The following is a 72,089-nucleotide window of genomic DNA, read 5'->3' as shown; positions in this document are numbered from 1 at the left end:
GTTAGCATATATAACCTAATCACACTTCCAACATTTTATTTCCTTTTTTTATAGATCAAAGCAATTTTGTGTGGAGTTAAAAACTTCTATGTACATATTTCCAAGTAAATATTTTCCAAAAAAAAAGTGACAAAGTAGTGTAATCTACATATTTTAATGATAACTTCTTGTTCATTTCTGAGAAAAATTCATTATTAATCTTTGTTGAGTATTCTCAAAAAGATGGGTCAAAAGGGACCATTTCTGATCTTAACATTTTATGTATTATTGATAAATAAGACTTATTTTTTGGTTCTTCAATATTAATCTTAAAGAAAAATTCCAGGATTTTTGGTATGTGTTTTTATTCATATTTAATGTTAGTTACATTTCATTGTTGATAAATTGTCTAAATATTTGAATATCTAATCAATTATTTTTCTCCATGTTATAATTAACCAATAAATAATCAGCTGAATGTATTTTATTTTCATCTAGGAGTTGATACCAAAACTTTAAGCTGTCTTTTTCAAGATCAAGCATTGCATTAAAGTTAAATGATTCCACGCAGCCATTTATATATGCTATAGGAAACATTAAAATCAATAATGCTTTAACAAGGTAGTTACTATCTGTTACTTTCCTAAACATATTTAAAATATAACTGACATATGGAATAGAGACAGAAATAGTTCTATTATTCAGATAAAAATATTTTATAGCCCAATACACTTTCTTAATATTTGAGTTAGAAATTGTATTTATTTCTATATTATTAGAAAATAAAAGTCCTCCATGCATTAATTTCCAGTATGAAGTATAAGAAGAGTTTACCCAATGACTTACTCTATTTAAGATTGCAGAGTTAGCATATATATCTATATTAGGAAATCCAATTTCACCTTCTACCCAAGATTTAACATGCCAAACAATATCTATTCTTGGTTTTGGAGGATACCACAAAAACTTAACTGATATATAGTTTAATTGTTTAACAGTTTTGTTGGATGGCATTAAAATTAATGAGTGTATATAGTATATTTTTGGAGGAATAATCATTTTATTAATATAAGTTTATCTTCCATAGTAACATCCATTTTATTTCAATTTTCTATCAATTTTAATATTGTATTTACTAATGTTTTATAATTAGTATTTGTCATGTCTGCCCAGCTATTTTTATACTGATTCTTAGATATTTAAGTTGTTTACCTTCCCAATTTAAATCCTTGTGATTTCTTAAAGCGGTATTTCAGTTTTTGTTTATTACAAATGTGTCAGTTTTGTTATGATTAAAGCTTAAACATGAAACCCTTTCAAAATGTTTTATTGAATTAACAATGTGCTCTAATGAAGCTGCAATATGACCAGCAGTTAACAGAATATTGGCTGCAAATAATTGGATTTTAGAATTATAATTATTGTTTATAGAAAATCCCTTTATCTGCTTATTTGATCTAATAGATTTTGCCAAGGCTTCTACTGACAAAGCAAATAAGGGCAACACAGGGCATCCTTCTTTTGTTCCTTTAAATATTTTGAAAGAACTAGATTAAAAAATAACCAATTTTAACATAAGATAATGAATTATTATATAATTTCATTATTAATTCCACAAAATCTAATGAAAACATGTTATTTTAGCACTTTAAATAGATAATCCCAATTAATTAAATCAAACGATTTATCTAAATCTAAGCTTATAATTGATAGCTCTTTTTTTGCTTTTAATAGCAACATCTATCAAAGATAAAACTCCAATAATGTTATCTTGAACTTTCCTATGTATAATAAATCCAGTTTGATCATGTTCAACTAGTTTTGGCATCATGCCATTTAATCTCTTTGCCAAAACAGACAAACATTTTATAATCAACATTAAGAGGACAGATTGATTGGTATGATAAATATAGTTTTGGATCTTTTCCTTCTTTCAGAATAGGAGATATTAATGAAATTTTCCAAGAAGGAGGCAGGTTTAATGTATTTTTGATCTCTTCAAATACTTTTAAAAGAGATTTTAGAATGTTGTGTCTTTTGGCTTTTCCCGGTTAGGGGTCGCCACAGCAGAACTCTGGTCCACTAATGATTGGCAGTAGATTTTTACATGCCGAGTTGCCAACCCTGATGCACAACCTTCAACGAAGGTACTCTCATTCACGCATGTCTCCACACAGAAGACTCTTTAGCCGAGAATCGAACAGGACAACATCTTACTGTGAGGCAACAACGCTACCGGAGCACCACCACTATCAGAAATTAATTTATATATCTCAGGTAATACACCATCCAATCCTGGGCCTTGTTGTTTTTTTAATTTGTTCTTTCAATTGTCTTAAGGAAATAGATATATATTATTTTGTTCAGATGTTAATTTCTGCTTTATATTATAGCTTAACAAGATATTGGTTCATTTATCATTATCAAATGTTAATTTACTGTTATTAATTCGTAATGTTTCTTAAAACCTTCTAGAATATATTGTAAGTCTGTTGCTTTTCTAGTTTTATCATTAACTTAGTATGTAATATCATTTATCTGAATTATACTACCTATACTTTTAGATTTTACAGCTAATCTACATAAATGTTTAGGACTAATAGAGTAAGATGGAGTCTTCATTTTTTCCATATTTATTGATTCTTTGTGGTTCAGTATTTGTATGTATTTCTGATTTAAATCTTTTAGTTCAAGGTTTACTTTTTATCATCAGATTTGAGATTTAGTTTTAGCTTATCAGTTTTTAGCTGTATGTCCATTAATTCCTTGTCTCACTCTTTCTTTTACAGAGATACCAATTCTTAATTCTACCATTAAGTATTCTTTTAATGTATCCCATAATATAGTATCAGTAATGTCTCTATTATTATTAAATTCTATGAATAAATTTAATTATTTTAATAACACTTCTTTGAATCCTTAATGTTTTTATAATATAAGCAGGAATTCTTAGTTATTATACCATGATCCCCCCAAAACGTGCACGCTGATTGGCCAGCGTGCACGTTGTAAATCGAGTTATACTAATGGAAAAAGGTCCGGACGCCCGGACTTTTTTCCATTAGTATAACTCGTTTTTTTTAAACACTGTCTCGCTATGTTAAATGGGTTTAACATAGCGAGACAGCTTTAAAATAAGCAACGGAGATCTCCGTTGCTTATTTTAAAGCTGTCTCGCTATGTTAAACCCATTTAACATAGCGAGGCAGTGTTTTAAAAAAAAGCAACGGAGAAAGCAAGATCTCCGTTGCTTTTTAGTGTCTCGCTATGTTAAATGAGTTTAACATAGCGAGACAGTTTTAAAATAAGCAACGGAGATGTCCGTTGCTTATTTTAAAACTGTCTCGCTATGTTAAACTCATTTAACATAGCGAGACAGTGTTTTAAAAAAAAGCAACGGAGATCTTGCTTTCTCCATTGCTTTTGCCCACAGCTCTGATGTACTGCGCAGGCGCAGTACATCAGAACTGCCGCGGATGCCAGACATCTGCGGAAGGGCAGTAAACAGGCATTATACTATGCCATTATTTAAGAAAAGTAATAGTTTCTTTTCTTAAATAATGTCATGATAATAGCAATAACCACTTCTGGGTGTGGGTAATGCTAAATTTACCCACGGTTGGCTTTGTTTGGTCCCTCAGGCTTCGCCCTCGGGACCAAACCACGCCAACCGTGGATACATTTAGCATTACCCACACCCAGGCGTGGGTTATTGCTATAATATATCATTAGATTTTATATTAAAATTAAAAGAAATAATTGTGATCAGACAGTGGGCATGAAAATATTCATACTTCATCAATTTTAGAATATAATCTATTAGATGCAAAGACTTTATCAACATTTGTTTGTGTACCAGATCTGAATGATGAGTGTAGTTAAGGGAATTAGCCAATTTTAAATCAAATATATCTTGTATATTCATTATGTGTATAAAATGTTTTAATTGTTTAGTGGAAGCAGGTGTTTGGGGTTTTTAATCTTTAGTAGTGTCTCTTTCTGATATGATGCAATTAAAATCACCAGCTAATAAAATTTCTCCTTTCACATATATATTTATGATACTTAATTTGTTTTGCTATTTTAGGTTCAATTCCAGGTATCCAATACACATTTGCAAATGTATAATACATTCTGTTTCTCTCAATAACTACCATAAAGGACACGTTTTGCAGTACTTTACATTTAATTAAATATGCAATATCATAAGTTCATTATTCATTTTAATACTTTTAAGGCACAGCTCACAAGCTATATTTCAGCAATTTACTTAAAGAAAAAAATCACATATAGTCTAACCTTTTCTGTAGCCTTTTGAACACAGCAAAACATAAGCATGCATAATGCAAAATATGTTCTTCTGTGCAATAAAGTCCCCATAGTCAAACTTACTGAGGAGCTGTTATTTTCAGTATTTTCCCCTTTGCTTCTTTAATTCTCCATCTCCATGTTCTAAAATGTATTTCCTGTAAGACAAAAGGTCAAGTCATGTTCCTGGATGCTATAATGCATCAGCGACATTGCCCTGGTCTTCTATCTTGCTTCCTGAACCTCATAACTTCACTAAGGACAATAAAACTGTTTCTGTGCTAAACTTTGAGCAGGAAGGTAATTTAAAATGTTGCTTATAACTGAAACAAGCTCATGGCCATTCCAGCGAGCAACTCACAGAAGAAAAAAAAAACATTTGAAGGAATACTGACAAAACCTGCTGAATACTCAACCATTCCACATACCCATATATAATACAACTATTATCTATCTCTGACGGCAAAGTTTGGGACTGGAGTAAAGAATAAACAGGACACAGACTAATGGAATTTTATGAAGACATTTCAGTCAGTCTGTTTCAACAGCTTAAGAGAGGGATTTGCATATGGATATCATGAGATCATCAATGGTAGTCAGAATGCAACTGGAATAATAAGCAGGTTTGGCACTAAAGTACAGAATAAAACAGGACATAGATTAATGGAATTCCACTAAGACAATTCAGTCAAACAGTCTATTTCATAGCTTAAGAGATGGCTCTGCACATGGATATCATGAGATGATCAATACTGAAATCAATCTGATTATATACTTTACTATCATTGATAGAAGAGCTCGCAGAAAAATATAGTATCTGGAGTTGAACCTAGCTCAGACTATTGGGTTCTTTCCACAATATTTAGAATTGGATTATAGAAAACCAGAAAAGCATTCAGGTCATATAGATACAAGCTTAACAATATTCCAAATGGATATGCAGCAGAGATGAAAACCGATGAGATTAGAGACCCAGTGGATAGAGTGCCTGAAGAGATATATAGAACATTTGTGATGATGTCCTGGATACTGAATAAAACAATAGAAAGAAGATTAAGAAGGCAAATGTCTGCTGTGAAGGATTTAGAAGTAGCACATAAAGAAGAGCAGACAGGAACACAGATAGGGGAATATGTCAAATTGAATCCAGCATTTCACAGAATAGTAAGAAAACACATGGAAGCATAAGTGAGCATTGGAAAAGGCACTAGAATCAGAAATAAAATAGTTCACTTGAAGATGATTGGTAACATTAAAGGAAACTTCAGATAAAACTTGTCATATTAAAAGACAAAGATAGGAGAGACATTGTAGAAGCAGAAGATATTACAAAACAGTAACTATACAGGGTACCTATATAAAACAATCCTAATATTATTAATACATATAAGAGATTCCACCACCACTTCTTTGATTTTATCCTAGGATGGTATGCTGCTAGAAGCCTATCAAGCAGGTCAACACCACCAGTGCCTGAAGTATAGTTAGCTGTCATTCATGGCTGTAGAATCTTTGACTTTTCACCACTTGCAGTACCTTTAACATGGTGTTCATTCATCACAATGGGACTGACAGCATCAAAGTTGGGCATCCAAGTCACCACATTGTTGTTGCTCCATTTGAAAATGTTGATTTTGTTGTCACACTTGTGTACATACTTTCCTCTCTGTGATGTCTGAGCTCTCGCTTGTTTGGTAAAGTAGCTGTGCTGAGTCTGCCTTCATGAGCTGTTCTAGTGGCATGCATTTACAAATCTGTGAGTTGAGACATGAGTGAATATGATGAGAAGAAGATGTCAAAGAAGACGATATGCTGCCTTTCTGAAGTAATTTTATCGGCAAATCTGAGAATAACATGCTATTGCAAGCCAACATTTTCGGACTGATCTGCTTTACCACAGTAAATTGAAGCCTGGAATGTAAATCCATCTGAAGAACAGAGCACCCAAATTGTATAGCCAAATCTTATTGGCTTACCCCTTATAAACATTTTGGCCCCATGGTAGCCAAAATATGGAACCATCAATTTGTCCATACTCAGCTTCTCTTCAACATGCCAAATTACATCGATGCACTGTTGAGACTACAATAAACAGGTTTGACTTTTACAACTTTAGACTGCTGCAGGTTCTTGTTGTTGACTGCATGGAAAAAATTCTTCAGCTCCTTGAATCTGTTTTTGGTGATTGTTTTCTTCACTGCATCACAACAACAAGTCATCAGCCACGATCCAGTAATCTCTTTCTCTGGGCAATGTGTGGTACCCTGACATCAGAACAATGCTGACAAACTGTTTAATTTCTTCTGTGGATATTGAAAACTATGGTGCATTTTTGTCACAATGTGTGTACAGCTCCATCTGGGTTTTCAAGTGATCAAACAGATAGTCACCAAAATATGCATCAAATAACTCCAATGGCATCTTCATCAGCAGTTCTGGATGTCTATCAAGTAGTCTGGTTACTTACTCAGATTTCAAGGGCTCTGTGAACCTGTTTGTCAGTTTCCAACTGATCTTATGGCTCGATGGTGGTACCTGCACTGTCTCTGAAGACCTGTATTTTTAAGTTGCACTTTGCGCCCATATTGCATGTTCTTGTATGACTTTGTGAATGGTGTTTTTCAGTGTCACAAAATAACTGCTGCAGAAGTCACAGTTTCATCAGAGACACACTCAGCAGCAGTGAATATGCCCAGTTCTTCACAAATGTCTGATGGTTCATCTGGACCCAAATGATCTTCATCAATATGTTCAACCTGAGAATCATCCCCATCTACTGGTGGAAGAATACAAATTTCTGGAATGTCATATCTTCTTTGTCACTGTCAGAATTCTCCAATACTGCTTTGACAGTCTGGGCAAGAAAGAATTACTTTTGAACACCTGGCATCTCAAGTCTGTAAAAAAAACAGAACATCTATTGGTTTCATACGAGAAAAAAATATTCATTCTGTTGTGTAAAATGCCATTCATACGATAAGCACTTGAAAGTATTCATTCTGTTGTGTAAAATGCCATTCATGCGATAAGCACTTGACCCTATCAGGAGAAAAAAAAATTGTTGTTACTTCATTTTTATGTTTGACTAAGCACTAAACTTTCTGTAATTAAATGGCAATTTCATACACCCACATAAGGTATAGTAATTCCAGGGCGGGCATGACCAGGAACTAACACAATGTAGTCAGGGTGACCCAATGTTTCCAAATGGAAACAGTGATGTTTACCAATGTAGTACTGGTCAAAGAATAGCCTAAATTACCCCCAGAATACAAATATAACATAGGAGAGTATTGCAATTGAAAACTAACCAAGCCAGTAAAGTTTATATTTACATCTAGCATTTTGCAAATAATAAAATTAGTTTACCTGGAATTCTTTGTAAATTGCATAAATTCAACAGAAATATGAATAGCAAAAAGTGAGTGACTCAAATAATCCTTCAAAACAAATAACAAATATGTCCAATGACCAAAGAATGTATCTCTATAGGGCTCCTGTTGGAACATCAAATTTTCAATTGTTCGAATCAGTAAAGGTCGATCTTTAATGATCGATCAATTGAAAATTCGAAATGTTCAAAATAAACTTTAAAAAAACTAAATAAATAAAGGGTGAAGGCAGGGGGACAAGCCCTCCTGCACCCCGCACACCCCTGCTACATAAATATACCAACTCCGAGATCACGTTACAGTGTAGGAAAGGGAAATCTTCCCTTTCCGCACTGTAGTGCATTAAAGTGCAATCTCGGGGTTGGTATATTTAAGTAGCTGGGGGTGTGGGGGGGTACAGGGTGGCTTGCCCCCCTGCTTTAACCTATAAGTGTATGTTGTCTTTGTTTTTTTTTTTAATTTCGAAGTTACAGAACTTCCATCATATGGTGTCGACCATATGGTATTCAAAGTTCTGTAACTTCAATTTTCTAATAGGTAACCCTAAACACACACACACACACACACACACACACACACACACACACACACATATATATATATATATATATATATATATATATATATATATACATACATATATATATAGTTGTAATATGTAGTCTGTTTCACTGCCTATGCAAGGTTTTCTTTAGTGTTCCTTTTTGGGAATATTGGTCAAATGTAAATAAAGTGTAAAGCAAGTAAATACTAAATAAAACAATACTCATTATCTCATTATTTTTGGAGGGAAATAAGCATCTCTGTGCCTCCAAAACAACTGATACTTAAATTACTTAGCAATAATTGATGAGTAGGTGTGAGTAATGGAGGATTTTCCCACATTTGGCATGGCTTCATCACAAGGCCTTAAACAACCTTGGGCAAATCTTGCATTCCCACATAACTACATATGTAGGAGAGGGTTATTGCTGTTACAAAATGCAATTAAAAAAACACTGTTTACCTTTTCTGAATGATGTCATTATATATCTGAACTTTTTGTATCTATAGTGCTTTTTCTACCATTTTATGTGACTGAGGATGACTTCCTAGTATATTATGTACGTATTTGACTTGTACATGCAAACACTTGCATGATATATTAGGTTGAATGTCATTTGCAAAAGTTTTTCTTATTTAGGACTCAGGAGTGCAAACCTTTCCTACCGTTTCTGAGAATGTTAGACTGAGAATGTTATCCAACTCCTGATGTGATGGTGGTGAGATGAGAATATTTTATTTTTATATTTTAGCAATCTGACTTTTACAATATGTATGTTTAAGGAAAAAGAAAGTTTGTCTTTCTCCTTGTTAATAATTCCATTTGTTATTTTTTCCTTCTGCTTAGCAGCGCAGAAAACATTATGGTTATATCTCTACTGTTGCTGAGACATTATTCCCTTAGGTATTGCTGGATTTAGAGTGGGCACAGTGATTGCTTTATCCAAACAGAGTACAATTTTTTGTACACAAATTACTTAATATTGCATAATTTTTAATTAGTCACACTTCAAGGTTATAGATCCTCATGGAAAATGGAATGCTTAGTTTTCCAAAAGAAACCAAGTATTCCCTTTTCCCCAAGCTTATGCAACCATAGAACTGAAATGTTTATGTAATGGAACACTTAAACCTTGACCTGTGGATGCAGCTGGTGTTATCTAAGTATGTTATTAAACTCCACTTACATCAAACCGATGGAATATTGTCAAGGTTTTATCTACTATGCAGTTCAAAATACTTAGCTGTTTGAAAAACTTGCTGCTGTTATTAATGTAGTTGACTGTGCCTGTGATATGTAACAGTGTTTTTTTTTAAATAATATGCTTGTTTATACAGTATTAACCAGGGAGGTGCATTAGTCACAAGTGCCTGTTTTCAGGAATGGCTCAGCTTTACTTTGATTTGTGTCAAAGACATGCAGCTTGAGGGTTGCAAACTAAACTGAGGTCTTTAAGATACAACCAAGTTAATCAAAATGTCATTACCCTATCCTTCCAACAGTACTGCAAACCATTACTAAACAGAGGCCTGAAAGAACTCTCATGGTGCTAGCTTCTGAAAACAAAATACAGAATTCTTTTGTCTCCTGTATCATGAGAATTATTACCCCAAATGATGGGTAACAAGAAGACAGTATTCGTGTGAGTAAACCTAAGAGGCATATATACCATTTTATATTTGAAACTTTGGGAATAGCTAAGAAAATCAATCTAGTCTGTGATTCTGATGACAACATATTTACACTATAATGTTATAAAGTCTGGTGCCAACATAGGGAAATTGGGAATTCAAAATAAATCCAAATATAAAAAAAAAAGAATTTGAAGAGAAAAATGATTCAAAAATAACATATCACCTAGTATGGCTTTCATCAGAATTAACTCTGAAAAAACAAAGCGTGTGCCCTAGCTAGTTTGCATTGCTTCAACTGCCTTGAAATGCTTGTTCCATAGTTATTTTCTGGTAAAGGAATATAAGCCAAATCACTACATTTGAACATTTTTCTTTCCTTTTTCCAACACATTATTTTCACTTTTTTGTGCTATCATATTGCACTCCTATGATGTCATTGTGTATATATTGGAAACAGAAGAAAAATCATAACAAGCAAAAATGAAAAGGGAGGAGTGACTTGGCATTAAGAGTAGCTAAGAAATGTGTTGTTGGTACAATGCCCAGGATAAGGAAGGAAAGTTAAGGCTAATAAAGAAACAAGAAGTACAGGGAGCAGGTTGAGAAATTTTTAGCAAGGTGTTATCTGTCAGATCTCATTACATTGTTAATAAAATAATTTTCTGGGTAACTTTTTATTTTTTCTTGCAGTGACTAAAGTAGAATTACAAGAATTACTTTTTGCAGAAAGAGAAATGACCAGCAAGAGAATAACAATTTTTTATCTGTGCCATTTTTGTAACAAAGAAGATTTACTTATTCTTTGGCAGCCTGCATATTTCTGAAAGTTTTAATACATCTTCAAATGCCAAAAGTTCTGGTTTGAGTGCCAGCTCCATGGGACAGAGGGATAAAGCCCTAAATGTGAATCGTGTGACTTAGAATTGACCACTGATCCTGGGATTGGAGGAGCTAGCGAGCAAAAAAGACTGAATGGTCATGGGGATAGGATTCATGTACTATAGGTATGATTTGACATGCAAGTGTGAGTTCATACAAATCAATGAATAAGTGTTGTGAAACCCATTATCAGGTTACCACTAGGAACAGTGGAGAAAATGGCTAAGTGGAAAGCACTGGTAGCTGCCTGGATGGTGGCCACCCATGACTGTTCATCAACCACAGGGATTTGAAATTTGAAATGTTTTCACACTGCAGATTTATTGCATTCTCTAATTCAGATATCAGAGGCATGACAGGTACATCTTCAGGAGATGATGCACTTTTCAAATTTAATGTGATTGTTAACAGATTTGCTAGCCACATCGTTTAATATGAACATTATATTACTAGCATGGGAAACAAGTGTGACTGTATGAAATTTTGAGTATTCTGTAGATTTGCCCCCTTTTTTGGTTTGGAATATAAACTGAGTTATTGTGGTCTGTACTTTACAGTGGACATAAATTTCCATGTGTCTTGATTGTTCTCTGAGACAAATACAGACATAAATAATTTGTGTTGAGGATTTTCTTCATAACTCTCTTGCCTTTTTAGGACTCCCTGTCACATGAAGTGATTGTTATTATCTAAGAAAACATGGCAGTGCTTTATTGTGTCAATAAACACAGTGAGTCGTGCCATTATCACTTAAGATGTGAGAACATGAAATAACAGACTATGTTGGCAAACTATTGTATGGTATCCAAGCACATTCCTGTTGATTCAGTGCCTATAGGAAACATGCTCAGGTGTTGCTTGCTGATTCCCTTAATTGTCACTCAATCTCTTGATGATTTGGAAGCACTTCTGTTGTTGTTGCAATCAGGCAGCATATTTAATTCCCTAACTAACTCCTTTTCAGTCATGTCTCTCTTCCATACATGCCCCCATTAAGATGATACATGTTTTGTTGGATTTAAACAAATGTAAATACACATGCATTTCATATGTCATGTTGTGTAGAATTTACAACTGTTTTGTTTTAGTAACATTGAATTGTTTACTGTTACCATGCTCACCATTTAGTTTACAAGCTGCATTACCTCATCATGGACATAGAATTGTCTGTGCATTTGAAGATCTGTTTTTAAAAGAAAGGCAGATTATCTATTTGAAATCTATTTAAATCCACAAAGTGAACAGAACCTTTTCTTAAGTTCTGTCTGAAGCTGTTGTTTGGATTTAAGATTTCTGCAGCCTCCATGGATTAAACTGAATCAGGACTGCTGCTGTCTTTTCAAAAAGGGTGAAATCCAGCAGTCAAGCTGAGTTATGATGATACCCTTCTTTAATAAAATAAGACATCAGCCACAAGCTTTATGAATGAACAAATGAAAACCCTTTTTATAAAAAAAGATGTGATTATATAAAAAACACACTATTGCTGTTGCAGAAGGAAAATAAAATAAAATGTTTCATACAGATTGACTAATGACAGGAGAAAAAAACAACTGGTTGTTATTGGCACTTGCTTATTGTAGATGACAGAAGCCATCACTCATCACTCACTTCATTTACCATTTATTGAATTACCATCCAACTAAATAAGTAGCAACCTTACCTCTGCTTGCTTATTTACTTATGAAGCAATGTCCCATCACTCACTTCATTTATCATTTATTGAATTACCATCCAACCATATAAGCAGCATCCATACCTCCACTCACTTACTTTACTTATGAAGTAATGTCTCTTCACTCACTTCATTTATCATTTATTGAATTACCATCCAGCCATATAAGCAGCGTCCGTACCTCCACTCACTTACTTTACTAATGAAGTAATGTCTCTTCACTCACTTCATTTATCATTTATTGAATTACCATCCGACCATATAAGCAGTGTCCTTACCTCCACTCACTTATTTACTTATCAAGCAGCATCCAACTGCACTGTTTCCTTTCCCAACTCATTGAAATGAACATCCAACACCAGAGGGGGAACAGAAGAGGGAAAGCCTGCCCTCTTCTCTACCCACCAGCCTTACCAGGCTGCTTCCCTCCTTCCAACCAAAACGTCCAACAACCTAACCCCATCTAAAAGGGGGTTAAGCCAAACATCATTTGGTGTACTCCATCCTCCCTAAACCAAACTGGATCACTGTCATCACCTCATAAATCCCAATCATATAAATTCCCAAAGTGGCCAATTGCCTGAATGACTGAAATTAAACCAATGATCCCTCCCCCATGCTAAAGTAATAACCATAACCTGGCATAACTTCTGCATATTAACTAAATTCTCACTTATCCTAACAGCCAGTTTTAGCTTTGTAATGATTCCCCAAGTAATAACCTATCAAAATGTACCACCATAACACTAAACCAAATACCACATGAAACAATACCAGGCCAATTTATTTATTTATTATTTATTTTATTTAACATTTGTTTACTGGGAAAGCCCAACTTGGAACAAAGCCAATTTTCAGTGGCTGCATGGGGAGAAATGCTCCAGATGCATGTCTTTGTGATGTGGGAGGAAACCGGAGCACCCTGAGGAAACCCACATGAATGCAGGCAAGACATGCAGATTCCACACAGAAGGCACTCCAGTTGCGAATCGAACCGGAGAACCTCTTGCTGTGAGGTGACAATGCTACTGCTGCATCACTGTGCCATACTTTTACATACTTTTTTTAGTACAATTGCGTACTATCCTGCCTAACTGCAGGCATATTTTACTGCCCTCTGTATATAAAATTGACCAAAATGAGATTTCCTTTCAAATCAATTTAATAGCAATCCTGCCATCACACCAAGTATCCACAGTTGCATACCATCCTGCCTAACTGCAGCCCTATTTTAGGGCCCCGTCTATTTAAAATTGACCAAAATGAGATTTCCTTTCAAATCAGTTTTATAGCAATCCTGCCATCACATCAAGTATCCGTTATAAACAAGAAAACATTTAATGACCATCATAGCATTTACTGCCCAACAAACCACCCTCAGAATGACTTTTCACATCCATAAATAAGTACCACATGAACTGTAGCCCAATAAACCTCCAATTACCAATGGCAACCCTCCCAGCAAAACCTCGCTTGATAATAGCTAATGTCTGTCAATCTAGACACTACCAAACCCACCCCAACCATTCAAACCAATGAACCATCAACCAACATTTAGTAAATTCACATAGCCTTGTCACCCGTGCCACTATACTACCCCGAGCTAAATCCTCCTTGACCAACTAAACTGCCTTACCTGTTCCCAAACCTGGCAAATAACTAAATCTTTCAATCAAACTCCTTCCCACAGGAAGCTGCAACACACATGTAACTAATCTAGCAATGCCCTACCATATGCCTTCCTTATAAAAGGAGCCCCAACTCCAGCAACCTAAATTAAACCAATCTAGCACAGCCCTACCATAAGCCAATTTAATAAAAAGGTGCCCCACACTCCTGCACCAATCATTTAACCCTACTGCAACCAGACATACCTCATCTAACAGTACAATCCCACAACCCATACCACTGACATATTAAACAGATGAAAATTAACCATAATCCCCAACAACTCCTGATAAGCCTCCTACACCAGATTAAATTGACACTCCAAATATTCAGCATCACCCAAATTATCCTTCCTGCCATCCAAACTACAAAACAACCCCAAATTATATCCCCAACACAACTCCTGTCACATTTGTAACAAATGCAAATCCCAATGAACAACCTTATCCATCTGCCAAAAAGCTATCCTAATAACATACTCCAAAAGATGCCACTGCATACCCTTTCCACAGGGAAACTCAAACCCAGCTACCATGCCCCCAAAATCTGATCCAAAGTAACCATATCATGATTCCATCCCACCAGTGGACAACTCTAACTACCCATAACCCCCCAAACCCGTTCTACCCTGCCCTTGACACACCTCAGCCTCAACTGCCTTACAATTTTTTTTTTTTTTTTTTTTTTGCTCATGATTTTTTTAACTTTCTGTACAAATAAAATTCTGAGTCATAGACTTGTTGAATTTTATGTTCATGGTGAGGCTTCTGTCATTTACAATAAGCAAGTGGCAATCACAACCAGTTGTTTTTTTTGCCATTAGTCAATCTATATGAATTATTTTATTTTATTTTCCCTATGTAACTACAATACTGTCTTCCATATATAACTAGATCGTTAAAAAGGGTTTTCATTTGATCATTCATAAAAAACTTTTGGCTGATGTCTTATTTTATTAAATAAAGGCAGCCTACTACCATAGTGTGACTACTGGAATTCACCCTGTTTGAAAGTAGATACTGTTTGGCTAACATCTGTTATAATTGTATGTTGTTTGGCTCATCTGAGGAGTGTTTAGCAAATGCAAACTCTTTGGTAACAGTGTTTACTGTAAATGTTATGAACAGGAAAGTGGTGCTGTCATTGGAGCAGTTTCAGTAGCCCTTCTTTCAAAACACTATGATAGTGAGTGTATGAGAACACTGTTTAAGTTTCAGTTAATTTGGTAATTTTGCATTAGACATTACTGGTCATAGTCTTTGGTAGGCAAATCCCAGGGCATCAATAATTATAACCAAGCTCTGTAGTTAACAGTGTAAAACTTATTTGGATGCAAGAAGTTTTTGGTTATTACCCAAGACAGTAATGTATCAATTCAGTAGTAGGAGTTTGGAGTGAATTTACATATTATTCCCTAAGAAACAAAAACTGAGCTAGGCTAGACAGAACTTACATTTTACAAGAATATGTGCATTTAATTGAACATTTTAATATGCATGCAATCACTATTTCAGATCATGTGCCAGTAATAACTAAAATAAAAATTCTGGGTAATGAAATAAAAATGAGACACTGCTGCTTTCCCACCTATCTGTTGAAAAGAGAGACATTTAAGGTGTGGGTAGTGGAAATTATTTGGGAGTTTTTAGAAAAGACAGAAATTGATACTGAAAATATTGCTAGGGAGTGTGATAAAATTAAAGTGGAGTTTAAAAACTGGATGGAAATAAAATAAAGAGAGATATGGCTAAGAAGTAACAAGAATTTTGTAGAGGGACTGACTGATAAATGTTAAAGTATTGCAGAATGGGGGAATCTCTCAGGACAAAATCAGAAGCAATTACAGAATGCTAAGCAGAAAATAAAGGATTTCCTCAACAAGATGCATGAGTTTAGAAAGACTGCTGTTAATCAACTGTTTTTTTGAAAATAACACCAGAGCACACAAATGTTTAGTGCAACGACTCAGGCAACAGAAGTAGAAAGGGCTGTCACCAAGCTTACGGAGCATATAACAAGAAAGGTAAAAAGAGATCCTGTAGAGGTACTACAAATATTTCAGAACTTTTAAGAAAGCCTGTATACTGCAGAGAAATATGGAAATCAAGAAATGGTACAAGTGGAAATGTTTATGGATAAATTAAATATGCCACAGTTAGAGGTAGATGAGGCTCAATTTCTAACAGTTAGGACTGGAGGAGACAAGATAAAAATGGCTATGTATAACCAATCTACAGGAAAGTCCCCAGGAATAGATGGAAGCCAGGAGGGAAAACTGATAAAAGATCTGGAAGGTTTTGTTTATAACAGTATTTTAAAAGGAGGAGAAGCACCAACATCCTGGAAGAAAATGGTGGTGGCTGTTAATACCTAAAGAGGGTAAAGACCCATCAGATCCAGCTTCATGCAGCCCCGTTTCAATCCTAAACCATGATTATAAAGTGTTTATGTCTATAATGGCTAAAGGAATGGCAAAGATGATGCTAAAATAGCTAGATATGGATCAATGTCTTCAAAAATATCTTCACAAACTACATGCTGCCTGCATACTCTCTACTCTGTTACAATATACAGATGATTCCACAGTTATCTCCACTGCCCACAGTATTCTTGACCTTTTACAGTCACTCAGGCCACCTTCTCAGCTGTAAAAACATGGCTCTCTTAATCAGTTTGTACTAAATCCTAACAAAATAAAACTCCTTCTATTTTTTCCTAAAGCACTGGCACAACACAAATCCTCATTTGTGATCACCTCCTCAATAATACTACCATTAAAACCGAACCTCATACCAAACGACTTGGCACCATAATTGATGAATTAAAGTTTGACCTGCACATCTGACGATGCAGAAAAAAAACACCATAAACTTGGCCTACTTTACAAAAATCAGAAATTCCTCACACCTACCTCTAAAATTACCCTAGCACAGTCAGTCCTCTTACCTACCTTACTCTGTGCTGCCCCTATCCTTATTAAAATTCAGTCTACTCTTTTATCCAAACTCGACCAAACATACAACAAGATAGTTAGATTCACCACTAATCTTCTTTATAACTCTCACCACTGCCTAGCTCTCAAGAATCTTCAGTGGCCTGAATTCTCTCATCAACTAGTACTTCCTCAACTACAGATCATACATTCTATTCCTTAAAATCTCTTCTCCTGCCCTTCCCTCTCCAACCTTGTGTATTACTACATCCCCCGCTTACATCTCTGCTCAGCTGATAGACATCTTCTTGACATCTATAAACCCAAAAAGAACATTGGAAAGTCCCTTTACACGTACTCTGTAGCACATGCTTAGAACACTCATGCCTCTAACATAAAAAATATTTCTCAACAACACCAGTTTAAAAGAGAGTTAAAACACTACCTCTTAAATACCTGCTCCTGCCCATGCCAAGCCCCAACTTGATATCTCTGTAATCTCTACCTCCCCTCTATTTGTGTCACTTATCTTCAAATCTATTAGAATATTTTTCCTTCTGTTTCTCTTATTGTCCCTCCTCATTTCTCTCCTTTACTTTCTGACAAGTCTTACAGTGTTTTTATACCCCTGACATCATACAAAAGCATCCTTTACTTATTCTACCTTCTCAACCACTATTTCACTGTTATGTCTTTTTCCAAGTTCTACTTTTATGATATAACTTATATTTCCTCTTCATACATTGTATACAATTACAATGGGGATTTTTACCATGTAACACTTAAGGTAATGGCATTAGCAAGTATAATGAATCTTGTCTCCTCAGGTTTTTGGTAACTTTACTTGCTTTCATTATGTCTATTGTATTTTTTCAAATTTGTATGTTTACTCGGGCTTTTCTCCTCGGGTCTCCACTGAAAATGGGCTCAGTTGGACCAAACCGGTTAACAAAGGTCAAATAAATATAAATAAAAATTGGTTTTGTGGAGGGTAGACAAACATCTGACAACATTAACAGAACATTAATGATCCAGAGGAAGCTGAATGTAAGAAAATGTTGAGCTATGTAATGTTTGATTGACAATGACTGGATGGATTATAAGTGATGTATAATGTTTGCAACTAAAATTATCTCAATATGATTTTGATGCATAATGTTCGCTACTAAAAGTATGTCAATATGGTATGTTTTTATTTATATAAATGTATGATTGCCTATGTCATATGTGATAATTTAATAAATATGTTTCTATAATTTATATAAATGTATGATTGCCCATGTTATATGTGATAATTTAATAAATATGTTTCTTGTTTAAAAAGAAGACAATAATGCAAATTTACTGTAAGCCCTTAATGCCAGTCATCCTCTTGCATGCATACTTGGTGTCAAATATGTAAATTTAAGCTCCATAACCTCTAAACTTGAGTGGTAGTAGTGTTGATTTAGGCTACTTACTCTGTACACTTGACATATTGTGGGACAGTGTTAAAGGTGATGCATGATTTAAGCTCTGTGTCTCATTTTTCACATATTTGATGGTAATGATGAGATTCAAACCCCAATCGGGCTTACTAAAATTTTCAACATCAATGCAGAATTTAAATTTTGTAACCCTTTGTTACCCAAAAAGCAGAACACAGGACAATGGTTACATCATTCTATAAAATGCATGCCAGATATGGATTTCTCTTGTACAGACTCTCCTCCTGAAGAAATCTCTACCAGTGGGCCCAGTTCCAGCAATTAAGACACATATGTAATACGACAGAGACACATGCCTACATTCCATAAATATACTTCTAGTAAAGGCTCATAATCAGACTATTTCTGAAGCAGTAATGTCCATTAAAGAATGACAACTGCACCCATATTTTGGACTGGCTTATGGCCAAAGGACTAGATCCCATATTTTCATCGAATGCCTCCATAGTAGAAAATTTTGTATAAATCCTTGACCATATATCTTTAAATGCTTCCTTCAAAGGGTGCTAAAGACATCCATAAAGGCACAATATGAACAAGGCCAAATATATGAGGTTTATACTAATACTGGCTATGTGTTTCAGAACTTAACTGTGATCTTCACAGGTTAAGGACTATGGTGCAGTACTGGATAATATTATAATTATTGGATACCATGGGAAGGATACCTACTAAGCAGTTGTAATGGCAGCTAGTCTACATCAAGTAAAAATCTTTTGTCAGATATTGTAAGAAAGGCTACAGTTCTGGCACAATACACATCCATTCATCTCAAATTTTCATGTACCAGTCCCATGTAAAAGAGAATGCAGTGTAAAAAGATAAACTTCCAGAGTATATTCTTTGAGATAACCTCTGCAAAAACTGTCAGCATAGTCTACCATAAAGGCTGCTGTACATTTGCAGTTAGTGATACTTTAGATACATTTGTTTGCATACCTATATGGCTGCACAAGATGATGTGGCTGGGATTATTCTCCATTAAATAGTAACTGTGGAACAGCATTGTACTTGCCAACTACAAGGGGAATGTTCTTGTCACTCATGCAGCTTCACAGTTATAAACTCCTTATGATAAACAGGCCCTTAAGGATGCTGTTGCTCTAGGGGAAGCCAATCTGTTGAGGAATGTTCTTGTCACTCATGCATCTCCACGGTTACAAACTCCTGACAATAAACAGGCCCTTAAGGATGCTGTTACACTAGCAAGCCAATCTATTCTCCCTACAGCCCCTGCATTTTTTAGGTCCAGCTGAGAAACACACTGCTACTACTACAACTCAGGACAAAACTGCTATCTAGGCAGTAAGTTTTATGAAACGATTGCCTATGCACCAGCAGCCACATCTCCATTGATTGACTTCACCTCAGGATGCAGAAGTTTATCAGAGATCACCCTGTAATAGAAACAGAGAACAAATATTAAACATGTTTTAGAAGTGGTCACACTCTGTAATATAGTGAATGTGACAAGAGATCTCTCATTAAGAACTCCACTAGTGGATGGATCCATTTCACTGGATCACTTATACAAGTACATATTGTACTATTTAAAAATGCTATAAGGGCTATAATATGTTTGAAGCAAATGTATGTTTTATACCCACCCCTTTATTTTCTCAATATGCAGTGGATGGTTTCCACCAAATTGTGGACCCCACTGTCTTTATTCAGCATATCCAGAATATTTTCTTTCAGATACTTAACTTTCTACACAGTTATGTCTATATCCACACACTTTGGTTGAATTTATTGAATGAACAATATAGAATCATTTTAGTAAATAATAAATAGGTGTCCACAAAGAGGAACCCTCAAGTTCAGTCTGTGTGAAAATCACTTTTGGTACCAATTGCTGTCCTTTAGGTATAATTTACTGACCACAATCTTTAACACTATATTTTTTGCATGACTGAAGCCATACACTATAAGGACCTCAAAGTGTTCTCCGTCTGAATAAATGGAACCAAATTCAGGAGATTCTTTGAAAACATCCCTGCACTGTTTTTCCCTGTAGCTGCAAAGGTGAATTTTGAATTTCCCATTCATTCAGCCAGGTTACAGTTGAACAGAGTCAGGGAGCTACATATCTTTATATCTAAAGGAGGTCTATTCACTAAAAGAGAGATTCTTTGAGAGAACAGCAGCTCCCATTTATGCTGAGGTGGAAGTCTAGTTCTTTACAGTGGGTGTTTACACAGTAATTTGATTTGTGAATGTGTAGGTCAGATAGGACAGCATCCTTTGTGGATTTGAAAGTGAGTTAGAGGTCCCCCATCAGAGTCTGTATGAAACAGAGAAGTCAGAAAGTTCTTTAGGTTGGTGTGTGTGTAGCATGGGGAAGACATGCCCTTTATTCTCTGAGTGAGACAATAGTACTAATTTTTCTAGCGGAGTCATAGGTTTAGACAAGTACATACGGAAATTGGCATTATATCCTATTATGGGTTTGATGAGATAGGAGTAGAGAGGAATTATATCTCCCTTTGACTTAGAAGATATACCCCTGGAAATTAGTCTGTTTAGGTGAAAGGATTTATTAAGTGGATACACTGTGATCAAAAGTTGTTAGTGAAAGAGCCCAGGTCCCTAATAACTGTTTTGATTTTCAAAGGGGTGTCTTCTTTATAATAGTTGCATGGGTACCCACATTAGCCAAAGAACACAATACTACATTTGAAACATTTAGCTTAAGGTCATTGCCCAGGCATAAATTGTTTGTATGTGTTAGACTCCCTCTGGAGAATACCAGGATTCAGCTGAAGAGTTTATGACAGGTCTGAGTTTGTGGTCATCTGCAAACCTGGTTACCCACATGCCCTTGATGTCATCCTTGACATCAGAGATGTAAATATTGAAGAGAACTGTCTCAAGAACAGATCCCTGAGGTGCACCACTAGTAATGACTACATTAGTTTAGAGCAAGCCCCCTACAGTAATAGGCTGCATTCTGTCAGTAATGCAGATTGATATCCAGTGACTAACATAGGGGTTCACACTTAGTTTGATTTACTTTTTGGTAATGCCAGAATGCAGGTGATATTAAATAGACCTGGATAATTTGGTGGGTGCCACAAGTTCATTCCATGCTTGATGGCATAGCCCTCATAAAAAAGGGGTTACAGATTAAGAATAATTTCTGACAAGGTGTAAATGGTCACAAAACTAAACTGCCTTGAAATTCTTTTTTGCAAATAAGGCTGGTGAGGCTAAAAGGTCTATAGTTTCCAGGGTCAGTGGTGGGTCCTCCATTGTGGAGTAGAATTACTTCAACAGCTGTCTACAACTCTTACACAAATACAGTGGAGAGGCTGAGATTGAATACATTTGCTAATGAATCTATAAGGCTCTGCATGGTACTAAAACACTGCCTGAATCCATGTAGCTGGTGTTTTTGGCCTTCGAGAGAGTGCACAGGACTTACTCCAAAATGATCTGAAAATGGGATTAGGCATGTTAATATATAGGAGAAAGTTATGGCGAGATAAGAGTAAAAAAGTTTGATCTTAATTTATCCACTAACACATTCGCTATTCTGGGAACGAGTATGGATTGTTGTTATGTATTAGCTCACTGCCTTGCTGGGTATTGCTTCTAAGGATTCTCATAGATGGAAAAGACTTTATGGTTGAGCTTGACAAAGGTGGCAATTTTCAACTCGTCTTTACCTTTGGAGGATTTTCTTTTGCAACTGAGCTCATTGTTAAATCTGTGAATTCAGTTTTATGGGTTGGAGCATTGTTTCTTCTTCACACAATATGTTTCTTCCTGTTCTTGTACAGTGTGTTTATACTAGGGTTCCACCACAGGGTTAGTTATTGAACTTGGTACTGCATTTTGTCTGAGGAGGATGGATGTCTCAATGCACATTTAGGCGAGCATTGTCCACCAATGTAGCAGTGTCTGAGATGGGGTCATTGAGTGGAGGAGGTTGCCTTAGCATAGTCTCCAAAGAGAGAAGGATTTAATAGTAAATCATGTTTTATCCACATAGTGAATATTACTGAATGTTGGTTGGATTTGACCAATGATGGGGCAAATGCAGGTGTAAAGCATAATATAGTCATATTGGTGAGGACAAGATCCAATATTTTTGATCTGCTAGCTAGGAAGTAAATTAGTTGGTCTAAGGAATTAACATTTGTGAAAGCTAGGAAGAGCTATGCACACTTATCTGTGGCACTGTAGGTTTCCAGTTAATAGAAGAATAGTTGAAATACCCGAGGAGAATATTTTTGGGGTTTTGTACCAACTTCAGAAACATTTTCAGAGAGCCCCATCTTGCCTGTCTTCTTATGATACAAAGTGGTGTGTGTCAAGTCATTCATTTCACACAGCATAATGACCAAGTCATATGTGAATCTTGAGTGATGAGACATGAGGGTGTTAGTCACCTGATGGGATCCTGGCACCTGACAACATCTTACCACCACCCTGTCCTTGCTCAGCCTGGTAAGTAATATGAAATTCTTCCATGGTATTGTTGCTGAGATAACATGATAGCATGGTAAAAGCCTGTTCTAATAAAATACTATTAAGGTATCCAAGCACATTCCTTGACATTCCAGTTCTGCAACACATGACAAGGTATTGCACTGGCTTACCCACATTTATGGATTTTACATATGCATGTATGTGTGTATATGTATGCATTATGTTATTTTATTTATACATATATATATATATATATATATATATATATATATATATATATATATATATATATATACAGTTCCCCTTCACAACCCCGAATTACTGAATACTCGAAATTCAGTAACTCAAAAATGCAGAAGCGCGAATCTGCATAAGCGCAAATTTAAATATCTCGAATTTGCACTTATGCATGTCACTACAGGACAGGAAGTGTGTGAGTTGGGATGTTTTACAGAAGTGAAGGTTAGTGAGTGTATGTATGTGTTTTGTAAGTTGTGCATGTGGTTTAGGGTAGGGAGTTGAGAGTATGAGTGTGAGTGTTGGATGTGTCTATGTATGTGTGATGTGTTTGTGTGTGTGCGAGGCAGTTTAAAATGTCTGTGTGGTGCTTTTTTTTTTTGTGTGTATTAGTGCAATCTTAGAGTTGGAATATATAAGTATGGGTGGTGTGGGGGGTGCAGGGGGGCTTGCATACGTACATGTAGTGTAGGGCTTGTAGTTTATGTTATGTGGGTTCTATGGTGTGCGTGTTGTGTGGTGTATGTGTTCTGTATGTTCGGGTTTTTTGTTTTCGTGCTTGTGGGTTTCGGGATTTTTGTTGGTTCAACTTTATAATTTCGAGTTACTGAATTTTGAGCATTCAGTAATTCGATATTATGAAGGGGAACCATATATATATATATATATATATATATATATATATATATATATATATTTATGGGTCTACTTTGTTTCATTGAAAGCTCATTTCACTGAATTTGAATTCACCCTGACCAAATCACTGAAATCTCAAATTACTGAAAACTCATTTCACCGAAACTCATTTCCTTGAAGTGAAGTACTGGCACTGTGTAGAGTACTGTAAGGCAAGTAAAAGATATATGTCCTTTTCCCCACTATAGTGTGATCCTGGAGTTAGTATATATAGTTGGGGGGAGGCACAGCCCCCACCTAGTTTGGTTTTATATTATATTTCACCAAAAGCTTCAAAGCAATACATTTTAAACCATAGACATGCATACTTACAACACCAATGACTAACTCTTTCCAGAAAACAATATATACCCAAATTAACTGGGGTCTACCCCACACGTCCAATGTGGGGAGCAGTGCCTTCACACCTCACATAACTATATATACTAACTCCAGGATCACACTACAGTGGGGAAAAGGGCATATACCTTTTACTTGCATTACAATACCCTACATAGTGCCAGTACTTCACTTCAGTGAAATGAGATTCAGTGAAATGAGTTTTCAGTAATTTGAGCTTTGAACGATTTGGTCAGGGTGAATTCAAATTCAGTGAAATGAGCTTTCAATGAAACAAAGTAGACTTATATCTATATATATATATATATATATATATATATATATATATATATATATATATATATATATATATATGTGTGTGTGTGTGTGTGTGTGTGTGTGTGTGTGGGTTTATATCATATTATCAGGTTTTTGGAAACTTGAAATTCATATAATCAGGGCCATATTTTTGAGTTTCCAAAAACTTGAAAGAAAAAAAAGAAATCTATATTTTTGCAGGTAGGCAAGCTCAACTTCACCCCCATACATCCTGCAAATTATATACATCATCTCTGAGATCTCAGTACAGTAGGCATGAGTTAATTCCCTGATCCCCATTGTGTGCAATATCCATACAAATGCTTCATCAGGGAATGAAACCATTTCCCCACTGTGGTGTGATCTCTGAGCTACTTTATATAATTTGCATATGGTGTGGAAGGCACATCCCCCTCATGAGATGTGCAGGGGAGGCTTGCCCCCCACCCCCCTGCAAAACATAAATTTTTGTTATTATTTTTTTAATTTTCAGAAAGAAATGGCCCCAACTATATACATTTTATGTTTCCAAACATTTGATAATGTGATATAAACCCATATATATATATATATATATATATATATATATATATATATATATTATATATATATATATATATATATATATATATATATATATATATATATATATATATATATATATATATATATATATATATATATATATATATATATATATATTCTGTTACACAAATAGACACACATAAAATGACAACAATAGCTAACAATTGACAATGAACTCACCTCAAACTAAGATGTAACTTATTATCATACGCATATAACCCTCTCTGATTATTTCCAAGCAGAACATGAATGCTCTCTCGAAGGCCAAAAACACTAGCTCCATAAGTACATGAGTCCTAATAATGTGCCCAGCTGCCTTCTTCTCAATAATAGATAGTGTTTTGTAGACTGGTCAGAACCTAAAGCGTATTCAGTCTCAGCCTCTCTGCTGGGTTCATGCCAGAGGAATAGAAAAATCTGGTAGTTATCTCACTCCACAAAGGAGACCACTACTACTCCAAGAAACTATCTACCTATAAATCTCACCAGCCTTATCTACAAAGCAACAGAACACATCTTTACTGAATTTATTAACAAGGACATAGGTTCATAGGTTGGTACTAGGCTATCGGCCCTAGCACCTATACAAGCCTAGCCATAACAATTCTCTGGCTATTTCTTCCCACACTATTTACTTCCCTGGAACCCTGTCTAGCGGGGCGACTGACATGATCCATAGGGTGAATTTCCTTTCTCCCATCCAATCCTTCTGAAGAGGGCCAAAGAGGCTCTTCTTGACATGTACGGGCAGTCTATTCCAGAGTCTTGGGCGTCTCTGGGTCAGGAACCTATCCCTCCAGCATTTTTTGTTTATTGTGATGACAAGGTTTAGATCCCTGGAGCGTGTGGCTCTGAGGGATTGGGATTTCTTTAAGTGTAGCATGTCCAACAGCTCTGGGTTTGACATAGCCTTGTATGTTAAGCAGAGATCATCTCTGAGTAGACGATATGCGACAGAGTATAGCTAGAGTTTTCTAAGGTGGTCTGTGTAGGGCATCTGCTTTAGGCCTGTGATTCTTTTAGTGTGGTATTTCTGCAGCATTTCCAGTTGCTGCAGATGTCTTGCGAGGTACATACCAAATGAGACATTGTATTCTATAATGGGCCTAATGAAGGATGAGTGCAGTGGGACAATGACCTCCTTTTTTGTAGATGAAAAGCCCTTAGTGATGAGGTGTGCCACATAAAAGGATTTCCTGACTGTTGTGGTGATGTGGTTATCGAAGGTGAGACCACTGCCCACCTGTGTCCCTAAGTGTCTTATCACACTTTCAGTATTTAGTGTACTGCCACCCTATGTGGTAATTCACGGGTACATGTTTTTTCCCAAAAGGGATAACTATACATTTCTTGGCATTGAGCTTGAGCCCATGGCTCTGGCACCAAGCATCTGTTTTTGTAGGGCCCTTTTGTAGAGTATCCACATAATTTGGGGATTCAATAATGGCTCCCTGTTTGCAGTCATCTGCGAACTTTGTTAGCCAGAGTCTATTAGTGTTGGCCTGTACTTCAGAGAAGTAGATGCCAAACAAGAGCGGTCCCAGGACTGAATCCTAAGGTACTCCACTTGTCACTTGTCTGGAGCTGGATTTGGAGTTGGCTACTTTTACAGTGTGGGTTCTGTCAGTAAGCCAGTTGGCAACCCATCGAGTGACATAGGGATTAATGCCCAGCTTAGAAAGTTTATCTATGATTCCAGACTACAAGTCCTTGATCCAAGACAGCTTAGGTATGTTAAAGGCAGATCTTGCCTTTTGATCTTGATGAGCTTCTTTGAGCATGTTACTGATACATTAGACTAAGGTAAATCATTCACACTGCCTACGTGGACCTGGCCAAAGGCTTTGATACCATCCCAGAGTCTGACATTATTGACCAGCTAATGAAACAAAATGCAAACCTTTATGTTTCCTGCTGCATAGCATACTGGGTAAAGGACAGAACCCAGTCTAGTTGCCAGTTGTATGTTCTTTTTGAATCCCTTGGTCTCCTACTCTCTCTTTTTTTGTAACTAGAAGTATTTGGAGCATGTATAGCATGTGCTATAAAATTATGCTTCGGTTTCTCTGAGCATAATCAATTATATTCTTGAAACAGATGGTAATACTTCCCTTACAAACTTTGCCTTACTCTGTTCTCATGGTGAATTTCTTGTCATCCATGTCTCAAACATATAACAACTTAGCTATGCTTAGGATACCACACCATAATCATCTGTGTTATTCAGCAGTCTGAGCTGTGTTCATTTTTGATTGTAACCACAAACCCAAATGAACAAACAGGAGGTCAAAACACCTGTGGAAAATGAGGTGGGAATACATTTAGTTACTTCAACTACAGATGCAGTTTTAACAAAATCCAGAGTGTAGGATGAAAGAGCTTAACTGCTTTTCCGTTGATTTTTCTTTACTGTGCAATTGTTGGTCTTATGGAGTTATTAAATTATTTATATTTTTGCTGTGTCTTTTGGTTTTATATGCCTGAGTCTTCATGGGGACTGTCTAGGATGTGCATTAGAAATTTATTATTGTGTGTTCAGTTGTTTTCTTCCTCCTGTATTCATCCTGCGTATTGCTAGTATGACTTTCAAATTCTGATTAGTTATTAGAAATTTTAAGGTGCAGGTAGTTATTTCTGATACTTGGGATTAAGATCCCTAGTTCCTGTAGCTGTGGCAATCAGAATACTTCCTGTAATGAGATTTCTCTTAAATAACTTTGGAGGCATTTGGTTCATTTGACATTTGAGGTAGGAGCACAAGAGATGGTGGCATTCTTCTAAGCATGCTTTAAAGATAACTTCAGTCATTGTGGGGGTAAGAGAAATTCCATGTTTGAAGTAAGTATCTCAAGGTGTGTGTGCATTTCCCCTAATCATGCATTCACAGTAAACATTAATAAATGCATGAAGACAGGAGTGGATCTTCAATCTATCTTTACTCACAGACGTTTGCTCCATGAACTGTACATGCAGCCAACACTAGTCACAGCAATGTGCATGCATCGATGCACATGTTTAACACCCTTGCCATTTTGCATAATCACCTAAGTAAATGTATTGGGGAGGAGGATGTACATTTTAAGGGAAGAACTGCATTTATCAAGTCAGTGTATACTTCTAAAGATAATGTGTGTGTGTGTGTGTGTGTGTGTGTGTGTGTGTGTGTGTGTGTGTGTGTGTGTGTGTGTGTGTGTGTGTGTGTGTGTGTGTGTGTGTGTGTGTGTGTGTGTGTGTGTGTGTGTGAAAGTGTTTGCATGCCTGTGGATGAGTAGGTACATGATTTGCTTTCAAGTATGCTCATATGCCAAATTTTGCTATACCATTTGATAATGATGAGTATTTTTTTATATTATTTTGTTACATCATATCAACATAAATCATCCAGAGAGTACCATAGCCTTTATTCTTACAGTCTTACCCCTTATTTCTCCATTACTTTTTAGCATTACTTTCATTAACCTTAAATGCTTTTTAACTGCAACAAACTGCTGCATATTTGCTTTTATTTTTTTTTCATTCTATATGCAATTTTTCTGTATATGGATATGATTTCTGTCATGATAAAAAGGACTGAATTTTCCATTCGTAAGTTCATGAGTTCATAAGATAAGATGAAGTGTTTAGACCTGTAAGACTTCAAGGAATATTGTTACTATCAGACCAGGAAGGAAAGCAAAGTCTCCCACCCAATTATCCAGATTCTTCTTAAAATATTTAGCAAATCTATTCAACTTATCTTATCAGGTGTTTTGTTCAACATTATCAGTACATATTGAGTCAAATAGAAACTTCTGATATTAGAGAAAAATAGCGACTTCTGACCTTAGTTTTGTCTAAATGTCCTATAAATGTAAAGTCACAGCTTTGGACCCACACAAATAGGAAATCCAATAATCGCAAGCAACAAAAAAAATATGAAGCAAGCACCATAGTTAGAGAATATAATATAAAAGCACAAAGTCTACTTAGTGTATACTAATGTTTTTGCTTGAGGGGTTCACCTCTGCTCCCACCATGCTCTTGATCTATAAATATATCAACTATTAGATTAGTCTCATTTGAAGAAGGAAGAATACAGTCAAGGTAATATATTAATGCACCTGCAACTCATTGTAAAACAAAGCAGCTTAACAAAATTACAATAGAAACATGTGCACCATTATCCTATAAACATATACTTCCCAAAAAAGAAATTAGACTCAGTTCCAGGTTTGCTAATTAGGTTCACAACAATGGCAGTACAACTATATCCACAATTCACAATTCAGCACCTGCTGAGGCTACAGCTGAATGTTCGGCATTGACAAATCCTTGTTTATTTTGTAGTTTGTTATTCTCTTATTCAGATAAGAATAGCTGCCTCTCTCTTGTTCTTCTTCCTACTCTCATAAAGAATTATACTAAATGTATGATAGTGTTGTTTGAAGGAACCATATGAATTTAGGTCATAATTCTTGCGACTACATCATTCTTCTTTTGTGAGCCAAGATAGCAACACTGCTGTAAGAACTGCAAAGTGAGCATCAAAAAAAAAAAAAAAAAAAGAAACAGCTTCTCCTGAGAACAATCTACAGGTTCAGAACCTAAAATCTAGGAAGACTAAATAAGAAACATTAATTTAATGCTATTGTCCAATAGCCTAAAATCACAGTAAAACTGTAAGGTGAAAGTGATGCATAATAACATGTTCTTATCATGTTTGTATATGGCTTTCCAGTATTTTACTCTGCTGTCTAGTTATCACAGCTGAGCATTACTACATGTACAGTGGACCTGCATACCGTACCACAAATGCCATCAACAATGATTTTATCATCATTAGTTTCACTACTGTGACACTATGGATGCCCATTCCCCCACTTCACAGCTTTCCTGGTGGTATATTAACATGTACCCAGTCTGCCCAATATGCCATCTAAAACCATAACTCTTATGTGTCCCACATTTCTTTCTTTTGCACAGGCCAGGTTTTGCTTTGTTGGAAGCAGTGTCTTAAGTAAGTGCCACCATTTCACCATGGGCAGTGGCATATACCCAGTTTTCACATGTCCACATGTCCACCAAGTAAAACAAAAAAAAAATGTTCTGTTCTGTTTCATTTTATGTGCACTTCTATATGTCTATATAGGATGTCCCTGGGTGAAACACTTCACAGTATATTAACTGTTTTTAATGAAGCCTAGGCTTCCTGCTTCATAACTTTATACTTAGGTCAGACTCTAAACTAATATTATAAATAATGTATATGTGAAGATATTTCTCTTTTGGTAATACATATCATATTGTGAAATGTGCATTCATATTCTGCTGTTTCACTTAATGCATGATATAGCCACTGTTATTTTCTTAACATTTTTGTGCTGTTCTATAATCTCTGTTTTGGATCTTTTCTTCCCAGCCCTCCTCTGAAAAGGGGTTCTAAGTACAGTCTGACCTTCCTGGTAAACAAATATAAATAAGTAAATAAATAAATATTTTAATTGTTCTTTGTTTTAAATTATTTTTGGCACCTCCATTGGCATAGAGGGATTAAGCCCTGACTGCAACCCAGGCAAACACAGTTTGATTGACAGTTCAGGCAACTGCTAGACATGTAGTGGGGAGGGGCAAAATGAAAAGGTTTAGCTTGCGCATCTCTCCTTGGAGGCTGTTGAAAAGATATGTTGGGGACATAAGGCCACACAAGAGTCATACACAGAAGCTGTGTATTGAGACAAACAAACAATGCAAGGGACATTTCTCTATGTAGTTGGAGCAAGACTTTCATGTCCAAACTGCACAACCCCCTGTGACATTATGCCTAGCACATTGGAAGGTTGATTAGGGCATATCAAAATGCCCCAGCATAAGCAGCAAATGTGTCAGTGTAGATGAATTGGTAGCTCTTTGAATTCCTACTGTCTGAGTTTCCCAATCCCATTCACACTGCTAATTTAGCACCATTCATGGGGGTGGTTCCAAGACTAATGACTAATATCTCTAACTTTCTGTCTTACTGTGCCAAAGTGGTTCTACCTACGAGGTACTACTGAGAGTGGATGTAGGAGAAAATGGAGGGACACAATGCAGCTGATGGTTAAACTCCAACTCTAAAACAATTTCCTCAGTTTGACACCGAGTAACAAGCAATCTTCTAGACTCAGGTTTTCTCTGAGCACATTGGCAAATTCCCAGTTATCTAACATTCTGCCCCAAAATAGAGGAAAATTGTACTCATTAACATCTTTACTAGAGAAGTGGCAATTTTGTGTTTGCTCTCACATATTGGCAGCTGATATAGTGCTGTAGCCCAAATAATCTGCACTTTAAGCACTGTAGCTGCATAACTGGCTTGTATCACTATAAAAAGCAACTCTTATGAGGGTCGTGTAAAAATTGTTTTGCTCAGAAATGCACAGTCTATCTGTCAAGTAAGAATATATACAAAATATTTGAACCAAATAGTCCTTATCTACCATCAACAGCAGTGCTTCCTTATCAGAAAATTATTAATAGAAAGGATCACAGGAGGTTGCTTGGCTAATGGCTTTAGGCCACTTACAAGCCTAGTCAAGTTCCAACTCTTTTCCCTAGAGTGTCAATGTTTCAAGCAGAGTGAAATCAATACCTACTGCCGCTATACAGGAGGGACGCTGGTGGGACACCTGGGGTTAATTTACAGTTTCCCATCCAATCATCCAAATTATGCTTAAATATGGTCAAAGAAGGGCTCTGCTTCACCTGAATTAGGAGTTTGTTGCAGAGGAGATGTAACCTTTAGGAAATTAATCTGTCTGTCCAGCAAATCCTGTTGATGTGACATACTAGGTTAGGATCCCTAGAGTGAGTGCATCAAGTACCATTTGACTTATAGATGTGCAGCATTTCCATTAAAGCAGGATCTGAGATTGCTTTAAATGTACGGCACATATCTCCTGTGAGTAGTCTGTACAACGCAGAGTATAGAGACGGTGATTTCAGTCTGTCAACATATGATGTGCGGAAGGCCTTAAATTTTCTTTGTAAGAAACCTTTGAGGTCTCTCCAATTGCTGCAGGTGCCTGGTACGATACGTACCAAAGGGAGCATTGTACCCTATTACTGGCCTGATGAGGGAAGAGTACAGGGAGTTATAACCTCTTTTTTTCTGGAAGCAGTTCCCTTACTTATGAGATGAGCAATATAGAAAGCCCTTCTTGCCACTGTAGAGACATGGTGGTCAAAGGAGAGGTTGCTGTCAGCCTGTGTGCTCAAATCTCTCACCACAGATTGAGTGCTTAAGGTGTTGTTATTAATGTGGTAATCTGCATAGACCTTGCCCTTGCTGAAGGGGATGATGATACTTTTTTTTTTGCATTAATTTTGAGCCAATGACTTTGGCACCACTCATTGATCTATGTAAGACATTTTTGCAGGATGTCAGCATCGCTTGTGGACTCTATGACCAGTCCTAGGTTGCAGTCATCTGCAAATTTTGTCAGTCATAGACCTTTTGTTTTTGCCTGTACATCAGAGAAGTGGATTCCAAATAATAGGGGCCCCAGCACTGACCCCTGTGGAAGACCACTGGTTATGGGTCTGCTGGTAGAGGTTGAGTTCCCTATTTTGACTGTGTGTGTTTTATCAGTGATCCAGTTTGCAACCCACCTGACAATATACAGGTTAATCCCCAGCTGAGTGAGTTTATCAATGATGATAGAGTGGGGAATAGTATCAAAGTTCTTAACTAAGTCTAAGTAGGCCGTATGGTCAGATTTACCTTTGTACAGGGCTTTGCTGACCTTCTTGAAGAAGACCACCAAGTTCAATAGGCATGATCTCCCTTTAATGAAGACACACTGGGTTGGGTCAAGCATTTGGAGTTTTCCTATATTTGTTGATAAGGTCCATGATGATTCTCTCCATAGCCTTGCCGATACGTCTGGTCAGGCTTATGGGTCTATAGTTCCCAGGGTCAGTAGATGCACCCCCTTTATGTAAAGGGATGGCAATAGCTGTTTACCATTCCACAGGGACATAACCAGTGTTTAGGCTGTGTTTGAAAAGACTGTTCACTGGTGCAGCTAATTCCTTTTTTAATCCATTGAGAATGCAGCCAGGGATGTTATTAGGTGCCATAGAGGTTGTGTTTTTGGCTTTGGAAAGGGTGTTTAAGACCTGCTCCTTAGAGATAACAAGTGGAGCAAAGGTGATAGGAATGATTTGGGGTATATGTGGCAGGGACAAGGGAGAGAAATTCTCACTGAACATATCTGCCAGCAGTGTGGCTATTTCCACAGGTTCAGTATATGTGGTGCCATTAACAAGTTCTGTGCAAATCTAAGTTTTTTTTTTTCTGTAAGGTTATGGATGTAGCTAAAGAATGCCTTATGGTTACTTTTTGCTAGGGATGTTAATTTGGATTCATAGTTAGTTTTAGATTGCTTTACATGGTGTCTTATTTGCTTATTTAAGCAGAGTAGGGACTGCTTCCAATTATGAGTCTGTTCCTTCCTGCTCTTGGACAACAATTTCTTTCTCCTACTGTATAACATGCTTATGGCAGATGTCCACCAAGCTGGTTTGTTCTTTATTGAAGATCTTACTTTGATTCTGTTCCATACAACTGAGTCAATGAAATTATATAGATGTTTATACAAAGCATTAATGTATATTGCAGTAGAGGTGACCTTGATATCAGGGGGGCCGGAGCTATGAAGCTAATAATGTCATCTCGTAAAAGGTTGCAATTGGTTTTGGAGAAGTTTTTTAGTCTAGTTTCTGCTGAGGGTGTGTCAGATGTAATTATTTCTAATGAGACTGACATATGATCAGACCACACCAGGGAGGGCTGGACACTTGGGAAGGTACAACAGTCACCCATGTTATTGAGCACCAGATCCAGACTGTTTGAACCCCTTGTGGTGTCAACCAACTCGTCCAGGGAATTGGTGTTAACGAAGTGCAAGAAACTTTTGGCAAGTGTGTTAATACAGGTATAGTTTGCCCAATCTATGGATGGGTAATTAAAATCTCCCATAATCAGGGTATTTGGTTGTATTTTGAGTGACTCAAGTAGATCTAGGTAAGCAGTGTGGGTATCCTTGTTTATGGAAGGGGTCCTATAGCTGGCAAAAATTTGGAGAGGGGTCTTGTCTATGGTCAATTGTACCTGGTTTGGTTCAAGGGAATCATTCTGTTTAACCAATCTGGAGGTGTATTTATACATTGTCACTCAGTATGGTCGGGTTGCTTTCCATGGCCTTAAACCAAGTCTCTGTCTGTACACAGATGTCAGCATCTTCTAAGTTGAGAACTGCTTCTAGAGAGTATAGTTTCAGATTTAGACTCCTAGCATTTAGCAACATAACCCTGAGGTGTTTTTGAGGTTATTTTTATGTCAGGAATTTTGTTCTTGTGATCTTGCCTAAAAAAGGCACTATGGGGGAGGCAAGAGCCTTAGCCAATAACAAAAATCCCAGGGGTGACAGGTGAAGACCACCTCTGGCAAAGAATCAAGGTCTATAGACCATGTCATCTCAGGCTGACGGGTACTGGATCCCCTTAGAATGACACCAGAAACTAAGCCAATTGTTGAAGTCAGTCATCTTCTGTCTGCATTGTGGTATCATCATTGGTGAAGGTAGTATTCTGTTTATGGTTAGGGACATATCTGCCTGGGACACATAATCAGAGAACTCAGTCATGTCTCTCTTCATATACTCCAATGAGATACATCTGAAGTCATCCACAACAACATGGACTATGACGGAGTCATAACAGTGCTTGTTGTTGAGAGACTTTAGGGTGTGTGTGATGTGGCAGATTCTAGCACCAGCCAAGCAGCTAACCATGACCTTTTCCTTATCATACCTCTCAACCTGGAAATATCAAAAATCTGGACAAAGGCCCATGAAAAGTAGGTACAAATCCGTATGCTGATTAACATAAAATTTGCATACATGATTATGCAACCCCACCCACTCCAATGGAATTGTAGGATACAAACTTTCAAATGCAAACTGATGAACAAGCAACCAAAATATGCCCCCCCCCAAAAGACCCTGTAGTAACTGGTAACCATTTTTTTAATGTGTAGCAATGATGTTCAGTGGGAAGGGAGAAGATGAACCTTCAACCTTATGATTTTTGTTTTTAGTGACTTACAGTATGTGGGTTTTGTGGTAAAAGTAGGGCATTTAATGGTAGGTAATATTCTTGCTTATAGTTTGCTAGGACCTCCAAAAGTCATTCTCCATGGCCTACTGATCAGTGTAGTAGCTGGAGTTTGTGCTGCCCGGGGCTATCTTTTAGTTTGCTGCCCTTACCCCTCACAAAACCATGGTAGAATGGAATGCCCCATACAGAGCCCTCTCCCCTGCAGCCATTCCAATGTCCCATTACTTGGCTATTTCTCCCCATTTACCATAAGCACTAATTTCCATACTGCTTTATTTCTACAATGATTATTTGGATTTCATTTAAAACTTTTACTTTTATTTAACATTTTATAGCACAAACACTAATAGGCACCTGCTAAACAAAGCAATACAGTCTCACAATGAAAATAGACTTGTCATTAAAACTTATGTGCCTTTGCAGCTCACATTCATTGAAACAGCATTGAAACTCATATTCAAAGAAAATGCATCTGGCCAGTGGCAGATAAAGATTACCTTTGGGCTGTTTTCAAATCATAGGCCACTTTCACATGAAACATATATGTGTTCTTTGATACACCTTCCTGACTGTATTAAATTATATTCCCAGTATGATACAGCACACTTGTTAGAGCGTGTTTTAAATTTATTGTTTTGAACATTTTTTTCCAGTATGCAATGAAACAAAATGCATGAACCAATAATGATAAAACTGCCCAATTCAGAACATTTCATCGTGTCTACTCATGCTTCTAAATATTCACAATCTCTGCAAAAGTAAAACTCATCTAAATAATTCCACATTAAAGGGATCTGTAACTAATGAAGAGGTTGCTGCTAGCAAACAACTTCATATTTCATTGTTTTATCTACAAATAAAGTGCCCGTTGCCCTTGAGGAATAAATTACCTATGTTACATAAAAAAAATAATAAGCTAGTAATATTGCAATAGGGAATGGAGGCATCATTTTCACTGCTGTGCTGACTTACCTGATAGCAACAGTATATACATCAATCATTTGGAAAATGACTGCACCTGTCATCCAGATATTATTCATTTAAGCTGAAGTGTCTTCACACTGTGCAGTTGCATTTAATATAGCAAAGTGCAGCAAATACAGCAAACTACTAATATCCTTTTCTTACCTTACTGCTAACAAAGAAAGTCGACCTTGAGGCAAACTGTTCTGGGCCCGTGTGGATATATACTCAGTGAAACCAACTCAGTCTTGCAAAGCAGACACAAAGATGCATTACACTTCCAGACTCAGGCTGAGGAGTGGTCAAATGAATAATATAAGTTACAAACCGTGTTAAGAATTTCCCTTAAAATAGCTACAGGTACTTATTCTAGAAATGCATATTTTTCAAATTCAAACTGAGAACTGATACTTCTATATTACATGAATCAGTGTGAAAAGCATTTCCCTTAAATGCCTGCAGATTATATTAGAAGTGTGCAGTGAGCAGAACAATACACTAAGAGTCTGCTAGAAGGAAACAGCTTCAGTAGATTGAAAAACAATTATCATTTAAGTAAAAAAACATTCTAAGCACTTATGATACTGTTCTGTGTAATCAAGCATGAGAAGCAATTAACTTTGCTACCAAGATGCACATTTCCCTTAATCTCAATACCATAGCCACTGTAAATACCACATCACTGCAATTGTATTTTATTTATTTAACATTTGTTTACCGGTAAAGTCCGACTTGGAACAAACCAATTTTTAGCAGAGACCTAGGGAGAAATGTTTCCATGCATGACTTTGTAATGTTTGAGGAAAGTCAATAGATTAATACACATTCTGAGGGCTGCTATCAGATTAATACATATTCTATGAGCTGCTATCAAACCAATACACATTCTGCGAGCTGCTATCAGACCAAAACAAATTCTGCAAACTGCTATCATACCAATACACAGAGTGGAGGAATATGACTGCAAGCTGCTTCATTCAAATATAACATAGTCTAAGCAGCCACAGAGTGGAGGAAATTGTTGTATGCTTAGTACACACATCACATGCGAGCTCAAGCTCTTCAGATGCTGCTAAACTAAGTATCTGCGAGCTGCTGCTGCCTATGAATTAGATACAGATTATAGGTTCATAGGTTGGTACTAGGCTATCAGCACTAGGGCCTATACAAGCCTAGCCAAAACAATTCCCTGGATATTTCATCCCACAATATTTACTTCCCTGGATCCCTGTCTAGCAGGGTGACTGACGTGATCCCCAGGGTGAATTTCCTATCTCCCATCCAATCATCAAGGTTCCTTTTGAAGAAAGACAAGGAGGCGCTCTGCTTGACATGTCTGGGCAGTCTATTCCAGAGTATGGGGAGTCTCTGGGTCAGGAACCTATCCCTCTAGCAAGTTTTGTTCATTGTGATGACAAGGGTTAGATCCCTGGAGAGTGTGGCTCTGAGGGATTGGGACTTCTTTAAGTGGAGCATGTCCAACAGCCCAGGGTTTGACATGGCCTTGTATGTTAAGCAGAGATCGCCTCAGAGTAGATGATATGCCAGAGAATACATGGAGTTTTTTTAGATGGTCAGCATAGGGCATCTGCTGTAGGCCTGTGATTCTTTTAGTGAGGTATTTCTGGGGCCTTTTCAGCTGTTGCAGATGTCTTGTGAGGTATATACCAAATGGGGCATTTACTCTATAATGGGTCTAATGAGGGATGAGTACAGTGGGACAATGACCTCCTTTGTTCTGGATGAAAAGCCCTTAGTGATGAGGTGAGCCACATAGAAGAATTTCCTGACTGTTGTAGCAATGTGGTTATCGAAGGTGAGACCACTGTCCACCTGTGTCCCCAAGTCTCTCATCACACTTTTGGTGTTTAATGTACTGCCACCTATGTGGTAATTCATGGGTACATGTTTTTTCCCAAAGGGGATAACTATACATTTCTTGGCATTAAGCTTGAGTCCATGGCTCTGGCACCAAGCATCTGTTTCTGTAAGGCCCTTTTGTAGAATATCCACATCATTTGGGGATTCAATAAGGTGAGGCTATGATTAAACATGACACTTAGGTGAGGTGCCAGTTCATTTTGTACTTCATGTAGTACATAGCCCGGGATGACATCTGGTCCCATGGATGCTGTATTCTTAGCTTTGGAGAGTGCAGTTTCTACCCGTGTGGCCGTGATTACTGGAATTTGGCAATCTTTTGGTATTAAGATGGGCAATAGCACATTATACACACATACAGAGGTCAAGTGGCCAGAATTAATCATTACGAACCGAACCATGACCTGCTGCTTACAAATACTGAACTACACAGAGGTCACACACAGCGCAGAATTAATGAACCACTCCACTGTCTGTCTAGCTGGGCCTGTTAGCAGAATTCTTTGTTTCTCTTATCTCACCTGAAAGCCTATTTCTGTGGTTGGGTGCTGGGTGGATTGAAATTTTAAATTTGCACAGACAGCTTCCATTGTTGTATACTCCCTCCAAAACACTTCAGAACAAAGCTATGAAGCTGATGCCATCACGCATGCCCCTGTAGGCTGGTGATTCAGGTGACATCAGCTATAATTTTAAAGTTGTAACAAAATAAAAAATCGGGAATTAAGGGGTTCACTCTGTAATTTGTGGCATTCCATTATTTTGCCCTCAAAACAGGTAAATACCGAGGAATGCGGTATGGTTGAGAGGTATGCTCCTTATCTATTCTGGTGAGTGGGACATCTGTGTGTCTCACAATGGAGTCACCTTTGACTAGGATGTTAGATTTAGTGTTATGCCTTATGAGCTTGTTCAGTGAGACACAGGTGCATGGTTTCTTATGTGTACTGTAGTCTACTGAGGATGTATTATGTGATGCATGTTTGTGTTTGGTAGGTCTTTGATCATTAGGCAAGGTTAGTGGTGAGGACCTCTGCATATGTAGGTTTAAGTGTTGGTGGTGTGGTTGGTGGAGGAGATGAGGTGTGGAAGCTGACAACCTGCCTTGTGTCTGGTGTACTGACTGGTGAGTGAGGCAACCTGGATTCTAGGTTCTTAATATGGATGCATCTCCCACACATTGAATTTGTGTGAATTAGGAGCAGCTGGCTCTCTGTGCACATGAGACAATTGCTATATTGCCCGAGGATGCCCAAGTCCACCAGGCTGGCGGGAGAAATGGTGGAAAATTGTCCATCAATAGTGCAGGGTACAATAGTGTGGTCAATATGAGGGAAAAGAAAGAAATGACCAGGTGAGGTTGGTGGACAGGTGAGAAATATCCAAACTTCGATCAGTTTAATGGGTGGGACTTGTGTGATATCACAAAGGCTGCTCTGAAAGTTTCTCCTGGCAATGAGTAACAACAGCAAGATACTGCCGATAGAGCACAAGCAGCTGACTAAGGGAAACTTAATTACTAAAAAGTTTGTGTCTATAACCACCAAGGGTATCCGCAATTGCACGTTACTGTGCGATAGCATGCAATTCATGCAATATGAATCAAAATTAGGAGAAAGTTGCACATTATATGGCCTATGTGCTACAACACTTCTACGTATTCTATCAGACAGAACATTTTCTGTACTTACTATGCCAACTAATCCAGACTAGTTTTAGAAGGAATCCCTGCTAAGCACTAGTCAATGTAGAACCTGCAGCTGTTGTTCACAGAGAGCTAGACGTTAGTCCATTAGCTATGGAGGACTTTATGAATTTAACAAATCTTCAGTTCTAAATAGGCACAAGTTACCCACACGTAAGTGGTGTAATACTTAACAAGACCCTATACTGTTGGTCAAAAAGAAACAGGTGGACAAGTTGGAATGATAACTGCACATCAGAAAGATGTTTGTATGGTGAACACAAGGAACTTGGGATTAATACCATTGCAGTTTCCATTGCTTGGTTGCAGAGTTTCAGAAAAAGTAGAACTTAATGGCAATTTATGCACAGTGCAGACCATGCAGATATGAAATATACTGACTGCAATATGGCAGTGTCTACCAGTTTTTCCAGTGTGGTACTCTATCAAAAGACTATACTTGCCTTTCAACCTTTCTCTCTCTCTTATTTATAGTGTTTATGTGCATGATCATTTCTCTTGTGCCGCCTCAGCACAGCTGCAACTGATCTACATAACCTGGGCTCACTGCAATACTTGTCTTCAGATATGCCAAACTGTATTACTTAGTTCAGTGTGCAGTCTTCACTAGTTGGTTCTTTCAAAAATCCACATGATTGGACATGTTAGCACAAATAGTGAGATGTAAGGGTACCTTATTATGAAATCCCCATTGTTCCTTTGATAATTACCTTGTCTCGTATATTTAGCACACCTCCCCATACACCCTAGGTTTGCGTTTCCAAACATGCATTCAGAAGACTGTAGCATCATCTGCTATGCTGCCCATCCAGGACTTGAATACTCCCTTGAACATTTATGCCAACACTCTCATTTACATTTAAAAGTCATACTATATTTTGTTTGATTCAGCATCTTTGTGCATCTTGCATGGATTTAATTTCTACTGTAAACATTATTTGGCCTTCCAGTATTTTGTCTGTGTTAATTCTAAATCACTTTATAAATGCATATTGTGTTGCCAGATCTGTCAGCTCTAATCTGTTGTTTGTGATTTGTTTCCTTTTGAAATGTTGCATCTTCACTCTTCATGACACTTCCATATTACCAGTCAGTTCTAATGCGGTAGGGCATTGACTGACAGCCCTAGTCTTTTTATGTTTTTATTTGTACCTCTGCCATTCCTAAAAATTGGTCTTTTTCCACTTAAGTGAATCTGTCTGGCCATCAACTAATAATTTGATGTGATACAAAATGCATAATATCATAAATAATGATTACATTTAAATGTCATTCTTCTTTCATACAAGTTCTTAATTTTCTAGTGTGAAGGAAAAAAAGTTCCAGGGCTATTTTCTGGCACAGCTGCACATTTTTGGTTTGCAGAAATCTTATCAGCATTATGATTTATAATGGCAGTGTCATAATCAGTTAGTTCTTTGCACAAAATGTCAGTAATAAATTAGTTCAAACAGCGGCAGTTATATCCTTGCAAGCACTTTATGCATATGTCTCTATATTTGGTTACTCTTATTTCTTTCATATTTCAGTGCTTGACGCTTTCAATGCACTTTTGAACTTTTTAAGTAGATTTCTGGCACATTTTGTTTTTCTGTTGTTTTTCATTTGCATTTGCTGAGTGTCTGCTACCAATGAATCTGCAAATTAAAATGCAGGTACACTTGGAGTGAACTTTGCAGTGTCTGTATTTTTTCTTCTGGTGCATTAAAAGCAAAACACAGCTATTCAAATATTTATTTAATAGAATTATTTAAGTTCTAAGTACTTCTTTGCCTAAAATGATACAGTCACACCTCAACCAGTATAAGAAGATAGTTTTGAGATTTTGTCAAATAAGCAAGAAAGGATGACAAACCATGCCCACTATTGTGCAAAAATATCACTACTGGAGATATGAAATGCATACATTCCTAGTATCATAATTTAATTCTACAGTAACATGCAATGTTTCATTACCCATTAACTGCTGCTAATATACATTATACAGTGGAGGGATGCGATAAAGACCATTCCTGTTAGCAAATCAGACCTACTCATTCATCCTGCCAACAGGGATATTATTTCCCTATAACAGTCCTGCTGTAAGGCTAAAAATATCAGTAGCTATAAACACTGTTTTATCCATTCAAAACACTATATCACTATGGAAAGCAGAAATATAAACTGGTGTGAAAATTCATTTCACTTCTTATTTCCTGTATTCTTAATTACAAAGAAATATGTAAATACTGTCAAAACGTTAAGTCTCCACATGAACATATATACAGCAAATACAAATTACAGCGACTAGTTATGAAACTTCAATATTTCACACAGGTCATGCAGGTAAAATGTTAGCAAAGCACTTGTGAGAAATACTTCAATAAATAATTAGTCAAATATTCCCCAATGTGAAAAACATAATTCTTTCACCTGAAGAAAGCAAACAGCTAACATTAAGATGAAAAAACAAAGTTGTTACACAGTAGTAAGTGTTTGTTTCATTATGACATATAAATTAAAAAGTTTGTGAAATTTAGGCAGAAAGTACATATATCTTTTCCATTTAAACACAAATTATTTTCATTTCATATAATTTTACCTTAGTAAATCACTATCAAACCCCATATATTATGATGGATGCACTGAAGATAAGTGCCATGGCCATGGAATCTATAATGTAGGCAGAGTTGATGGAAGAGAAGTGTATAGTGATATTTTACCATGCCTGGTTTGAACATTGATTCATTTGGCTCTGTTCTTAGGACCATACTGGGCCATTAACAATTAAATCCAATTATAACACATTCTATTCCATCCATTTTTCTTACAGTATGATCAACATCTGTAATGCCATATTACCAATGCATGGATATTCAAAGGCTATTAACAGTGTAACATAGCACAAACCAACATGAGCTATGTTTTTTATTCCATCCCAGGTGTGAATGGATACACAAGTGCATACATATAAAATGCTTTGCATTAAGATGTATTTCATATGCATCCATAGTGTCACTGAATGCAGCTGGGACAGTATTTAAAATACTATCTCGAGGTGACTAGTGATATTTGGCAACAAAATTTGTCTGCAAATTTAGGTGAGTGCTAATTTCTAATAAAAAATCTACTTCCCAGTCTCTGATCTCTACCAGGTTCATGCAATTTTTTTATAGATTCTTTTAGTGAATCCTGTTTTGTTTGACCTCATATGTCAAATTTCGATTGCAGTGACTACTTTTCCCAGAATTTGAGTTTAATATATGTGGCCCCTGGCTGAAAGTTTACTTTGTAAGGGGTTTTCTCTGTACTTTGAAATGCAGCTGCAGTTCGAGTATATTGGTTTCTTCAACATGATGTTGTAGCCAAGGAAGTTGAACAATTGTAAACATTGGTGGAGTTTGCCTCTTCACCATGGTTGTGGGATCATGGAGTTAATATATTTAAAGTTAAGGGATATGCTCAAAGCCTTTACAAGGTGGTACAGAGAGGTTTCCCTGCACACTGCAAACACCCTTTTTGTATGTATGATTCATCAAAGGTATTGCATTTTGCCATCATTTTCATTTATGTCGTTCTGTTTATTTCAATAATAATGCATTTGATAGTTTGGCTTTCACAAGATTGACAAGGGTCCCTCTGCATAGGTCCATAGATACCTGGGTATTGATCTGTGAGAATCTTAAGAAGCCAGTCTTTAAAGTCCATGCTAATCTTTAGTCCTTATATTTGCATACACATAACCCAGAGGTGAGCACAACCAAGATATGTTTGGACACTTACTTGTTGCCCTAAAACCATGAGGGTCATGGGTGCTAAACCAGGGATGAATTTGCAGTTTTTTATCCATTTGTCCCAAATACATTTGAATAGAGTAGGAGAAGTACTTGACTTTATGCAGCATGGAAGACTGTTCCACGGAAGATGTATTATCTCTGATATATATTTATCCCTTCATCATATTCTATTTATGTTGCAAAAGAGATTGAGATCCCTTAAGTGGGTGTTCATGCTACAGCTGGACTTGCAAATGGGTAATAGGCTTGACAGCATAGAGTCTGCTAAGGTTCTATACATGAGATAGAGGTCACTTCTTAATAGCCTTTATGATACCAAGCAGTGGGACAAGGCTTTGAGATGGCTTACTTAGTTTTTCTGACTTAGGCCCTTGATATTTTTTGTGAGAAACATTGTTGTCACTCATGTGGTGATGTGTTTGGTCAGGTACATATGGAATGGGGCATTATATTCAATAAATGGTCTGATTTGAGTACTCGAGAGTACAGTGGAAAGATTACATCCCTGGACATGGACGCCATCCTTTTAGATATAAGTTGAGTGATGACGAAGTACTTACTTACAAAAGTGGATACATTGTGATAACACGTCAGTTCAGTGTTGACATAGCTTCACAGATCCCTGACTACAGGATCAACTTTCAGAGGAATGTTGTCAATAAGATAGTTAAAAAGAGAAGTCATGCTTGCTGAAGGATATTATTATATATTTCTTGGCATTTAGTTCTAGTTTCTGGTTTTAATACCAGTTATTGGTTTGAGAAAGGTCATCATGGAGAATTGTTTATCCTCTGGGGACTTTATGATTGCACCAAGCTTACAGTTGTCTGCAAACTTGGTCAGCTATTAAACCTTAACATTTGCTTTGACCTCCAAGAAGTAAATGACAAAGAAGAGTGTCCCAAAGACTGAACTGTGTTGTGCACTGCTAGTAACAGTTCTTTTGGAGGAGATAGAGCTATGCGCTCTAATTTTCTAAGTTCTATTTCTCAGCCAGTTTGCTATCAATTAATTTACATAGGGATTTGTGTTTAGCTGGGAGAGTTTATCTGTGATACCTGAGCGTTGAATGGTTTTGATTACATTTGCAAGGTCTAGGTATGTGGTGTGTATTGGTTTGTCCTCTTCCATTGCGTCAGTAACCTTTTCAAAGAAGTTGACCAGATTAAGTAGACAGGATCGACTCTTGAGGAATCCAGACTTGCCTGGGCTAATATTTTGTAGGTTATCTATATCCTTATTTATTAATTCCATAATGACAATTTTCACATTCTTGCAGATAAGGGTGGTGCAATTTGAACTAAATATGTCCACTAGCATATTATTTATGTCCTCTGTATCTGAGTATGTGACATCTTTTACTATCAACAAAAACAAAGCACCAGTCCTTAGAGGTAAAAATAAATAAACCAATGGTTAGAATGAACAGCCATTTATTCACATACACATAAACACCAAATGTATAAAAATTAAGCGTTTTTGTCTCCCATGGATTTCATCAGATGGAGTAAGGATAAAGAATAAAACAGCCCTCCTTTCTTTTTATATAAACGCTTCCCTTTCCTTTAATTGAACAATTAACCCAGTCCAAACTCATTAACAACCACAAAACACTTACTAAAATTCTGCTTGTTTTATGTTTAAAATCCTACTTGATTTATACATATAATCTTTTAATTAAAAATATATTAAAAAATATATATGCTGTTGGTGAAAGCCAATTTTAAAACCACAAAGTAAAAATTGAATGTTAAGAATAAACATCACAAAATACAAGGTTTTTAAGACAACCTGTTACCTGAAAATCAACCAATCTGATCCACCCTGTTGCTGGTCAAATCCCTATATTACACCTACAACTTAGCAGCCCTTATCTTTAAAATTGGAACAATGGATATGTATTCATTAAGACCAGGAAATTGGCCGGCCTCCAGTACCAGCTGCCAATAAAGTTCCCTAACTTCGATTCTGGCCCCCAGGAGCCACCCCGGGGTTCCTTTTCCACCTTTTCCAGAACAACAAAAATACCATCCTGCATCTGTACATGTCAATGTGTGTTTGCATAGGGCATTGTTACTGTCCTTGTTTTTAATGGCATTCAAATGTTCATAAATTCTTCTCTTAAGCTTACGTGTAGTATTGCCCATGTAAAATGCCCCACAGCCTTTACACGTGGCAAGATACACCACACCTTCACTATTACAATTAGTAAATGAATTAGCTCTAATGGCCCTGTCCCTCACTTCAACATGCACACTCCCCTGATTAAAAATATAGGGGCATTGTACACAAGTACTGCATTTATAAGTACTCAGCCTCCTGTGGTTATTTGGTGCTTGGTTGCTGTTCTCTAAAAGCTCCTTGATATTCTTTCCTCTTCTATAAGTAAACTGTAATGGGTTTCTAAACAAAATGTCCAAGTCTGAGTACCATTTAAACTTTTCCCAGTGCGGATTAATAATGCCCCTAATTCTATGGGTATCGGTGTCATGTTTCATAACAAATGCCCCTCCCTATAGGTGCTGAATCCCCCTCTTGTTCTGTTCAATTCCCTTTGTCTCTACCACTTGTACTTGTAGTGTTTTCACCATGGCCCAAAATAGGGCAAAATCTCCCTTTTCTCTTTTCTAATACTTCTACCATGACCTCCTCAATTAAATCTAAGGGGTACTTCTTTCCCAAAAACATGTTTTTCATATTCAAACTTTCCTTCTTGTAATCCGAATCTTTGGATGTCATCCTACTACTATGTATGAGCTGACCCCTAAGGATACTCCTTTTTTGTTTAAAGGGGTGTTGACTAGTAAAGTACGGGTAGGAGTTAGAAAATGTACTCTTCCTGTAAACCCTTGATTCAAACCCCTGACTCTACTTCACTTTCCTCAGGGTCACATCCAGGAAATCCATCTCTTGATGTGTGATAGAGTGTGTAAATTTTAAAAATTCAGTAGTGTGGTTTAAATAGTGGATGAATTCCATCAATTTAGCCTCTGTGCCAGTCCAAAATATGCAAATATTGTCCAAATAACGCTTGTAATAATTCCAATACTGTGCATATTCAGAGCAAAATACAAACTTTTCTTCCCATACCATAAGGACAATATTTGCATATGTGGGGGAACAGCATGCCCCCATCGCTACCCTGTTAGTTTGCTTAAAAAATTCCCCCTCAAAAAACAGGAAATTATACCTCAGTACAAGTTCTATAATCTCTAAACACACCAAGAATTCCTTCCTTTCCAATTTTCCATAAGTGTGTAGAGCCTCCTCAAACCATTCCATCCCAGTTTGATGTGGAATCACATTGAATAAATCTTGAATATCTAAAGTCACAAAAATAAGTGAATCAGTGTATAAATCCCACTTAATACTTCTAAGAAAATCCCAGGAGTCCTTCAGGATTCCCCTCGCCATGGTCCAAATCCCTTTGAGTTTTAAATCCAAGTATTTGGCCAAGGGGTATGTTTTAGAATTTGTCGCCACCACTATGGACCTCATGGGGGCGGGGTACTGGGAGATCTTATGCATCTTGGGATTCAAAAAATAGATGGAATCCTGGGGTGGTTGGTGGTTAAATACCTGAAAGTGTCCAGATCAATAAGTTCGCCTTGAAGCATGTCATTCAGACCAAAATCAATCCTATTGTAAGCCAGATTTATTTAATTTCTGGACACTCGAATGTATCTGGAATCATCGTTCAACATTTCTAACATCTTACTACTATACAAAATATTATCCATTAATACCACCCCATCACCTTTGCCGGGTTGCAGTACCCTAAGATACTTGTTTTGACTCAAGGCTCTAATTAGGTCACTTTCCTCCTTACTGAGATTGTAAATGTAACCTCCACGGTTGAGGCATCCTCTTATTTCCTTCTCCACTTGGAACTCAAAGTTCCTCAATTGAAGATGGATGGGAGGGTTCATGGTGCTTGCCTTTTTAACCCCCTGTGTCTGAACCATCCTATTCTGCCCCTGAAAAATAATTTCAAAGTTCCTTTTCCTCAAAAACATCTTGAGATCAATCAAAACATCAGCCACTTCCCTTCTACTACTGGGAATAAACTTAAATCCCTTCATGAATAATTCAAAATGTTTTGTAGAGAGGTCCACACTACTAAAATTGTAAATGCTAAATATGTCGTGTTCCTTCCACTATAATGGCATTCCTTCCAGGGTTATCCCCCATGTGTGGGGTATCACCTAGTACCCCCTCCTGTTGATGGATCCTCTCTGGTAATAATATACTGGGGTCTTCTGTCTCATCCTCTCTGATCTCCTCAGTTCGGGATATTCTAAAGGGTCCAATGTTTCCAGGTGGTGTATACCATGTTCTTCACCAAAGTATTCCATGTTGTAAACCCCCCTATCCCACTGGTCATGTACTGGTGTATATAGTTTGGGCAAGTTCCCTGTTCCTGTCCCCAACCCCCCACCTTGTCTGGTTTGTGTGAATTTCCTTTCTTGGTTTGGGGTAGGCTCGTTTTTGTTGGTATTCCAATAAATCCCTGTCTAATTTCCCACACTTCCTTTTATATACCATCACACATTTGTCCTCTACCTGTTTCTTAATATAAAAATATTTCTTCTTTTCCTCCTCTATGGTAAACGTGAGGTCAGTAATAACTAGTTGGTTAAGCTTCCCAATATTCACCTGTAAATGATCCTTCTCCCTTTCATTCTCCTTGATAATGGCCCTCATAACGTCATGTCCACACAGATCAAAAAATTTTTAAAAGTTTGTCATGGAAGGTAGTACCCTCTACAACATTGTTCAGGTACTTGTGTACCCTAAAACCCTTGGGGACAATGCCCCAGTTGATGCATTCTTTAAGGTAACTGTTGTCAATACCCAACATTTTAAACTTAGGAATAAAATCAGACATTTTTTTAACATTCAAAGCATAGGTAACATTTAAATCAGTTTCCCCACAGGGATTATCCCCAACCATATGTGTAGTTGAAGTTTACTATCTTTTACTATCAATTACATGCAGTGCTGGATATTGACACAGTTAAAGAAGATTTCATAGTGATCCTTCACCTAGTTGACTATTTTTAAATTTTTTCTGACTTTGATTGACTCAGTCAGGGTTTAAGTTTCTATGTAGCTTAGCAAGAGTGTTATTGGCATCTTGAGAGTAAAATGTATTTTTACATGTAATGATTTTGGTTTTTGTCTACTATATAGCCTGTTTATATTAGGGTTCCACCACAGGAGTTTAATTTTAAATTTGTCATTATATTTAATTCTGATGCAGACAGAGTCATCTATGGAATTGTTTAGATGCACTGATAATTTGTTGGTAAAGCATTCCACATTAAGAAGTGGGGTCATGAAGATGGAAGGAGGTTTTGAATTTATCCATGTCATCACACAGTTATAGTAGATTAGCACTAGCCTGTCTTTAATAGACTCTAATATTTTTAATTATAGCAGGCAATTTCAGTCTCATTTTTTACTGCAAATAAAACTGACTCCATAATGAAAAACGTTAAAGCCTTCTGTAAATAATATCATCTTTTAGACTCATGGCACTATAAATTCCCCTTTCAATAAAGGTTTTACGCATTTATTTTAGGTTTAAAAATCTAGCAGAATTGATACTTTCTGATACACTGATTGAAAATATGACTAGTATTAAAGTATTTGCTCATGGTCTTTCAGAACATGTACCAGCTCAACTTTATTTTTCTCCTAAGAAAAAAAGAAAAGCTTTCTTCTATATTAATAATGAAGTATATTTGTTATATGAGCAGTATATAAAAATGCCATGTCCCTTTTATGTGATGAAAAGAATGCACAGACTCCTAATTATGCAACTTTATGGGCATCATTTAAAACACAGAAAGTAATAATCCTGTTCGAATTAACATACAAGGAAAGAATTTAGAAAATAAAATTGAAAACATTAAGTAAACAGAACTACTTCATGCACTACTTTGTATAAGCTATTCTTAATATATTGCAAAGAGGACAGATATTTTGTTGCAACTGATAACGTTAATGAAAAAATAGATAATAAACTACTTTATTTCAGAAAAATACAGTAATGTTTCAAAAAGTGATTAAAAAATAAGAAACATCTGATGCAGAATTCAATAAATCAGGAGATATTATTCGGTTATTTAATTCATATTATTAAAATAGACTACCAACACAACCAGATAACATGAATCCATTTGGAAAACAAGATTTCTTTCCAGTTAGACACTTTTTATTATTATATCACAACCAAATCAATAAAAGAAAATATTCAGTCTCTCCCTGATAAAAAGGCTCCAGGGCCAGACTCTTTACCTTCAGAATTTTATGAACATTTTGCAGATGAACTTTCTACAAAAATTACAGATTAATACTATCTCTAACTTTAAACATGTTCTAAATTCCTTTTTCTTCATAGTTAAAGGAATTAAGATTAGCAAGCTATCACTTTACTCTGACTACAAAATTGTCACAGAAATAAGCAATCAAATCTTATTAGCAAAAATTATCCCTTTTTGCATAAAACTCAATTTGATTTGATCCCAGGAAAGAAAATGTTTATGCTAGTTTATAATTTACAAGCAATCCAATTACTCCTTTAAATAATAATTAAAAAAACTCATAAATCTAATTATGATATAGTGTACTGCTCCCTAGAGGTTCACAAAGCATTTGATTCTGTAAACAGGGAATACCTGTGTAACATTCTTTAAACCTGCCACTAAACCTACATAAACTAATAAAATCTCCATTGTTTTAATTGACATATTTCTTATGCAAAAATTCAGAGTTCTGGTGTATATTAAGGTTGCCTACCTGCTCCAACTCTTTTCTTGTTAGCAATAAATCCAATTTTATTAGCTATTGATCATAATGAGTTAATAAATCCTTTTACAATTAAATATTACCCTGTATGTTTTGATTATGCAAATGATACTACTCTTAACAAGTGTGCTGCTTTCTATGTTTTATTTGTTACTATTCTTTAAACAGATCAGTGACTTTACTGGTTACATTATTAATTTAAGTAAATTAAAATGCTTATTTTTATTATTTCCATAAATTATGTTATCCAATTACAGTTATAAAAACATAAATTTATAGGATGGACATTTTCTATTCTTTATTTTTATGCAGCAGAACGTCAGTTAAAATCAGCTTTGAAAAAAACAAATAATATAATAAGCTACCAGTGTAATGAAGAATATAAGCCCAACCAGCACTATCACCTGTTACTAGTGGATTTCAGAACATTATACAAAAATTGTCTTATGCCTGTCCTCCTATTGATCTAAAATATAATTCTAAGAAAGTATATTAAAACTAGTAAGACTTACAACAAATCCATAAAATTCAGCTACTCAGAAAATTATATTAGATTGAGATAGACATATTTAAGCTACAATTTCATTTAGAGTAAAATAAAATTTGGATTTCATATACGTCTCAAATTCATTCCATAATAGCACTATGCAGCAAAATCTTTTTTTCATGAGCCTTTATCTTTACATTTAGAATGGAATGGAAGTACTATACAAAACTATGCTGGGATGGTTGTGGCCAGATGAAAAGACTGACATGTATGATGGAGCTGTCCAAACCTTATCAATTTGGGGAAAAAAGACAATTGACTGAAATCATATGGAAATGTTCAGCAGAAATGATTTTTTATTATGGCTTTTTTACAAAACTGATGACAAAATATATCCAAATTGCAATATATATTATTATTGCTAGTTTAGTTACAAACAGACTTATATTAGAACTCTGGAATAAACCTCTGGGATAACACTTTGGGTTACCACTAGAAAAATTGTTTTTTTTTTATTTTACATGTTCATTTGTTTTGAAAACTTTAAACTCTATAAAGTTATCATACAATTTACAGTGTACTCTTTTATTTTTTCTTCTTCCCCCAGAATGAAGAGAGAGTGGTGGGAGAACTGGGATTACTTTAATAGACAGCTTAAATTCCGATTAAAAATTGTATTTTACTTGTATTATTAACTATGTAAAAATTCAACACAACATGTATCATCATCATGTTTCGGCTTTTCCCGTTAGGGGTCGCCACAGCGGATCATCTCTTTCCATTACTTCCTATCCTCTGCATCGTGCTCTGTCACACCAACCGCCTGCATGTCCTCTCTCACCACGTCCATAAACCTTATCTTAGGCCTTCCTCTTTTCCTCTTACCTGGCAGCTCCCTCCTTAGCATCTTTTTCCCAATATATCCATCATCCCTCTTGAGCACATGTCCAAACCAACGCAATTTCGTCTCTCTTGCTTTGCCTCCAAACTGTCCAACATGAGCTGACCCTCTAATATACTGATTCCTAATCCTATCCATCCTAGTCACACCGAGTGCAAATCTTAACATCTTTAACTTTGCCACATCCAGCTCTGACTCCTGCCTTTTTGTCAATGCCACTGTCTCCAACCCATATAACATAGCTGGTCTCACTACCCTCTTGTAGACCTTCCCTTTCACTCTTACTGGTACCCATCTGTCACAAATCACTCCTGACACTCTTCTCCACCCATTCCACCCTGCCTGTACTCTCTTCTTCACCTCTCTTCCACATTCACCATTACTCTGAACTGTTGATCCCAAGTACTTAAACTCGTCCACCTTTACCAACTCTCCTCCCTGCATCCTCACCATTCCTCTACCCTCCCTCTCATTTACACACATATATTCTGTCTTAGCCCTGCTGACCTTCATTCCTCTGCTCTCTAGAGCATATCTCCACCTCTCCAGAGTCTCCTCAACCTGATTCCTACTCTCACTACAGATCACAATGTCATCTGCAAACATCATAGTCCACGGGACCTCCTATCTGATCTCATCTGTCAACCTGTCCATCACCACTGCAAATGAGAAAGGACTCAGAGCTGATCCTTGATGTAATCCCACCTCCACCTTAAACGGATCTGTCACTCCCACTGCAGTCCTCACCACTGTCACACTACCCTCGTACATATCCTGTACCACTCTTACATACTTCTCTGCCACTCCCGACTTCCTCATACAATACCACAACTCTTCTCTAGGCACCCTGTCATATGCTTTCTCCAAGTCTACAAAGACACAATGCAACTCCTTCTGACCTTCTCTGTATTTCTCCAATAACACTGTCAGAGCAAACATTGCATCTGTAGTGCTCTTTCCTGGCATGAAACCATACTGGTGATCACTAATCATCACCTCCCTTCTTAACCTAGCTTCTACTACTCTTTCCCATAACTTCAAGCTGCATGTATAAGTGGCATAAAAAAAATCCAATGGCTAGGTAATAAATACTGGCATAAAAAGTTACAATAGGGCATATAGTATGCAAACATAGTAGTCTCACTAAAACAAGGTGACAAGTACAGAGAACAGGTGATATAGCATGAACATAGACGGACATAGGCATACTGTTATCATCAAATAGCAATCTAAAGCTTAAATATGGGAAATGTATTATTTTATTCTTTATATTTTCCCTATGAGAAGGGAAAGATAGCAACTGACTAGTAATGTTCACATAATGCAACAAAAATAATAAGTCCAGCAGTAGCACTTCTACATGGATCTAAGATATTAATGCAAATGGGAGAGTTAGCTAGATGCATGCTTTTTGCCCAGGTCCTGATAGTCCTGGAGTTTATGTAGATGTTCACGTACCATGGAAATAGAGAGATACATGTCAGGCCCCACAGCAGTGTGCATCTTAGCCACAGGCCTTTAAAAAGGGGAGTATGGAGTATTCCAGGTATTTCAGTTCAGGATATTATTGGTTGTCATAGCAGAATATGTGGGAGACAAAATCAGATGACCAAAGCCTACCCGGGGTATCATTTCACCATGGAGATCTTTTCATGAGCTCACTGCTAACTCTTTAGAGCTTGTGACCACAGACTCCAGCGATTTGTGAATATGTGCACCTTCAATTAAAAGGATAGTGGTATAGCAATGGAATAGGACACTAATGCATTAGATAACAGTTTATGTTCATAGAAAAAATTCATAGCAGTAAACTTACTGTCCATAAGCACATAAAGGCACATGATGCTCACTTTGGTATCTGTCATGCATTCAGCAATGACTGTTTACATAGTGGATATCTAAGCTGTGTACCATGACCACCAATTAGCAATTGTTGACAGTGAACACAAGCTCAACAATTACAGGAAGTAACTGCTATGACCCTATGTGTTTTCTTTCACAGGAGATTCTGCATAAATCCTTCAGTTACAGCTGGTAATATGTAGTTGTCAGCTACAAACAGCAGAGAAAAAGCATGTAATCTTGTGGACAAACAGGCCTAGAAGTTTGTGGACCATGTGTACTATCAAGTCAATTTAATTTTTGGTGAACTTTTCATTCTGGTTGATTAATGCAGTACACTGCTAAGAAAGCTAGCCACATTGTTTTGAGGCATCACATGCTGCATAATATGCTGCCATATTAGTGACACAAGCAAAGACCGCAACATGATGTGCAGCCTGGCCTTACATGTCAGCAGACTACAACAGAATAAGGCACTAGTAAGAAAACACTATCAGTGCATGTCACCCAACATGCTCTGTATCACTCAGGGCAGCAATGCTGTTATAGAATATTAGTCACATAATAGTGGAGAGAGTCCCCCCACACTAGCCTATAAAAATGAAACCAATGAGACAAAGTCTGGCACATACTGTAACCAGCAGAATGGCACTCATTTCATAATGACCTCTTTGTGGACTAGTAATGCATGACATATCAGATATTACTATCAACTTTAAACAAAATGTGCAGAGCAAGGATATGTGCATAGGATGTTAAACACTGAGAAACAAGAGCATATGCACTGGACACTAAACATGCAGTTCAAAGATAAATGCACAGGATGCTAGCACATGCACTCAAGGGCATAGGCATATGAAACGGAGCATATGAACTACATGGATATGTGCACACAATGATGAGTATGTGCTCTGTAAAGACATGAATAGGATACTGAGCATGTGCATTGCAAGGACATATGGACAAAACACTGAGCATGTGCATTGTAAGAACATGTGCACAAGACACTGAGTGCATGCACTGCAAAGATATGTACATGAACACTGAACCTGCATTAATTTACAGAAAACTAAGCAGACTGTCATGTAGCCAGCCAAATGAAAGAAAATATATGTGGACATAGCTTGCACACACTAAAATGTATACATACCAATACTCACTGTAAAAGAAGCATAGTTAGCAACACAATAAACGCATACACATATATAACATCTGTATAATAATATTTAAGGCATGTACTGTGCTGAAGTCAGAGTAGAAAACATTAAACTGTCAGAAAAAATGGAATAATTGGTGGCAGCATCACACATAAAGCACAAACTCCTTGAGATGCTGATCTAGGCAAGACTGACTGGGCACCAGTAAGACTAGTATAATATTTGGCTTACCCAAGGCAATAGCTATACAACCAGTGTGTACCTCCATACCTTTAACTGCAATAGATATGCCTCTGGAAGACAATATGATATGAAGCAACGTCTACCTATAGAGAATCTGTAATTTTAGATGGTGAGCATGCCCCATGAGGGGTGTGTGTGTGTGTGTGTGTGTGTGTGTGTGTGTGTGTGTGTGTGTGTGTGTGTGTGTGTGTGTGTGTGTGTGTGTGTGCGTGTGTGTGCGTGTGTGTGCCTGTGTGTGCCTGTGAGTGTGTGTGTCTGTATATGTGTGTGTTGTGGTATATGCTAAGGTAATTGTTGTTGATGACTGCATCTATTTGTTGATATTTACATCTCTGAATACTTTGTACATATGTGCTTGTGGTAATGGTATGTGAAGCCCAGTGCTGTGATAACAGCAATCCCCTGTGCAGTTCTAGCTATATTTTTAAAATGTATGCATGTACAGAGACCAGCACAGCAGTATGATAGAGTCGATGAAACAGTGATGCAAGATGGATCTGGCAGCCACTGGTTCCATTACTCATATGCATGTGTCATGAATGCAAATGGCTGCAGATGTATGGCAGTAAAACAGTCTCACACATGGATGGTAACAAGTCATACATGTCAATATTTGCCATATCAAGTGCCTGCTTAAAGCCGTGGTTATATTACACACATGTTAAACAATACAGGGTGTATAACATGCAATATGAAATTGACATACATAGGACAACATTAAAAGAATTATTACAGTTATAGATTCAGCTAGCAAGACAAATTATGAACTAGCCCTTTTAAGTCTGAACATAAAAATCTTTTTACATTAAATTCTCTCCTCAAATCTTTGTAATGTATTATCTTTTCACAAAAACTTAGAAATGTAATTGAGAATATTTATCAATACAATGAAGCCTGTGTTAAATTAGGCTCATATTTATTTGAATCATGTGACATATTAAAAGCCACCAAACAAGATTGTCTTTTCTCTCCTATTTTATTTGTCCCAGACATTGAAATATTGGCTATAAACATCAGATCCAATAATAATGTTAAAAGATTTTACTTAGAAAGTAATTTCTTATTGAAAATCATGCTGTTTGATGATGATATGCTATTAACTGTTACTAACTTAATACAACTATCCCTGAATTAATCAAAATAATTATTTTGAAGATTTATCTGGACTTCATTTGAATAACAATAAAACAAATTATTTATTATTTAATACAAATTTATCGTCTAACAATCTTTCAGAAATATTTTAGGTAAAGTTTCTATGGAAATTAAAAATCTAGGTATTATATTAGGGTAATCATGGGAATTTACAACAGATAAAAACTATGAGAATATATTAGCAGAATTAAATAAATTAATTCAGACTTGGAATAATCAGGTTTACAATTCTGAAGAAGAAAGACTCCAACTTATCAAAATAGCATTACTACCCCAAATAATTTATATTATTTATTCTACTGCACTCTCACCTTCCAAATCTCAGTTAAAAAAATGTAACAGTGTTCTATTAAATTTGAATAGTCATCAAAAACTACAATTGCCTATACTCATAACAGAGATTTAGATAGGTGAGGTATAATGTCTCTTAAGGTATTAGTACACTGGTTTGACCAAAAATATCAATCAAATTGGAAAAGACTACATCAATCATCATTTGATCCAAAACAATGAACTGCTATATTGTACAGATAGTATAAAAAGAACCTACTTATGGTATGCTTTTTGAAATTATATGCAATATAGCATTTAGTCACATCTTCAACATGCATTAATTTGATTTTAAACTATGATAGACAATTCATATTATCCAATATAAATACTAAGGAATGGATGCATTTGTTAATTGCTTTCCAAATTTCCAAAGGTATAGTATTGGACTTTTATAAGATAGAATTCAACAGATGGGAGACCAAACTTTTTATTGGATATTAAATTGTTTTGATAATGAATGTTTAAATCTATAACAGATATTAGTAAGGTCATAATTTCATATGTTGGATAAAGTTTTCAAGCTTCATGGCTTTTGATGAACGCTATCTCCATAATTGTTGGATAAAATACCATAGCCCCAGCATAATCATTCAAAGACTTTTCACATTTTACTAGACTATTCACACCTTTGATATATTCAGGGACTTTATTCTGTGTGCTAAATAAGTTATATTCCTTTTATTACATAACTCTATATATGACCTTAAGTCATGATGTTTGTACTTCCAAACTCAATAACGCCTGAAGAAAAGAGTCATTAAACACATTATAATTAAATAAAAGTATAATGTCCCTCTGAAAGTATCTGGTATTCTTCTTGTAAATTTACATTGCACTGATTCTATACAATTAAGCTGCTGGTTATTAAGAGTGCAGAACACTATCATATTCCAAAATTGGTGTAATATATACCTTATATAAATTAGTTAGGATCATAGCCTGTCTTGTAAAGTTTTTGAAAATCAAACCCATCTCTCTCAAGGCCTTACTACAGATGTCACTCATATAATTCTCTAAACAAAAAGAGGAATCAATAAATACAAAAGTCCTTATATTCATCAACTTCTGTTAAATCACTGTAGACAGTGTAATATCTCTTCATAATTTTTGTTTAAAAAATACATGGGATTACACTTTTTCTCACTAAATGATAGACCAATTCTACTAGCACACTTAACTAAGCATAGTAAATATTATTGAAATCATCTTTATTATTAGCTAAAAAGACTATTTACATACTTAACCAGCCAACAATGATCATCATGTTGAACAGAAGCAAAAACAATATTAAACAACAAAGGCCTGAGAACAGATCCCTGAAGATCAATTAATCTCCCCAGTGTTGGATCAGATTTTTTCTCTTGAATCATTACTCTTTGCGTTTTGCCTCTCAGGCAACAATTAATCCACCTACATAAATATTGATTAACCTTATATTATTCCAATGCCAAGTCAATAGTGCAGAATGATAGTAAGTCAAAAGCCTTGGTTAACCCAAAATAGATTACACCTGTACTACTTCCCATCTCCATAGCCTTAGAGGTGTAATCAAAAAACCTTGACAAATTAGTGAGGATATAATGGTTTTTCAAAAAAATTTTGAAAAATATCAAATAATGCAAGATTGTTTTCTTTAAGCATGATTTCATTAATGCATTTCTTCAAGCATTTGCATAATAGTGGTATTAGATTTACTTTACAATATTTTTGTCCTGCAATCTTATCTCCAGATTAAAACTTGGAGTAACTAATGATTCCTGCCAAGAACTTGGCATGTATCCATTCTAGATCATAGAATTAAATGTCCCAGTTAATATACTGAGTAAATAATCTTTTATATTAACCAACAAAATTCCAGGAATGTTGTTTGGATCAAAATGAATAGACTCAAGTTCAATTTCTAAGATCATTTGCTTTAGATAATTTCATCAAAAGTTCATATTCAAATCATAACAACATTCCCAATCTAATAATTACTACCAATTAACTACTTATAAAAATAAGTCATATTCCCATCTTATCCGAATTATATAAAATTCTAATACAGTGTAAAGAAGATCTGAGTGAAAATCTTTGGAGGCATTTATTACAAGAAAGAATGAATGACTTTTTTCATTGTAAGTTAATTACTTCAAATTCAATTGGTGGTAATATTTGTGTTTCATACATGGGAAGTATTTACATGGAAATGCCTTTTTCACTCCTCAAATACTTCAGCATGATGAAAACTTTGAATTTATGAAATGGATAATTTTACTTATTTAATTTTATTTTCATTTGTTTACCTGGAGTGTCCAACTGAGCCAGTGGTCCATTTTCAGTGGAGACATTGGGAGAAAAGCTCCATGTTATACAAAGAATAGCTAGTATTTTTTCTACAGAAAGGATGAATATAAATGTGCTCAAAAGATACAAAAAAGTAGTATAACAAATTAAACATTCTAAAAAATCCTGTGCCTCCTATCTTATCAACTTAAAGCTTGCGTGTTTTTTTTTAGTTAAGTTAGTTAAGAAAATAATTTTGTGTCTTATACATAGCTGTATATGTCTTTTATGTCAAACTCACTATGTCCTTTAGGCAAAAGTACTGTACTAGATTGTATGTTAGTGAATCAGCCTTTCTATAGGATGAGAGGAATAGAAGAACCTGAGATTAGTTAATAGGTATCAGTACTTTGATATTAGAAGATGGTAATTAGTTGCTAAGAATAAAAGTTGGACTGGAAGACTGGGGGGGGGGTGAGGTGAGTGATCATCCATGGGAAGAGATGTGTGGTCACCCATGGGAGGAGCGGGAGCACAACCAGTTGTTGGTTAGGTGTTTTTTAAGAAGTGATTTAAAATTATTAATATTAGTGGTATTTACAATTAGTTGTGGGATGGAGTTCCAGATCTTTGATATTTTGTATAAGAATAGATATTCACCAAAGCCGTTATTGGCTTTTGTGATTATTAATAATAATTTATCAGAGGATCTCAAAGTTCTATTGTTGATGTATAGCTGTACTAAGTCTTTGAGAGCTGGGCAGTTGTCTGGTTGGTGAATTATGGAGTGGGTGATGGTCAGTTAGTATAAGTGGAGGATGTTGGGAAGTTCTAGCTAGTTGAGTTCTTGTAGAGCAGAGCAGTGATGAGTTCTATTTAGGTGTTTAAGAGTGAATCTAGCTATTATGTTGTAGCATCAAATTTATTCAGACCTGTTTTTTTGAAATTAGTAAAGATGGGGGAGGCATATAGTGGGGTGGAGAGGAGATGTGTTCTTGCTATGGTCTGTCTGGTGGTACTTTTGATGAATGGTTTTGCTCTATAGAAGCCTCCTAGTTTAATGTGCACCTTTTTTACTGGTTGAAACTAAATGCTTATCGAATTTTAGTGAATTATCAATTGTTACCCCAATAAGTTTAATATGTTCTACTGGTTCTATTTTGGTATTGTTTGATGAAGGGATTCTATAGGGGGGTTAAGTTCCTTATGATGTGCCTTTAGTAAAGATTATCAGTTTAGTTTTGTTGGGGTTAAATGTTAGCTGATGAATAGAAAAGTATTATTCTATGACAAGGAAGGATTTTTGTGATATTCCTGGATTTTTTGAAGAGTTGGGGCTGAGCATATAATGGAAGTATCATCAGCATATTGAATAATGGTGGCATTGTTAGTAGCAGTATATAGTTTATTGGTGAAAATAGAGAAAAGCAGTGGACCGAGGATTGACCCTTGATGGACACCCACTGAGACTGGTAGAAGGGGAGAGCGTGAGTTGTCACTGCTAGATTTGATCAGTTAGGTAGCTGTGGAACCAGGCCACTGCTGCTTGGGGGTGGTTTATGGAAGACAGTTCATTTAGCAGTTTTTGATGAGATGCTGTGTCGAAGGCTTTTGACATGTTGAGGACGATGGATGAGACTAATTGACCTTTGTTTCTCTGCTGGTTGATGGCATTGGTGAAGGAAATTAAGGCTATTGTGGTGCTATGCTTTGGTCTGAAACTGTGTTGTGAATTTGCAAGAAGGTTTTTACTTAGGTAGTTTAGGAATTGCTTGTGAATGCATTTTTTGAGGATTTTTGCTAATGAGGGAAAATGGCTATGGGACAGTATTGAGTTTATGAAATTGGAATTAAATTGGGATACAGTATTGTTGGAGGTGTTAGGGGTGGTGGGAGATGAGTTAGTAGTTTGATCTAGGTTAAGGAGTTGTTTTATAGTTCCCCATAATTTCAGAGGGTTGTTTTGGTATTTTTGTTGCAGGGAGCTATAGCAAGATTTGTTGTCATTTTTGATTTTTCCTTTAACCTGATTTCTTAGTTGTCTATAGGTAAACAGGGAGGGTTGGGAGGAGGCTCTATCCCTTTCTTTGAGACGTTGCCTAGTTTCTTTGGAAAGCCATGGCATTTATTTTGTTTTGACTCTTATTCTCCTTAGTGGGGCAAGGTTATTTAGAATGTCAAGGACAGTTTGATTGAATAGTTGTACTGCTGACTCTGGTGAGATTTGTATTTAAAGGAACCAGTTGCATTGTTAAAGTAGGGTTTTAAATCGGTTGGGACAGATGTTTCTTTTGTTGTGTATGTGTTTATAAACTGTGCTTCTCGAGTGCTAGATTAGTGTCGAACTTGGTAGGTGGGCATGTGGTCACTCACAATGTCTGCTAGGCAGCTTGCATGATGGTAAAGTTGGGCTTATCTGCCAAAGTCCAGTTAAGGATAGTTTGTTTCTGATTATGATTCTGATATTATTTTTGTTGACTCTAGCTGGCATAGTTATCATCTGGGAGTACCCACACAAGTTGATGAACTTACATGGATTTTGGGAAGAACACGTATACCACTCCAAGTTAAAAATCTCCCATAATAAAGGATTATTCACAGATTAATTCAGTGTACATCGACATTTGTGAATTATGTAGTTACACTGTATGTGTTTTTAGTAAATATTGTACATAGTTATTAGTATTTGCTTCTTTCTAAATTTAATTTTATTTCAATAATTTTTTTTTAAAAATGTTAAATTTTGTCATTATTTTAAAATATATTTGAATATTAATTAAGCATTTGAAGGAAATATTAAATGAACACAAAGCCATGCTTACAGTATAACATGCCACAGCATCAGTACAGCAAGATGCACTGGAAGATCATTTGCAATCTGAACCATTAGAGTGACCTAACAATTTTAGGCCTGCCATGATATGTGCTATATCTGATACATTCCATGCAACCTGTTTAAGGTGTTGACATAGAGTGGTCCTGATAATGCTGGTTATGTGATCCATTGTAGTCAGCATATGACATCCTACAGATGCCTGAATTGAATACATGAGACCTTGCCCAAATTCAGTGTGGCAGCTCATGAATAATGCAGTCATGTTAAGCTGTAAATAAAGTGGTCAGTGCCTCTCGATTCATCAATGAATCCCATACCCGCACTGCACCTGGCATGTCTCCTATCTGTATAGGTATCCTCCCATCTGTATAGTTATCGATCTATCTATGTCACAACAGTATCTGCTGTTGCTGAGGAATAGTGTGTTTTGTGACCTAGAGATACAATTTTGGAAGGTAGTAAGGAAAACCAGGGAAGAGAACTAAAAAAGCTGAAGCTAGAGACAGAAGGCTTGATTAAGGGAGATGTTTATATGTTGGTAAGAAGGGTAAATGTGATAACAAAGTCCTTAGGTAGGGTTTTTCCTAAGACACTTTCCACTGCTTGTGTCAGAAAAAAAATTATTAAGGATATCCAGATAATATGTAGGTAGCACATAAGGGAGGGAGAAGCTACGAGAATGGCAGGGAAAAATGCATGGAGAGATAGAAAGAGAATGAAAGGGAGAAAAGGCAGAAAAACATAAACAGTGTTTTACAATGTGCACTGATGGCTGACAGAGACACAGATCATGAGCTTAGCATGGACGAGGTAGAGGAGAGGAGACCCGTGAGTGGAAGGGGCCACAAAATAGATCTATGATGGTTTCTGGTGGCAAGTTTAAAAAAATGAAACTGGAGCAAATGATTAACTTGGAGTAGGTGAGTGAACTGAGGGACAAGAAAGAGTTTCAATGGAAATGATGGGAAAAGACAAAGTAGGACATCAAAGAGGAGGTAGTATACACAGCAGAGGGGTTCTACTGTGTTACATCTAAATGCACAAGCTCTAAATATACTATCACATATAATTCAGCATGAAACTCAACACACACAGGCTCAATGGATAGCATACTTGAGGGACCGGTAGTTTCTAGGAATATGCAATAACCAAAACTAACCATATTTTTCAAGGAGCAAACCTCTCTGCACCCTCATGGGGAAGCTTCACCTGCAAACCATCCTTACATATACATTCTTAGTCCTGTATAGCTGCAACTTAGAGAGATGTCACTATTAAAGCATCTAAGAAATGATTCACTCTTCCTTCAAGACCTGTTGATCTGAGAATACAAGACATTATGACATGCAAAGAATAAATAAGTCCCTGCAGTAACTATCAATCAGTCAGGAAATTGAGATAACATACTCATTTAAGGTATTCTCACCAGGGTGATATTACTGCACTGGTGATCCTGCTCTACAGAGTTACTAAAGAAAGGCAAAAGAAAGGAGGAAGTCAGGAGCTGCAGGGGATGGAGTGAAATTACAGGTTATAAAGCTTGTTTTGGAATGTAAATGAACAAAAAATCATATAAAAAGTAAAGAAATAGAGAATAATTTAAAGGTAGAATATAGCAAACACCTGACAACAGTGATTGTTTGGGCTAGAATCATGGCAAAAATGCACTGAAGGAAGGCAGAAGAAAAAAAAAAGCAAAATACTAGAAGTTAGTGAAGGGTAATGAAAGTTATAAGGCAACACAGCAGGTGGCAAAAGAGAATAAATTAAGAAGACAAGAAATCAAAAATTGTTGACAAGGAAAGTTGTGCCTAAAATGGAATAAGCCAAACCTCCAACACTATAAAAAGTACATGATAGGAAGACACAGTGCTGAGGATGGCAAATAGAACAGAAAGGAAATGTTGTCAATATATCCTAAGTGGAGAAAGAATGAATATACCCTCAGTACCAATGAGTGTTGAAGCTAAACTTCTCAATGGCTTTTCAGCGGTTATCTTAGTATGAAACTATGATCCTATGATCCTGTCAGCCTATAAATATAAAGGGCACTTTTTATGGAAGGGAGAACATAACAACCCAGTGTATTAAACCTCAGTAGAGGGGAAAGAGTGAGGGAAAGACCTGAATAAAGGTCAGGAAAAGTAATGATGACAATTGGCACCATGGTAGAAATGTTGGTGCCTGCACCTTTTGTGGATAATTTGTTGCAACAAATCAAAAGCAAAACAAAAAAATAAATAGATAAAAAATAAATAAATACAGATGCTCCTGTGGGAATATACATGGGCAAAATGCACTGCGTCATATGTAAAATTCATTGAAAAATATTTGAAAAAAATAAACCTTTTTTTCAATTAAAAGCACCATTAAAGCAGAATTGTAGGTGCCATTAGTACTTTCCAAAGTAATTACAGGAGTTGTAGGGAAATGATAGCATTTAATCTGACTGAAAATCCACTACATTTCTAACGCTGATGTGTTTACATCAGTGTCTAGTAATACGGTTTGTTCTGGTACAAAGCACAAGTCTGCCACTAAAATGACATGTAGTTAAAAACTTAGTATAGTGAAGAAGAACATGACAGAAATGCAGCAATAGTTTTGTATAAAGAATATGTCAGAAATGCAAATTTTGTAAATTTGTAAATTTCTTATTTCCAATAAGAATTAATAAGAAAATAACTTAATGTGCCTTATTGTCAAAATTAGTTGGAGAACTATGAAGGAGATTTGCCTGTGTCAGTGTGTTTGAAACAACAGAAATAATGAAAAAGAGGCCATTCTAAACTTCAGTCTGCCAAACAGCTTAATGTTAGCCAACCATACCTCTCAACTGTCCAGATTTTCATAGAACTCCTGGATTTTTGTCTCCTATTTATGGCCTGTTCCTCATAAAATTTGTGTTTTTCTGACAAATTTTCTAAGGACTGAAGTCACTAAATAATGGCATACAGGTTTCATAGCATTCAATAAATGCATGCTAACCATAAATCCTGGTATCCTTGCAACTTTCTAAGTCTATAATAGCAATATTTAAAATCTGTCCCTATTTTTGGGCCTTTTCCCCCCTATTATTTAAGACTTTGTCCAGATTTCTTGTGGTAAGAGGTTGTGAGGTATGTAGCCAACACACAGATCATGAAGAGAAACAATAACAAAATTACATAAAAGAGTGGCCAACATATTTGAGCTCTTGATATACACAGAGTGCTTGACTACAGTACTGAAGTTTTGAGTACAATTGGTGGCTTGGGTGTTGGAGGGGTCAGATTTGAGAGTTGGAAAAGAGCAGCAATCATCAGGTGCCCATTCTGTGAAGGAGGGTGAGATTTCAACATGCAATCCAGAACTCGCCACATGAAAAGGTAATGCTGTAATCACACAAAAGATAACCAATGAACTCAGCGTACTGGCTCGGGCAGACCTTAACTGATATTATGTGTAATAATAAGCATGATGTCAAAGCACTCCACCCAGTTAAGGCTTACTGAACATTCTCTGGTTTACTAAGACTATATATATGCCATTGCTGGCTTCCTTCACTTCACATTTCCCATTCCCATCCTGCTAATGGTCAAGATAATTCCAGCTCCAGACCATAGCATCAGAGGTACTTATTGTATAAGCAATTAGAGTAGCACTGAACAGCTGATGATTAGCTGAATCAGTGCATGAACAAGAGAACAAAATGGCCAGATGCACCTCAAGTAGACTGCGCCTTGTATGAGGGGAAGAACATTGGAATGCATTCAGAGATTGTATCCCTTATGAAATAGCTGGCCCCAGCATAAATCATAGGAAGACATAGTCAGTTGTCAGAAGTGATTAGAGAAGGCTTTAAGATTAACATAGAGTAGGCTGAAGACCTGGACGTTGACTGAAGCAAAATCACAGCAAGAAGAGGAAAGCAATGAATCAGAAAAAGAATGGCAACACCTCAAAACAGCATTTCTAAAGATTATAGGACAGACCTGATTTGAAGCCAAATGTGGAAATAAGTTGTAAAAAGAAAACACTTGGTATAATGCAGAAGTCCAGAAAGTTATTAAAAGAAAGGAAGAAAGATTGATGGCTTCTGATACTTGAAGCTATTATATTGTTCCACTATATTCTCTTCTGTCACAATTTTCAGATTATTCTGAGTTCTTCCATTTGTTTCCATGACAACTGTCTTGTCTGTACTCAGCTGCATCCCATGTGCCCTCAGTTTTGCACTCCATTCCCCTATTGTTTGCTGAAGTTTTGTTCACAGTCTGCCTGTAATGCCTCATTATTTGCATGCAGCAACTTTGTCAAGCTGTCCCCTCTGACCTATTTGCTAATGTAATTCACCAGCAGAATGAACAGCAGTGGCTCCATAAAACTGCTGTAAGCACAAAGGAAATCTGAATCAGGAGGTCAAAGCAAGCATTCGAGGTGCTGCAGCCAACTGTGACAAAATGTATGAGAAGCGACAGGAAATGCCAAAGAAAATGTAATATAAGTTGTATAGAACAGTAGTTCAACCAGTGCATGGGCAAGGAACAGAGACCTGGGCAGTGAAGCTAGAATAGTTGAGGAACCTTGAGATAATGGTGATGGAGTGCCTGTCATAGGTATCAGGACAGACAAAGAAATGAGAATAACAGAAGTGAAACCAAATGAGGCCCAATTGCTTAGAAAGTCAAGGAAAACAGATTGACATGCAGGAAATTAAAACATGATAAAACAGATTGAGGAGAAACAGAAAGAAGACAATAAAGGATGAGGATGCCTAGGAGAGAGATGCATGGACTACATGAGACAATGCCTTCAACAATTTAGGCGCGACTGTGAAACAAGAAAAGAAAATGGCACTGACGCAAGAGAGGTGGCAACAGTTAATGCGATACCCTCATCCCATGTAAGAAACGCAAAAGAAGGATGACAATCATGATGTGCCGATGATGATGATGATGTTATTGTTTCATCTTATAGAAAAATGAAGTTAGCAAGAGGAATAATGTGCCTGACCTCATTTATCAGTTTAACCTGTGGCCAGTTTTAACCTGTAGCATACCTGTACACCTGTTTTTTATGAGATAAAACAATTGCACAGCCCCTGCAATAGGAGTCTGGTAGTTATTCTGCCACTGTAATAATGTTTTTATGCAAAGAAAAAAGAAGGACTTGACAGTGACACTTTATTCTGTATTAGCAACATGGTGGCGTATCATTGTTTGGTCCTTAAACAGCATTGAAATTGCTGTCACTGTCACCCATATTATTTGGGTAAGTTTTGTTACCTTAATGTTAGTGCAATGCCACACTTATCTGTTTTCAATACATTGCACATTTCTCTACTCTCTTTTCTAAACTAGCAGAGCAATGGGTGTGCGCACTGAAGTACCTTTTAAGCTGACCTCTGCTGATTTTAACTACTGGGAATTTTTTTATGATATCTATTAGTGTGGAGCTACTGTGCTCTTTCTATTGGCATTTAATATATTGCATTGTTTTCCATGCACCTGTTTGGCTTGTTGTTTATCCTTGCAGTAAACATACTCACAATGAATGGCTACTAGTCCAGCTGCCTGGAATGGATTTGGTTGACAGTAAAACTGTGTATATGGTATTTACTAACAGATAGCTAGAGTCATTAACATTGGAATGTCATAGGTATTCTTGCCTTTTTCCATTGCATAAATGTATATGTACCTTGTTTTGCTCATTAAATTTTAAGTATAAGTTAGACATTTCCATGTCTGGATACCTGTAACCTACTGGAAAACTATGCATTTTTTTGTAATGTTATAATATATTCCTTTCCACTTGTTGAGAATTCCTGCCATATGTCAGACACATACTGCTGAGGTACAGCTTACAATCTTATGTAGAAAACGTATAAGTAATTCACTCATGTATCTTCCTGGTGTTGTATAATTTCTCTATATGGTGACCAAGGCATGACTGTCTACTTGATGTTACATGCATTGTCTAAATACCAGTGTCAGACCTCACGTTTGAATAGTGGTAGGTCTTGGCTGCTTTCCGTGTTAGAATAACAGCAGTATATATTCAGACTGACTGTAAAATTTAGTATTACTTATTGCTGCCAATATCCAGAGTTAGACTCACTCCTAAGTAACAGTACTCCATACTCTAAACATGCTTTTAGAATAGGTGCAGCCTTCTAAACGAGTATATGTGTCATGTATTTGTTACTACTACTTGCATGTTATATGTATGGTACACATTTTATTGCCTAGTGCTGAATGTTTTCTATGAGCAACTGTATTTAAAAACACTTGCAAATGTTGCACTGATTGAGGATAAATATTGTCCTGACTGATAACTAAATGCATGTCACACCTTATTTAACTTTTTGATGAACTATTGGAAATTCAGGATTCTACTGTGTGGGTCCTAAGACTGAAAATATAAATGCTGTTCACTGCAGATAACAGCAGTCAATGAAAATTGTTGTTACACATTGAAAGAATTTTTTTCCAGGTGGTCAAGAAACATGAAACCCACATCCCTGTGAATTATATATGAACCCTGAGTTTGATGCATCTCAAAGTAAAGGAAATTCTCTGAGATAAAACCATTTCATACTTAATATGTATTTTCCCATAATTCCTCAACATTCTACAGTTCACTCTGAGGATTTCTATTATAGTCCTTAAACTTATAATAGGAACTCTAAACGTTTTTTTTTTTATTACTGGTTTAGGTCAGTCTTGTTATTTTCTCTGTAGTTTATCCAATTAATTGCTAAGTCATGCTTGCTTAAATATATTTTATACATACACATTTCCAATAGGCTGCAAAATTTTACTGGCTCTTTATTTTCTCTGTTCATATGTTCTTTAAAATTTCAGTTGGACTTATTGACTTCATCATGTTTATTCACATGCACAAGCTACATTACTAGGTAGTAACAGGTCAGCCATAGTTTTCTCACCTGCCAGATGAGCCACCCTAAACAGACTTGAAAAAACTGTACCAGGAATGAGCATTAGGCTTTTTTTCCCATTATAATAATGCTTTATGCAAAAAACATCTAAGGGTATCATTACAGACTATAGTTCCCTACATTGTATTGTTAATGACATGGCAGAGTCCTGTGGTTAGTTCCTTAAGCAGCACTCAAACTATTGTACTAGTTACTCTTTTGCATTTGGGAATGTTTTTTTCTATCTGTGCATTAATGGGCTGTATCACATCTCTTTCTACATTAACAAGATATATTTTTCTAATCCCTCTTTGATTTACTGACACAGCATCATGCATGCTCACTGACTGGAATACCATTCTAGGGTGAATAATGTTCTCTTTAACTGCTGGAAATATATATTATAACATTTCTTACATGGAGAAGTGCTGTTCTCTTTCCGGTGTTACTTAACATTTTCCAGGTACCTATTTATCTTAATATCCTACCTTGAAGTATGATTGTTCACACTGATTGACTATCACTCCAGCCAATTGGTGGCCAGCTTTAATCTGCTTCTGAATCCACCCTCAGCAGTCTCCAGTGGTTATGCATTTAAAAAGACCACTCAGTTTGTTCTTCAAATAATGTACGCCTTATTAAACAAAAAGGTTAAAGTAGAAAATATTAATTACTATTCAGATATCACAAACTACATTAAACTATATTTCTGCATTTAGATAAAAATAATATTCTAAATAATCAACTATAATTTCAACAAACAGCATTAAATTACTAAAACAGGTCGTGTGTAATAACTTTTTATAAAATATGAACATTCCTCAGTATACTTTGTATCCCTATAATTCTAGCTTGCAGAACCAGCTACTACATATCACTACAACACAATTCAAAAAATTATATTGAATGTCATTCAAGTATAAAATCAACAACAGAAATACTACCACCTCATTTCAATCAAATTGTTTAAAAATGTACTTTTCTTAAATTTCGAGTACCTGCCTCAAGCCAAACAACTATTCAAACAGAAAGAGAGAACTGGAACTCAAACAGGAGCTGAAACAAAATCAAGAACACATATTTCTATTTCTAATTCTTCAAATATGTTAAAATAGAAAACAAAACAAAGGACCTCTCTTCTTATAATACACAAATTCAAAACCTGGGCATTAAAGCTCATAGCTACTATTGGAATCCACATGTAGTCACATATGTGCCAGAAGTATATATGTCATAAAATAACAGGTATACACAGCTGGCTAGGTAACTATTAGCCTGACACATTGAACTTTACAAAGCATTGGCTTAAACCATGGCTACAAGATGAAGCTATTGTGCCATCAAGCAATGTTTTTATAAGAAAATATAAAGATTCTAAAGTAGATTGCCAGCTGCAGTTTTATATACAAGCCAGTTCAACCTATCAATTATCTAACCATTCTGTACTTGGTCAAATCATAAATACTTATCAGAAAACTGAAATTAAAGAAATAAAGGCTGCTACATATCAGTAGTTTGTAAATGCCACTAATATTTAAAATGACAATATCATAGATTTAGAAGTCATTCTATCTTGCATTACTTCGAAAAGAAAAAAAGAAAACTAATAAAACTAGAATATGTCAGCATAGACATGCCAAATATGTTACTAGCTACATCTGTTTAAAACATTAAACCACCTTTTGTCTTTTAAATTTCCTTAGGCAGCATTCAAACCATTGTCCCAGTTACTCGTCAGCATTTGGATGTCTTTGCTATCCTTATAATAATGAATGACAGCATTTCTCTGTCTGCAAAGACAGACTACATTTTTTAATCTCTTTTTGATTTACTGGCAAAGCACCATGTCTGCTCTTAAAAATCTTTATAAAAGACATTCATAGAATATCTCTGAATGACATATTATTAGAATATGAAATTACTCCACTCTGATATACGATGCTGCTCCCATAACAGAACTCCAAAATATCACATAACGATCCTTTAATGTTCTGGAACATTGGATACCTAATTCTCAATTCTTTCTAAATGCAAATAAAACAAAATTAATTTCTTTTAGCACTAAAAATATCTTCAAGCAAAACTGCATTCTGCTTAGCTATTTTTAATGGCACTCTACCTAGCAAATACTTCAGACAAAACTAAGGGGGGTAATTACTGACCAAAGAGTAAAAACCGACAAACACAGTGACTATGTGGTACCACACAATCAGAAGCCAGTAATGGTTCACAAATCAAAATCCGAAGACACTACATAACTGACATCCACTCATACAATTTTATTAATAACCTTATTATAGCTTTCTATCATTTTTAACAATATATTCAGAATGTTAACTGAAGACAATTATATCAGAGCTATAACAATATAGCTAAATAAGCTGCAACCCTGCTTAACAGGACACACCATTGTGATGTATTACAGAAAACTGGTTGGCTAGAATTCCAAAATACATTCATAGCTTTGCAACAGAAATGAGTATACAACATGCTATACAAACTAATAAATGTCCTACATTGTGCAGTCTGTTGCAAAATATATTCTTTCTAAACCTCGGAGATCCCTCCCAAACATCAAATACTTAGCATAAAATTAAATAACCATTATGAAGCTTAACTCTACTTAGTTTCTCTAGCTATGCTACAGCAGTTACAGAGGCATTAAAACAATCTCTATCCAATATCTGAAACTATTCACAAAGTAATACACTGGTGGTATGAGCCACTCTAATCATTTGCTAAAGTTTACTGAGTAAAAAATATTACATTAACCAACTGTCTGATATACCATTTAAACCATGACGTTTGCTATTTCTCTTCTACTTCACTCCTCTCTCTCATTTTTTTATTCTCTTGAATTGCCTTCAAAGTTATACCTCTGCTTTTTCTTAGTAAATATTAAATTCTCTTATCATCCTGAAAGAAATCTTTAATATAGAATAAATGTGACCTATAAATTGTACAAATGTGTATATCCGCTCCTCTGCATATTTCAGTACAGCATGGATTAACACACATACTGTATACTCATTCCACTCTTTATATTTCTTTATTGCTCTCTGTGCAGGTAGTATTTGTTGCTCTTTTTTATTACCTTATTGTCCTCTATGTATATAAAGTTTAAGAGTAGGGAACTATTCTCCCTGGGCATCTGTCAAAAAAAAAAAGCTATGTTAATCCAAATAGACAATTACAGTTAACAAATGGAAATAAATAAAATAAAATAATTTTTGCTGAAACAGCCAAGAGAGTAAAGAAACACTAAATGTGCTGCGAGATAGTTCTTAATACTTCCTGAATTGCCTGAGTTTGGCCTACACTGAAGAGGCTTTTCTACCTATAGTGAAATTAGTAGAAGAGGGGCTGTGAAGATTCCACAGTATCTCTGCCTAACACTGCCACAGTCTTCAGTTCGGTACTGTCATTTAATCACAGTAGGTGTGGAATTTGTATGCTCTCACAGAATTTATATGGGATTCCAACCATTATCCCAGTTTCCTCCTCCCACTTTATAAAAGCTGGAAAATATGATTTTGCAATACATATACACACACACACACACACACACACACACACACATATATATATAT

The sequence above is a fragment of the Protopterus annectens genome, chromosome 1.part0 (genome assembly GCF_019279795.1).
Source record: "Protopterus annectens isolate FY-2018-M chromosome 1.part0, PAN1.0, whole genome shotgun sequence".
Taxonomy (NCBI): Eukaryota; Metazoa; Chordata; order Ceratodontiformes; family Protopteridae; genus Protopterus; species Protopterus annectens.
Note: the sequence above shows the minus strand (reverse complement) of the source record.